The sequence below is a fragment of the Corapipo altera genome, unplaced genomic scaffold (genome assembly GCF_003945725.1).
Source record: "Corapipo altera isolate COAL_440 unplaced genomic scaffold, ASM394572v1 359, whole genome shotgun sequence".
NCBI classification, from domain to species: Eukaryota; Metazoa; Chordata; class Aves; order Passeriformes; family Pipridae; genus Corapipo; species Corapipo altera.
This window is the reverse complement of record NW_020884948.1, coordinates 1,927,842-1,999,930: the sequence shown is the minus strand read 5'-3', so window position 1 is coordinate 1,999,930 and position 72,089 is coordinate 1,927,842. Positions and strand designations below refer to the sequence as shown.

General features: G+C 37.1%; 3 protein-coding genes across 10 annotated transcripts in view; 1 reads left to right on the top strand and 2 right to left on the bottom strand.

Annotated features, from left to right (window-relative positions):
* LOC113956364 (collagen alpha-1(XV) chain-like) overlaps positions 1-3,976 on the bottom strand; it is a 125,003-nt gene extending 121,027 nt beyond the window's left edge. Inside the window, exons 1-2 of the mRNA XM_027662847.1 lie at positions 3,810-3,976; positions 3,609-3,691 (exon numbers count right to left, since the gene is read on the bottom strand). Coding sequence (XP_027518648.1) covers positions 3,609-3,691; positions 3,810-3,820 — 94 coding nt within the window. The 5' untranslated portion in view covers positions 3,821-3,976. The remainder of the gene's footprint in view (positions 1-3,608; positions 3,692-3,809) is intronic.
* A 25,686-nt stretch (positions 3,977-29,662) lies between these two features.
* Positions 29,663-42,343, bottom strand: TRIP13 (thyroid hormone receptor interactor 13). Of its 3 annotated transcripts, none has more exons than XM_027662834.1 (14): positions 42,325-42,343; positions 41,856-41,958; positions 40,131-40,296; positions 39,695-39,824; positions 38,383-38,438; positions 36,552-36,642; positions 35,331-35,403; positions 34,321-34,384; positions 33,994-34,080; positions 33,158-33,264; positions 31,964-32,117; positions 31,668-31,780; positions 30,471-30,540; positions 29,663-29,902 (listed from the first exon to the last, which is right to left on the bottom strand). In XM_027662834.1, the coding sequence occupies exons 2-14, from the start codon at positions 41,945-41,947 to the stop codon at positions 29,807-29,809; spliced, it is 1,299 nt and encodes a 432-aa protein (XP_027518635.1). In that variant the 5' UTR covers positions 41,948-41,958; positions 42,325-42,343; the 3' UTR covers positions 29,663-29,806. The 3 variants fall into 3 exon arrangements, with proteins under 3 accessions (XP_027518635.1, XP_027518634.1, XP_027518636.1); XM_027662833.1 differs by lacking the exon at positions 42,325-42,343 and adding an exon at positions 42,055-42,313; XM_027662835.1 differs by lacking the exons at positions 30,471-30,540; positions 42,325-42,343 and having other exon boundaries at positions 29,774-29,902; positions 41,856-42,313.
* BRD9 (bromodomain containing 9) lies at positions 42,339-67,004 on the top strand. 6 transcript variants are annotated; one of them, XM_027662828.1, is made up of 18 exons: positions 42,339-42,484; positions 43,441-43,661; positions 45,291-45,423; positions 47,112-47,172; positions 48,090-48,234; positions 49,400-49,510; positions 50,335-50,447; positions 52,526-52,615; positions 53,426-53,558; positions 55,791-55,866; positions 57,145-57,240; positions 57,997-58,129; positions 58,840-58,951; positions 60,521-60,559; positions 61,017-61,088; positions 62,405-62,507; positions 65,119-65,286; positions 66,001-67,004. In XM_027662828.1, the coding sequence occupies exons 1-18, from the start codon at positions 42,412-42,414 to the stop codon at positions 66,099-66,101; spliced, it is 1,980 nt and encodes a 659-aa protein (XP_027518629.1). In that variant the 5' UTR covers positions 42,339-42,411; the 3' UTR covers positions 66,102-67,004. The 6 variants fall into 6 exon arrangements, with proteins under 6 accessions (XP_027518629.1, XP_027518628.1, XP_027518627.1 ...); XM_027662827.1 differs by having other exon boundaries at positions 50,332-50,447; XM_027662826.1 differs by having other exon boundaries at positions 50,272-50,447.
* Positions 67,005-72,089: the final 5,085 nt, after the last annotated feature.

The window sequence follows — 72,089 nt, the reverse complement described above, 5'->3', positions numbered from 1 at the left end:
CAGGATGCCTTCAGAGAGGAAATGAAGACAGTTATTATAACACTACATCCAACCCAGCTGGTTTCCCCTTCTGAGGCCTCAAAAAAGACTCAAAAAATCTTCTGTTGCCTGGTAGAGCAGCTTAGGAAACATGTAGGTTTTTTCCAAGAGAATTAACATGTAGAGGGTGTTACCCTGAAAATGAATCCATTTAGAAAAGTGACAGAAAGAACAAGTTTTCTAAATCAGATTTGTTCTTCTGGTGTTACCAATGTCTTCAGCTGCTGAAAGAAATGACCCCAACTGAACCCAGCTGATTTTCTATAGTAAATTACTATGTTTTGCATGGAAAGACCTTTTATCAGCTATGAAACCAGGCTCAGCTCCACATTAAAAACATGCACAACAGCTGGTAACAGCTTGAAGACGTGCCTGACAGACAGATAACAGTGGCTTATTCAATTTAGACTCAAGTGCAGTTTGATGATGTCCAAGTGCTCAGTCTGGTACAAGAGGATATAGTGCCATCTAAGGTCTCTTTATGAAGTACTGTGCTTCATACAGACCAACATCACTGTAATTGTGTTCTGTCTTCAGAAAGAATAGACCGAACCATCCCGATCACGTGTGATTGCACACATTTAACATTTAAAGCATATACAGCAATTACCTGATAGAAACAAGATTTTACATGTGTATACGTGGTTTTTTACACTCATTATGTTGGTTCATTGTAAAGAGAAGTTCCAGTTAGCTGCTTGTATGAATAACATCAGTTGATCATCAGCCAATGGAAGTCAATAATTCAGGATTCCTCCATTAAACTCAGCAGGTCATGAGTGCAAAGTTTATGTCAACAGCCTAATTACAGTCTTTCTGTGTACAGAGAGCCAATGAAAGAGACAAATATTTGCTTTATGTAAACTATTGCTAAGCATGTTGCTTAGACCAAGAAAGTGCTGTTCAGCTTGGCTAATAATAAAACCCAGATGTCAATGAGAAATTTGTAAAGCTTCTTTTAGAGCTCATAAACATAATATAAACTGCAGAACCACATATATTTATACATTTTTTTCTATTTTTTTTAAAAACACATGCACTGATTTGAATGCCAAGAACTTAAAAACTGACAACTGCCTAGATAGCCTAGAAAGATAAATGTAACTTCTGCGAGAGGCTAGAGCAAGTAATAGGGAGGAGTCGATCATTCAAACTTCTTCAGGGTTAGCACTGAGATTTTCCAGCTTAAGTTCTGGGTGCCAGCATGTTCAGGACTGTGTTCTGAGCACCTTCTATTCACTAACTTAATTTGTTGTTGAAGATGCAAAACATGGAAAGAGCAGACAGGGTAATCAGTGTAAGTCAAAGATACCTTATCAGGCATAATTAAAGGTCAAGTACATGCACCACAAGGCAGTGCCAGATAGGGTAAGACAGACTACACTTTCCTGAAAAGAGAGATACAGGCTTAATTGTCAGTTGAACTAAAGCGAAGAGATGAAGTAATTTATTAAGGCACCAATATATCTTTAATTCTGCCACACAAACCCAAGTAGAATAGAGTACTATATTTGCACAATTTTTGTGAAAACAAGAGAAAAACTGCAAAAGGCCTTCATAGTTCAAATTACACTGTATTTGGGTAAAGAGGAAGAAGGTATTTTATTCCTTACCTTTTTGTACATGTGAAAAGCTAGCTGCAGTGAAATGAACTAAAATCTTTCAACAGAGACAGTAAAAATTCAGAATTCTAACTCACAGAATCTGCTGAGATTTCAGAACTCCAGTTCCAGTTTAAAGCAAGATCACAGTATTTCTTAAAAGTTTTGGTGAAATAATGACCAAATCACATCAATTTGCAGACTGTGCAACTGAATTTTAAAGTTCTGAATTAAATATTTCAAATTTTTAAATGTAGTTCACTACTTTAAAGGTTTTAAATGTTGTATTGTCTGTTTCATTCTACAATGAAAGCAGTAGCCACACATCGTAGGACTTGGAAATTAAAGCAACACCTTACTGAAACAAAAGGTCCAACACCTCACAAGTTCACTAAGCAGTTAAATTAGAACCCAGAAGTTCTCAAACAATTTCAAAGACTGAATTTTTCCCCTACAATTTCCCACCATTCTTTTTTCCCTCTCCTTCTCTCTAGGAAATATCCATAACTGGAGAATTTCCTCAAGAAGAAAAAGACTGATAGGAAACCAATCAACATTTTCTAACTAATCTTTCTAATATCTCTCATGTATCTCTCACAAAGACATGGCAGAGCTCAAGCCCTCTGCTGGAGGGCTGCTGAGGCTTCTGTTTTAATCTGCACCCTCAACCCCACTCTGCAGATAGAGCAGAGGTCAGGCTCAGAAAAGTAGTGCAGCATTAATCATTGGGCTGGAGAATCCTGGAAAGCAGTTTTTGTCACTATGCTTGTAGTTCTAATGAGCTTCTGCTTATTAAATTTTATGTGCCAAAATTTGGTTCTCTCCTGTCCAGATCTCTCTCATGGACTGTCATTCATCAGAAAAACATTTTCATCTGATTCAACAGATCTGCCTCCAATGGATATGCAATATATTGTATTTCTGTCACTATTCAGATATACATTTCTTAATTCTAATAGCTAGTTCCAGTTTATTTCTTTAATTAATTACACGTAATACAGCATTACATATTTCTCATCTGCACTTACAACATTTGTTAGTGATAACTAAGCTGTGGCCTTTTCTCTTTCTGAAATAACTACTTGGAGCTCTGGCTTTCAGATGCACTATCTATGGCAGTGTCAGTTAAAAAGGAAAAAAAACAGTCTGAGTAACATTAAAGTCTTCATGTGTGATATCTACTTCCCATCAATAATTCCTAATGCTCCTATCTCATAGTTATCTAGGGGTCAGTTACATGACAAATTCCAATTATTTTTGTAAGGTAGTAAAAAAGCTTTTTGACATAAGTATCATTTCTCATACTGGAAAAGTAATATATGAAGCATTTTCACTTTTCTCATAATTGCGTGTAACAGTGTTCTCTCTCACTAGTTAAATGTGAGGCTGTGTCTTCCAGAGATGCTGAGGAATTTGGCTCTGTTACAAGAACATATGATCTGAAGTTACCACAAGACTTTTCACAGAAAGTTCATAAAGACTGGGCTGATAAAACTAAACATTTAACTCAAGAGATTTGAAAATTACAATTTGTTCAGACACTTACTAGGAGAAATCTCTGTGCACTGAAACAAGCATCACATCTATGTCTTTGCACTCTCACCATACCTGGCACATTCCTGATATGTCCACAGTGACACATACATCTATCCTAATTGTAAAAACATTCAGCATTCTGAATTTCTTTTAAGTACTTTCTGTTAATCATTACACTCTGAAGAAATATTGAGAGAGCAGGCACCATAGGCTACCTTAGGGCTGGGGAACCAATGTATTTATTTCCCCTTATCCAGAACGAATGGGAATTTAAGGTCTTAACTTGCAGCAGCTTTCCTGTACAAAATGATGAATAGTAAGCTGCAGAGAAAATGAAGATCTGAAATGTAGAGTCTCTTTCCATATTAGGAAAGCATATCTTAAAATTCACATTTACTCTCAATTGACAAACACAATTTGGAGAAGTCTTACCTTCTATGATCTGAGCTGCTGAACCAGCATGGATTGACAAGCCAAAGAGCAGTAGCAGCAAGTCCCAGGTCCACCAGGCATGCCTGGAGCAGGTGTGCCAAAAAAAAAAGGGGAGTGGGGGAAGAATGAGACCAAAGAGTGTAATACAGAAACACAAGGGGAAAAAAAGAAAAAGTAAAATTTAGAAGCAAGAATTCTTACCATGAGAGCATTTTTTGAAAGTCAGTTGAAAGAACTTAAGTGAGGAAAAAGTTCAGTGCACATGAGTTTTACGTGTGTGAAAATAAGAAGTCAATAAAAACTGGAGCCCGCTGTTTCTCCTCCAACGTTCAGACACAAGTGGAACAAAGGCAGCACTCAGGCTCTCTGTGTGACTCACTGCAATTCACTGCTCCAGCTCTGAAATCTGACTCCGCGTAGACTTTCCTGTCAGACCACTGCCGAAAACTTCCTACTTTATTTATTGATGGACACCCCTTACTGCTGCACACCATCCCAGCGTTGTGTGCAGCTTTGTCTTTAACTACTGTATACCCCGACAGACAGTAGCACAGCTTCTCCAGCTTCCCCCTCTGCCGCCCCCACCCAGTCATAACCTCCACTTACTTGTCCAATAAAACATGACCTCCAACATCCTTCCATCCAGCATTACATAGCCAATGATATAAATACTTATGTGGAATGGGACATTTCCCTGGCAATTTTAGCCAAACTTTATCAGAAGCAAGTTTTTAGATATGAGCAGGACAGAGCAGCCCCAGTTAAGTGGCAACATGTACCTGGGAGCTGCACTGTCTTAGAGATTTTCTGTCATCTACAGAGACATTTCAAAGAACACGCTTCTCTCTGACAAATTCTCTAAGGTTAATACTCCTATTTACAAAGATTTACCCCCTTCATGTAGTTTAAGAGTGTGTCTCTACCTCAGCAGCTGTACTTATGTCTGCTATAGAGATCCTGTAGCTGAGCTTTTCTTACAGTTTCCATTAAAAGTGTTATTTCACCTCTCCCTCCTACCTTTGTGAAAAGTGTTTTTTTCACATGTAGTTCTTCAAAGCTAATTCTTGCTCAAAGAAGAAATTCTGCAAGAATATGCTTGAGGTTAATCAGACAGTTTTTAAGTCAAGAGTTGTTTAACAAAGGCTGCAACTGTCACTTTTTGACTGGGACAGAAGGAGCCTGGAAAGCATTGTGTATAGAAAGAGACCAATTGGCTCTTAGTAAATCTAGGCTGAAAGGTGCTGGAGATCATTTTAGGAAAGCCAAAACTAAAAATGGGCTTACCTAGGATGGAGAGCAGGAGACAAACAGGAGTAAAGTTTTTTTCAGTAATGAAAGGAGAATCCCAATCAATAAACAGAATTAAGGAGAATTTCATTATGCGGTGAATAAAATGCTTGAGTTTGGGGGTTTTTGTTTAGTTGGTTATTTTAGGGGAGGTTTGTGATTGGGGTTATTTGAGTGTGGTCTTTCGTTGTTGCTATAGTTGAGGATTTTTGATTGCTTGTTTATTTATTTATATTTTATTAAATTAGGAAATAGAGACGTTAGGCCTTTAAAATCTAGAATCTTGATTCTGCCACAGACTCCCCCTTTAGGTTAAGAATCATAACAGGTCAGCTCTCTCCAGGTATATTTTTAGCTAAGCCACAGACTCACCTTCTGCATAATGACAAGGAAGCAAGAGATCAAACTGTCTTTTAATCAAGTGTCTTATTATAAACACACATACTGTTTTGTCTTCTTCAGAGGACCAAGGGCCCCCCTTTTACAGGCCCACAGTACTATATCAGGGCTGAGAAAAAGTTTCATCATTCATCTTTTCTACTGGAGGCTGTGATCTCTTTCCTTTCTCTCTCCCTGAAGTTTCTCCATTGTTACCACCACCAGCTGTGCTGCCTATAGGAACAGTTTGTAACATGTGGACAAATCATATACAAAAAGCATTTATCTTATGCCTTTATCTTAGACACTAGATATATGTTATCGTAGGAGAAAATACTGAGTTTCTAAGTATTCCTGAAAAATATATTTGCATACAGCCTGACTCACTTCTCTATTTTTTTTAGGTAATGAACACAGTTTCCAGTGTTCATTTGTAGTCCCAAGAATTACTGAATATTAATAGGCTCTCTGTATCTGCTATATCTATCTATCCATGTATATCTTGCTCCCCACAAGGGCAGTGACATTTGTACACATCCATGCAGTATTAACCTTACTGTTTATCTTTTCCTTTTCAAACACAGCAGGACTTCTTTGAATTAGGACATATGTGCTTTCCTTCAGTACTGTCTCCAGCTGGAGTTTTCCTGCTGGTTAAAAATCTCCGTTTTCAGGGTTTTTTTTGGGTTTTTTTGTTTACTTTTGCCAACTCTGTCAACTGATTGCATTCCTTAAGACTTGAAATGTCAGGCGATAATTCTGCTGTTGCAGTTCTTATCCATTCACTGTGTTAGTCTGGCTGGCTGTTCTTACATTTCTGATCATCAGAGGTTTGTTTTTTTCCTGCTGCAACAGAAATTTCTTAGCTGTGCACTTCTATCCTCTACAATCCTCTAAAATTCCTCATAGGAATATTCTTGTGCAACATTAGTGTTAGAGAAGCAGTCTGCAGGAAGGCCTGAGTGAGTTAAGAGCCACACTAGAAAAGAATAAAAGATTTCTCTTCTGCTTAGATTTCTCCTTAACATGTACAAATGTTTGGCATTTGCAATATCCTCCAGCAAGAAGGTCCACTGCTCAGTTACACCTTTCATTAAGAAGTCTCTGCTTCTTTGTTTTCAACTTAGGTCCTGCTGACGTTCTTCAGTGTCTCCAAGCTCTTGAAATGAATAGTGTTCCTGTTTTCTACACGCCCTTTGTGATTTCAGAAGCCTCTTCTATATACCCTTTTCTCTTGTGTTCTTTTTGTATTAAGTGTGAACTTGGTCATTTATTGTGCTGCAACCATTCCACATCTCTAGTTATTTTTTTTAGCCTTTCTCAGAGTTTTGGTGGTTTTGGACAAAATTTTTGATCTTAAATGTAGTCAGGGGAATCATAACTGTACATGATGCAAATAATCCCAAGATTTCTCGAGTAACATAGCAATTTTCTCTGTTTTTTCTGATGAGGAACACAACTGATGTGTTTTCTTGACTGGAGCCAAGACGACATTTCCATTGAACATTCGTAAGCTCAATAATTTGCACCTAGGAGGTAATTTTATGTGTAATTAGGATTTCTCCTCCCACTTTGAATACATTTATAACAAATGGGAAATTAATTAATTAATTATTTATTAATTAATTATTAAATGTATTAATTAAAATGTCTTAATTAATTAAAAATTAATTTAATATTCCATTTCATTCTACAGTTATTCACTCTTAGAAGACTCATTTGTAATTCTTTACAATCTGCCCCATCCTTAGCAAAAAAACTCCTCATCAGCAAACTTCACTGCACAGCAGTCATGTAAACGCTTGCCCCCGCTGAATCCTACAAGAAAGATGGACAGAGACTACAAGAGCATGTAGTGACAGGACAAGTGGGAATGCCTTTAAACTGAAAGATAGTAAGTTTAGATTAGATATTAGAAGAAATTCTTTGCTGTGAGGGTGATGAGGCACTGGAACGGCTTGTCCAGAGAAGTTGTGGATGGTCCAGCCCTGGAAGTGTTCAGGGCCAGGTTGGATGAAGCTCTGAGCAACCTAGTCAAGGGGAAGCTGTCCCTGCCCATGGCAGGGGGTTTGGGACTAGATGATCTTTAAAGTCTCTTCCTACCCAAACCATTCTTTGATTCTATGATAAGGCAGTCAGTGCAATCTCTGTATGATTACAGTGCTGACCAATCTCTGCTACAAGGGCTGTCTGTATATTCCTCATATTTTTGCCCCTCTTTTAACCAGTTGTTCACACACAGCCTCATTTCTTGTGTCTTGGCTTCCTGAAAAGGTATCGCCAATCATTCTGAGTGCATCATTTAAGTGATGGTTTGCTGCAGGGTGTATCAATTCATCTAGAAACTTTGAATGACATTTTGGCTTTGAATATAATCAGCTGCTACATGGCTAATTTCACAGTGGTTTGGTAATACACTCTCACAAGCATAACAATTGCTTCAATATCTGTTTTTCTGCATTTTTCTCCTTTCAACAAAGCACCTTATAAAAAAATGCTATAAATGTATCTTTTAAGATATTCTTATGAAGGAATGAGAGTGCACATTTATGTACCTTAAGACAAGGCTGTATAATAACCTACAGAATGGTACAAATTAATGTCACACAGCTATAGACTGCTGGTGTTTTCTAGCTCTTTAGTACTTAATTTCAAGTAATTTGATTTTCTGCCTACTCTATCCCTCCCTCACTGTATTATAAAAAACACTGTGAAAAAATCTTTCACTCGAGGCTGATTGGCAAAGAAGGCAAAGAGAGATCAGGGACCTGAAGGTTGCAATGGAAACCCTAGAAAGAAAGGAATCTCCTATCAATACTTATGTTGGCAGATGATTTTTGAAAAGGGAAGAGACCAGGACTGTTGGGCACACAGATGGGAAAGATGAGGAGAATGGATGAATAATACAGAAAAAAAATGTGCAAGAAGAAGAATAAGATGGAGTGAAAAGCCTGGGATAAGAAGTTGGGAAGAGATGAGGACAAAGCTAAGACCACTGGAAGCCAGTTAGAAAGCAGAAGGAAAGGGAAGTTTTGGTAAATTACCTGACACTATGTGGCAAGTAAACCAAGAATAAATGTTTAGGTGTATGTATTTCCCCTCTACAAACTCTGACTCATTTTTTCACCAGGCAGCATAACCAGAAGAAGAAAAACACTGTGATACTTCTGTTATAAGCAGACATACATGAAACTTATTAGAAAAGCATGAATTGTGTAATACTCTAATATTTCAAACAGTATATGCTGTGAATAAGGATATTTCAGTACTTCTGATGGCACTTGCAAGTGTCAGTATGCCCCTATCAATTTTTGAGTATGTGTTCTAAAATGCAAAAACATTAGAACTATTAACTAGGCTAAAAAAAAAAAATTGTTTCCAGAAATGGTTAAACTGTTTCTGGTGAAGTTTATGGTATTGGCATGAGACACAAAGTCAGTGTTCAGAAACTGTACAAGCAATTGAAATTATTCAATTCAGCATGTGGGACAGCTGTAAAATCAAGCGTAAGTAGACGTTCTGCTTGTAATTTAAACTCACTTGCATGGCAACACTGATCCCATTGGTATATTACATTAATTTACCATTAGCAGAAGGGTACATAGTTGTAAAGCATATTTAAAAAAATAAGTCTTACCCATATTAAGTACATGCATTGCACTGAAAGGCTCCATTCAGACTAAATGTCACACATTCCTTTTATATGAATAAACCCAAAAAGAATGATACGCAGCACTTTCACTGTTGATCTCCATGTTCAGTTGAGCTGAAGAAATATTTTTTCCTACAGACATACACACACACACACACACACACACACACACACACACGGTCTATCACACGGCACAGAAAGTAACAAACTTCACCAGAATCCCTCTCCTGTTCTGTGCAAGTTAACTTGACTCAAATATTTTCCTTGTAAAAATATTTATAGAGCTTGACCCAATGAGTGACCTCAGTGATTACTTTTTACACTGCCTTGAGATAAACTTGTAAAAAGCCTGCTCTCCTACAGTGGGACAAACCTCTTTTCTCACTGGTTTATATGAAGTAGGGTTTTGAGAAAAATAAAATCCTACTTTTTAACCCCACCACAAATCTTTAATCACCATTAGATTATTTTCACAAATTTCTGCTTTGCAAATCATCATGATAAGATGGACAGGAAGGGAAGAGCAACTGACATCATCTACCTGTACTTGTGTAAAGCATTTGACACTGTCCTGCATGACATCCTTGTCTCTAAACTGGAGAGACGTGGATTTGATGGATGGACCACTCAGCAGAAGAGGAATTGGTTGGATGGTCACACTCAAAGAGCTGCAGTCAGTGGCCTGATGCCCAAGTGGACACCAGTGATGAGGGGCGTTCCTCAGGGCTCAGTCTTGAGACCAGCACTGTTTAACATCTTTGTCAGCAACATGGACAGTGGGATTGAGTGCACCCTCAGCAAGTTTACCAATGATACCAAGTCATGTGGTGCAGTTGACACGATGGAGGGAAGGGACACCATCCATTGGGAACTGGACAGGACTGAGAGCTGGGCTTATGTGAACTCCATGAAGTTCAACAAGGCCAAGAGCACCTCAGCTGAAGCAATGCCAAGCACAAATACTATGTGGGGAATGGACTGAAAGAAGCCCTGGGGAGAAGGACTTGGGAGTATTGGTTGACAAGAAGATCAACATGATCCAACAATGCGTGTTTGCAGCCCAGAAAGCCATCTCTCTCCTGGGCCATGGACAGGACATGGACCTGTTGGAGTGAGTCCAGAGGAGGTCCACAGAGATACTCTGAAGGCTGGAGCACCTCTTCTATGAAAACAGGCTGAGAGGGTTGGGGTTGTTCAGCCTGGAGAGCAGAAGACTTTGGAGAGACCTTATGGCACATTTTAGTACCTGAAGGGGGACTACAAGAGACGTGGAGAGAGACTTTGTAAAAAGACATGTAGTGACATGACGAGGGGGAATAGCTTTAAACTAAAAGAGGATAGGTTTGGTTGGGATATTGGGAAGAAATTTTTTACTATGAGGGTGGTGAGGCACTGGGACAAGTTGCCCAGAGAAGTTATGGATACCCCATCCCTGGAAGTGTTTAAGGCCAGGTTGGATAGGGCTTTGAGCAACCTGATCTAGTGGAAGGTGTCCCTGTCCACGGCAGGGGTTGCAAAGAGATGATCTTTAAGGTCTCTTCCAACCTAAACCATTCTATGATTCTATGACCAATAATCCACCTCCATAGTTAAAAGGAAGTACAAGTACTTTGCTTAGCTAAAGATTAAAAATCTGCCCTCATTGAAAAAGGTTTTCAGATGCCTGCAGTGTGAAGGATTTTACCCAACATACTTGTCCTAAATATACATTTAGACCAGGACAATGATCAGGATAAGATGTGGTATTTATACTGTGTGCATGATAGCAAAGAACACAGCAACATTTTTTCCCAGGTCTGGTTGCTACACTTAGAACCTTTTTTATGGGCAAAATGACTCCACATCTCTTAAAATACAACAAACACATAAACCCTAGAATTTTAGGACAAATAGGATCCACCTCAATATGCAAGGCTTCTTTGCCAGCAGATAGCTGACCTGGGAAGAAAAAAAGTGATTCAAACTAGGAGTTACAATGAAGGGACAGAATTACCAGCAGTCCAGTGAGAGTGAGATGGATAAGGCTGATAAGCAAAGGGTGATGTGTCAGAAAGGACACACAGAATCAGCAAAAATAGTCTTAAATAGGGGCACCTCCAGAATTTGCATGTAACCAAGGCAACAACATTGGAAAAATACAGGCCCTTGGGTTTCTCAGGATTCTAGGGTGACTCTCTGAAGTGCATGTACATAGCACAGGGAATAAACATGATGATTTAGAGATCTGTGTGCAGCTGCAGGGCTTGTTGTAATCTTGTTGTAGTCATGGAGACATGGTGGGATGGCCTACAGACCATTCCTGTTGCCAGCAATTTGACGGAGGTGATCGTTCCCCTCTGCTCAGCCCTGGTGAGGTCACACATGGAGTACTGTGTCCAATTCTGGGCTCCCTATACAAAAGTGGTATGAGCATAATGGCAAAAATCTAATGAAGAGCTACAAAGACAATGAAGGGACTCGAACATCTCTCTTATAAGGAAAGGCTGAGATATCTGTGACTGTTCAACCTGGAGAAGAGAAGGCTCAGAGGGGGAACTTATCAATGTGTATGTGAATATCCGAAAGGAAGGTGCAAAGAAGAGGGAGTCAGGCTCTTTTCAGTGGTGCCCAGTGACAAGAGCAGAGGTGACGGGCACAAAATGAAGCACAAGAGGTTCCCCCTGACCATCAGGAAACATTTGTGAAATGATTAAGCACTGTCACAGGTTGGTCAGGAAGGTTACTGAGTCTCTATCCTTGGAGAAATTCAGAAACCATCCAGACAGACATAGTGTTGAGCAGCCTACTCCAACCTACTCCTGTGTGAACAGCAGGGTTAGACCAGACCACTTCCCAGATCCCTTCCCAGATCCCTTCCCACCTCAGCCATCTGTGCCTCTGGGATTGTTAATATAATGGAATCTTTAACAGTCTAATTCAAGGATCACCATTAGTCTTCACCTAATCAATGCAGAAAAAGAATGAAAAATGAAGTAGCTGGAGTAGTAATATACAGGAAAAGATGCGGTAATAGCTATACTACTATTAAAATTTAACACACACACAAATGTCTTAGCTTCTAACCCTTTTCTGATGTTACACTCACCCTTCTGTTCCTCTAGGTCCTAGTCTTAGTGGTTTCACTCTGGTGTTGGCCATGGGGATGAGGTCTTCCAGCAAGTTCTCAATCGGAGTCCTTCACTGGAAGGAATACTGTATCCAAGCTGATTGTTTATTCTTCCTCTAACCTGATATACATTTGCTTTGAATTAAGGACATTTAAAATTTTTTAAACAAAATCTAAGACATAAAAGATGAAAATAAGATATTAAGTGTAACTAAGATATAAATTAAAACTAAGATGTGTTCAGAGAAAAAAAAAATCACATATTAAGATGAAATGTCCAAATACTAGAGATGTCAGAACAGAAGTTCCTGATCTCATGAAGTTTAACACGTGCAGTTCTCACCAGCTGTCAGTGGGAAAATGTCAGACAAGGCCACTGTATATGATGACCCTCAATATGATCGCTACATTTGCAGGCAGGATGATCTATTCATATTCATGTGTATAAAATATATTTCTGATGAACACCAAACTTCATTTCCAAAGTGACAAGGCTCTGTGTTACAGGTAGGCAGCTTTATTTGCCAATACAGAGCAGCAGTGTCACAAAGATCTTTGAAAAATATTTCTCTTCCCTCTTCAAATCTCCTTTATCCAGTAGCTCAGCTGCAATTATACTACTTAGAAAAAATTAAGGTATCCAACTATCTTAAAAATAGAAGAAATTTGTAATGATTAGGAAAATTAATTATACTCAAAAGCAGAAAAAGATCGATGCATTTTCAAATAATCTTTAAAATATTCTGTTGGTAAATTATTTAAAAAAAAAAAAAAGTCCATACCATCTATTCTTAAGACTAAAGGGACATTAAAATAATAAAAGCTTTAAAAGCAAAAAACAACTTTAAATAAAAATACCAATTTTTATGTCTTAAGTTTCGCTTTTCAGTTTACAGAATGGAGTTTTTTTCTTCAAGAATAATTTTCTTTGAGATAGTCATCTGTCAAAGAATTTTAAAACTAAGGACACAAGGATATGGCCACTTTAGTCTGGCATGAGATTTTAGCAGATAAATGCATTCTTTGCTGTTATCCAAGTATGTCTGTTTCTACTTTATCTGTGTGTTTTTGGAAAATGCTTTCCAAATGGTAGACTATTTTCATGCAATTTTGTGAACTCTTTGCCCTCTCTTTTTAAAATACAGTAAATTCTGCCTTCTATATTGCCTATCCTCCCATTACAAATTGTGATTTTTCTGATCACCTTCTGGGCAAGAGATCTGGAATGCCTCTTCAGGAGAAGGCAGCAGAGGTTAAAACTGAAACCTGCCCACAGGTAGCGAGACTTCTAATTAAGGGAGCAGGGGAAAGAAAAGCTGGCATTGAAGAACCACAAAAAGGAAACACACAATGCCAGCAGGACAGAAAGTGTGTTTACTCTGAGTGTGACTGTTACAGGATAGCTACCACCCACAGCTCTGAGACAGAAATAAACACATTACCCATGTGCTTGACTCTTTTACCAGAACTGAAAAAACATTTAGTTATAGATCTTAAAAATATCATGTGGGCAAAATCAGTTTTGAGCAACAAAATGATTCACATGTTTTAAATCTGACTTTTCATTGTTTTTATTTTAGGAAGAGGTGTTTGGCACACAAACACACCCAATAATGCTTTGCACAAAACTACTCAAAAGGAAAAAGAGATCTTCTTCCACAACTTAGACAAAAACGTGACTTCTGACACAGCAGCAAGGATTGTTCAACACTGCTACCAGAATTCACGCGGATCAAGACAAGGCTTACAATTAGAAGTAGTTGCTTCTGTCTTCAGAGAGATGCAGCATATGTTTTCCGATTTCCTAGAGATTTACATCACATATCCTCTAACTGAACAACTGCAGATGCTGTTTCTCACCACATCTTCTGGGTGTTCTGCTGTGCTGCAGCAGCTACTCTGAGCAATACCGATACACTGATGGTCCCACCTACATTCAGAAGAGACACAGAGTTCCGTTCTGCTGCCTTCATACCAGTAGGAGCAGTAGCCTAGTGGGAGGGAGAATCTCATTCCCACACAAGCCATGAGAACCACTATGGAATTAGGAAATTTCTGTCTTTGACAGGTCTACCCTGTTTATTTTTGTTGACACTAGCCAAGACTCTCTAAATTGTTTTGCCTGTCCATCAAGACTCCCACTACCTGTAATTGCTGTGGTTGTTGTTAGCAAATCAGCTTAAAGGATTCATTCTCTTTTTTCTCCTTTTGCTGCTGAGATGCAGTCAGCTTCACTTTGTTTATGGGTTAAAAACAAACAACTGTAGAAGCTTAGTTTACATTTTGATGATACAAATTCTTTCTGCCAGATGCATTGTTTGCCTCCTAAAAAATAAACTCTGAAAAATTACTTAGAAGTAGTAAATTAATTAATGCTATGCCAATATTCTCCACATGGCTTTTGGGGTCTATTTATGATGGCCTTTATCTAGAAAATACTGTATCATTATTTTCTTCCTTGCTTAATGCACAAATTAGGAAGTGCTAACTCATTCACCATCTGTTTTATCCCTATCTGACATACAGTCTTGTAGTACCTGAACACCGATTACCTAAACAGTGACTCTATTCTGAATACCCTGTCATCACATTTCATTGCTTCAGAAACCAGCTGAACAGTGAAGGGAATATACCAATCTCCCGCAGTCCTGAGTTTCACTCCCCTTACCCACTCCATCACTCACTTGATTATAAGTATGCTTTTCTTCCAGCTCCCAGTCCCCGTCTGTCTCTCCATGTTCTCATAAGATGTAAAGCCAGTTTCGACACCATTTCATTCCTTTCAACCATTTTTTATCAGGCATTGTTGAATTATTTAAGGCTTTCCATATAATAGAACCTAAGGAGAACAACTTGGGTAGGAAATTGTAGTAGCTAATCAAACAAAACTGAGCAAATATAAATCATTTAAGGGCATGAGTCAATACTGTGAATGCTGAGTGCTTCAACAAGCATTTCTCCTCAGCACACACACAGAACATCCCGGCATTCTTCTCAAAATCTAGTCAGCTCTCAGATGGAAAAACAAATCCATTGTCATTCCCTTTCAGTGTTTTCTTTTTATCAGTTTTAAATTAACATGCTTCAAGTTTCCACTTATGTTTATGTGATAGAACTAAATTAGCTGAAACAAGCCTAAGGTACAGAGTTACAGGTGCTAGTGTGGTGCCCTCTGTGGTACTGTGATACCTGCTATTGTGGTATAAATTCGTGCTAATATACTAACAATGTCAGTCACTCCTCAAGACATCAAATATTCCTTACCTATAAGGATAAGCTAATCTTTTCTTACTGTTGCTTAGCCAAACCACCTCACAACACTTCTATTTCTTGAAGGGTATGTGTTGATAAGGGGTGATCAAAATATAGAATGGTGATAAAAGATTGTGGCCTTAGATACTTACTAGAGTTAATTTTAGATATAATACTATTAAATTAGAATAGACCTTACTTGCTTGTGTTAACTCACAGACAGGATATAGTCAACTTTATAATAAGAATTCTAGCAGGAACGGAGGCCTTAGAGTTGTGATAAGGGGCTGTGAAAGAGATCTCGAAGGCTGATAAAGAGCGGCTCCTAGAGATGATACCAGTTTTGAAATAATTGGACAGTGCCAGTTCAGCAATTTTTAGCAAAGGTGAAAAGTTTAGGGCAGAGGAAGACTCTTCATCCAAAAGACGGCCAAATGAAGACCCCCAAGGGGTGTTCTGGGGCAGAGCTGTAGCAGTGGTAGATGTTAATAATTTCCCCTCTCAGCTTTCAGGAATTTGCTGACACAGATAATGCATATGTAACACAATTAACGTATCACATCTAATGTGCATGTAACACTGTATCACATAAAAAGGGCCAAACAAAGGGAATAGGTGTGCATACTGGGAGGAGATATTCCCTATGCATCTGGCGCCTGAATAAACATACCTGCTTCAATGCTCCTTGTGAGTTTTGGGGTTTGATTCCGCAAGTCAGTATAGACCTTCTACTTGGGTTTCAGGGTTTTCTTCTAACTGCCTTGCTCAGCTGGAGCAGCCACAAACCTCAGTTCTTCCACAATAAGTATGTAAAACCCGCTTCTTTGATGTCCTGGTAACACAAAAACACCAATAAAAGAAAAGGAAAAACCTTCAGATTGTATGCTTTGCAAAGAGTAAGTCAAAGAAGGAAAAATATATTTTTGCACATTATTTTTATGTCAGTCAGGATCATGCATGAGTCATTGCACTGTACAGCAATAGAGAGATAAGAGGTATTTATCTTTCTCTTCCAAGACTGAAGGTAATCTCAATCTTTTTAAAACTTAAACAGTGGTTTAAAGTGATATATGTAACAATCAATCAAACAAAACTAGTAGGATGTATTTTCAAAAAAAAAGGTAAAGAAAAATTTCTGAATGTTTGTTGTAAGAGAAATGAGGAGAAACAGCTCTTTAATTTTAGATTTTCCAAAAATGAAGCATGGCAGTTATTTGAAGTTTGCTTCTTGGATAAAAACAAAACAAGACAAACAACAAAAAACAGATGACATACTTAACAATCATATTTGCTAACTAGGGCAACAAAATGCTAGTTTTCCAGACTTTCATTCTTCTCTGTCCTGCATGCCCAACTTCTACTCTTTTCTTGAGTATTACCCAAAAAAAATATATCAGTATGTATCCACCAGTTACATCAGTGGTGACAATGAAGCAGTGTGGGAAATGCCCAGACTAGAAGTGAGAACTTATAAGAGTAGTTAAGGGTTTACTCTGAGAAAATTTTCACAGCTGGTAATACACCAGTAAAGAAAAAATCTTGGTTGGATTTTTGGCACATTGGTTGACCTACAAAAAGCAGGAAAAAGCTACATTTTTAATTTAAAACTGAGTGCATTTAGTAAGGTGTGATCGATATGCAATTATAGAGACCCTATGCAGGGTTATGAAGTCCTTCCACAGATCAAGGCTATGTGCTGATCACAGAACTTCTGCTCTGTTACTGAAGAATTTTCTCTTTTTCGCTCTAGAAGTGTTACAAATATCAGGAGAGAGGCACTGAGTAAGCTAGTTCCTGGCTGGAGCAGCTGCTGCTGCTGCAGAGTACAGGGATTGTGTCAAGCAAAGTTTGTGTTTACAGAGGTGACTTGTCAAAAAACACTTGAAGTTTTGCATTGTTTTGTTGTTGTTACTAGCCTTGATGTTAGCATATATAAAAAAGTAAAAATTTTACAAGCACTTGCTTGCACTAATAAAAAAATCTGGTGTTTCCTTGGCTCCAAGAAAGAACAAACAAAGGAGAGATGGAAAAAACAAGTAAGATTAACAGAAGGTTCTTTTTGCATAGACTCATTTTAGCTTTCCTGAAGCATTATAATCCAGTGCAGATGTTCATTTGCCTCATTCTTGGCAGCTGTGTTAGATGAACTTCCTCTCCCCAGTAACATTTTCTCAGGGATTTATTGTCCCTTTGTTAGTGTGCCCTTAAATTGCTCATTCCTTTCATGTGACAGTGAAAACATAAAATGGTGAGAAATCAAGCTAAATACATTAAAGAACTACAAGACAATAGTATCACTATGTAAAAGTAAATGCAATATTTAGGTCATTAAAGTACAAGCAATGATCTCTGCTTTCGTCTTATTCTGATAGTGGTAACATGTCTTATTTATTGAGTCGAACCAAACCAAATAATTATATAAGAAAGTAAGAGAGATGGAGCTATAGTAATAAACTTAATAACATGGACAAGGTTTACATTTAGTAACAAATGTATATAAATGTGCCTTGTCAGAATTTTTTTTAAAACAGTCTAAAGCATTCGATTTTCAGATAAATGATTTTTATTCACCACCTGAGTATGTCTAGACAAAGAGGGATGATTAGTGTCTACTCACCTCTAAATTTGCTGCATAACACTGAAGCCTGGTCTATTGCTAAGGCAGCTTCTCATAATATGAATACAGAGGAGAAGGCAGTACTGCCAAGTTCTTTAGCAGTCAAGTTGTTCTTTTAATTTAAAACCTTCCCTTTGCTTTGATGCAAAACCGTAGCAGATTGTCAAGGTCTCGAGTGAACCATTAATTGCTTCTAAGCAGCCTCATTAGGGACTTTCACTCAAGAACTCTTTTAAATATCAGGCCAGGGGTTTCAGCCTCTGGGGTATGTTGCAAGTATAACTATCTGTACTCCTATCTCTGTTACCGTCTCCTGGAAGGGCTTTGGACCTATGTTGCAGTTAGCTTGTCTCCTGGATGGACTTTGGACCTATATTGAAGCCTTATGTCCAGCTCTGACTCTGTTTCTGACTAGATTCCCTCAGTGGAACCTGGACCTCGGTGCTTGCTTTGCCTTGGCTGGAACTGTCAACAAACCTTATTACTAGCACCCTGCTTTGCTTGTCCAGCTCAGGTGCTGTGGAACAGTGCCTTGGACAGCAAGGTCTCTCTCTACATCAGCTGCCATCACTCTCAGCTCCTGGCTCACCTTCCCTTGCATAGCAGCACTCTGCTCTGTGACGCAGACTCCAAAAAGCCTATGCTATTTAATCACAATTCTATCTCCACTAGGGTTAGCTGAAAATGTGTCAAAGCTTTACAAAAAATGCATATGTTAGGATATTTTAGGAAAATGTCTATTTTTGTGAAATTCTTTTGGAGAAAAAGCACAGTTAGGAATCATTAATTCTTCTTACTTCAAAAATAGTTTAATTGAGCTTTTTAATTTTTTTCTAATTGAACTTTGATTTTATGCAACTCTAAAAAGAAAACATTTTACATTAGGCAATCTTTATCTTACCATTTTTTTCTTGGAAATACTAACTTGAGTCCTGAAGCCTAGAATCCTATCTGTTCCCTTACAGTGACTGAAAAAAAATTTCCTTCACATTGCGACTATGCTGGGGGTTTGATGTAATGACTATCTATCAGGGCTTGTCAAATCCAGTAGCCTGAGAGAGATGAGAGCCATTTCCTCAGGTCCTGACGGTAGTGGGACTGAGCATGTATTCCCAAGAGGCCTACAAGGCCACACAGACCAACACACAGAGAAAACTCACAAACACAGAGAGCACCATTCTGTTTATTCCCGTGACCGATTAGGAGAGAAGCCCATCCTAATATGCAGCCTGTCCAGCTGCTGTCCCATTGATCCTCTGGTCTTCCAGTTGTCTCATGCACAGGGACATACATGCACAAGCAATTCTGTCTGACAGCTGGTCCAGTCCTCTGGCCCTGCCAACAACCAAGTCTACACACTTGGTAGCCACTACAGTCTCTCCAGTAATTGGTCTGAACATTCTGCTCACTCCAGTAGCCAACTCACACACTCTGTGGTCTCTCCAGTATCCAGCTCAAACTTAATGGTGCCCAGTACAGTTCCTGCCACTTAAACTCCATACACACACATCCACACAGACTAGAGAACCCTTTAACAGAGAAAATGGCCAGAAAAACAGCCTGACCAGACACCTATTTACACATACCAGGAAAACAGAAAACAGGGGGAGCAGAAAAATACTTTGAATGCAGAATACGTTAGAGCAGTGCCTTTGGAGCAGAAGTATAAGATCAAGGCTCTTGGTGCATGGCATTACAGTTTCCTTGGTAGACAATGTCTTCTCCAGGATTTATGCAACTGACAGTTCGAATGCAACATAAGCAGGGCCTGCAGTCACTCAAATGAAAATATTTGAAAAGTGTGGTTGTGGTTGTCTCAGTTGCAAGTTCATTACACTGTTGAATATAAACCAGACTTAAACAGGTTTAGGAGTGCCTACATAATGATGTTTGGCATTTTAGTAAAAATAATTTGAACAAACATCTTGTGCAGAACTAATGTGAATGTTTTTCTAGAGTAAGACTCATTTATCATTCCAATATTTATATGTTCCTACATTCTTTGGCCCTCAACACTAACAGGACCTCCTGAGAGGGATGCATGATGCTCTCCACAATATAGAAGTTACTGTCAGTACTTACTTTCAACTTTTTTTTTTTTTGATTCTACAGTTAAGAAGAATTCTGATTTCTAAACAATTCCTTACATGTTATAAAACTAGAAAGCCATACTTTTAGGTGAAATTTTAGATCTTGAAAGTTTACTGTTTCTTAACTGAAAAGCAAAGGGTGACACAGAAACTTAGAAAATATGCTCTATCCAAAATCCCATGGTGTATTCCAAAAACTGAACTTGCAAGTGAATTAGTCACTTTAATCATAACATAGAAAATGTATCAGTAACTAATTATTGGAATAAAAATCTATATTTGTTCTTACTTGGGAGGATTTCCAGAGTGATAAATTTGGATGATTTTTTTTTTTTTTACAGTTGTATCTGATGTTTAAACTATCAACCAAAGTAGGAGAACTCTTCAATCTGATTTCCTGTCAGCAGAAGAGTATTCCCCAAAATACATGCATAATACAGGAAAAGGGTACTAGGGTCACTGCTGACCCTCATCAGTGAGAGTTACAGGTAGCTCTAGTGACTTCTTCTATCTTGTGCACAGGTTGGCTCTGGGAGACAGCTTGCCTCCAGTGGCTCCTCATTTTATCTGTTAAACAGAAATAGCACACAGACTTTTATAAAACATCTGGTTCATCTCTCAGAAGTAGATATTCAGAATCCTGGTAAACTTATAGTTTCATTAAAATAAGAGGACAAGCTAAATTAATTTTACAAAACTTTCTTCTAAATAAATTCTAGGCTGGCAGAGGAATCACTTGAGGGAAGTTCATGTACTTTCCGCTGAAAAGAAAATGGCTGTGTGCTTTCAGTATACCTTTTATTTTTGATAAAGGAAAATAACAGCAAAAATATTCATAGAGTTTAATGAGCACACATCCTGTAAGCAGGGCCAGTATCCTGGGAAAAACCAAGCTGGTGCAATGTTTCTGCCTATTGCCTCCAAAGTTTTCCTGTCCACTATCACCATATACACTGGCAACCCCTCTGAGATTTAGGAACAGGGGTTGTACTAAGCCAAAAGAAAACCTGTTCCAGCAAAAAATGTGTACTTTCTCAAAGACTTAAGCAACTGAAGACTCAGAGTAAGATCACAGTAAGGTAGAATGTAAGGGCAGTAACCCACAGCCAGGGGCAGCAGATAGACAAGACCATGACAGTCAGCACTAAGTTTGGTTTCAATTGCTGCGAAGCCAAAGCCTAGAAATGAGGTTTTCTATCAGTACAAATCTGTCCATGGTCTTTCATCAGTTCTCACACACATCACTCTTCTGTGAGGTCACTAAACTGGCAAAGGGTTATTATGTCCATTTCTGCTGTGCAAGCAAGAACTTTTGGCTTACAGCATGGAAGCTGAGAACCAGGGTCAGGAAGAGGAATTTGGATGGATGTACAGCCAGGAGAAGCAAGAGGTGGAGAGAAAGACAATTTGCTTTCTTTATTTTGATCAGTTTTGAACAACAGAAGAAGCTCATCATGCCACAAAACTCTTTTCCCACATGAGACAAAACGTATTCAGATTTAAGCAGAATCTTCCAAGCTAGTACTTCACCTTGCACTGCATATATACAAACTGAAAAAGTATAGTAAAATGAGTAAAGAACTGTCAGTAATTTCTTCATGTCCTGTAAATCTGTACATTAAAAAAAATATTTTGAAAGATTTACTAATCCCACCTTCCCAGCTCTCTGTCACAGTGTGTAGTCTATGACAGAAAAAGGAAAGATCTCTGAGAAATCAAACAGGTTACAGTAGATGGATGCACTCCCATTGAAAGTTGTTCTCCCCAGGCTCACTCTGAGGCACAGGAGCAAAGTAGTGCGTGAGAGCTGCTTGCCTGCACATAAACAGAAGGTTTCTTTCACTACAGCTAATGCCTCACATTTTCTTGATATGAATATTAAGGGTATAGGAATTTACTGGCTCCTTTGAGTAAACACCACATGTGCAGCTGTACTAAATATGTCACAAAGTAGAGCATTAAATGTGCACAAAGTAGAGTAGTTTTATCTCCTTGCTCAGTACAGTGTGGTAGCCACATATAAATTACAGTCATTATACCTATGTATAACATAATGCATAATTTATTACAATAATCATATCTTGTATTACGTAACTAAGATGAGCTGATCGTATTAAAAATTATACATATGCATTCACATGTGTATACTGCATATTAATTAAATATTTGTTCTTACAGGTGTTTGTAACCAGAAAAATCCAGGTCTATGAGTCAGATCCATTCAGTCAAGAAATGCAGTGATAAAATCACAGGTGCTTGGGATAAAACAAAATTATTCTTTTAGATTAGTTCTTCCTGTGGATATACAGAAGCAATATTTTATAGTTGTAATTATGATAGAACACCCAGTTTTTCTGTCACTTCTCAGTGATTTGCTATATTTTCAGGATCTGGATTTTCTGAATTTCTAGGACAAACCTTAACAGTAAAAAAACCCTATCATTTCTTAATTCATGAGCAGTTTTTATATTCTAAAGGAATATGAACACAAATCTACTTGTAATTTTTTGCAAGAAGTGAAAAAATCCCTTCCAAACAGATTGATGCTGTTGACTATATTAATTATTATTAATAAGTATGTCAAACTGATAACAATATTACAGACAAAGATTTAATATAAGGAAAAAATAGCTAAATGTTAGAGTCAGATTTCATCTTGAAATAAGTAACATGGATTTTCTTTGCATAGAGACAGGGAGGGCATTTTAAAGAGCATTTGGAGACATGATATCTTCCTCCTTCCTCTGTCCAGGCTTACCCTGGAGAAAGGCTGTACTAAGAATAAGAAGTTCCATGAAAGCACAGGAGTGCAAAATCAAAATATATATGATTGCTTTGAGACAAGGATTTTTCATTAAAAAATGCAGTCAGAAAAGGACACAGTAGTCAGTCTGACTAGCAGTCTGCAGCTCAGGTAGTACACAGACAACATGTAAGGAAGAAGCCTTTTCTCCATCTGGGTTCTGTAGAAGAGTCAATAAAGCTCCCTGTTTTTCCTTCAGGGAGGTGAGTCCAGAATGCATCTCTTTATTTCCTTCATGGCTACAAAATCTGAGTGTGGTAAAACCCCTAGCCCCATGTCTGTGTGTCCACTGTGTCAGCACCAGCTTATGGTGTTAACCACAGGGTTGGTTTGCTCATCTGTATGTGTGAGAGTGAGCAAATGCAGCAGGCGGGAGGGGGGGAATTGCTTTAAAAATTCTTTCATTGGAGATATTCCATAGGCAATCTGACCTAAATTGGTCCTACTTTGAGCAAGGGATTGGACCAGTTGACATCCAGAAATCCTTTCCAGTTCAAATTCTTGGAAGGGTCTGTGATTCCACAGGGGCTTTTGGAGGAGAGGAGGCCTGGAAGGGCCCATTCACACTGCCAACATGCAGTCATGAGGTATGAGCAGTGAGAACCTGTCAGCAGGAGACCAATACCGAGTCTGCCTTTTACATGTCCTTCAGAAGATGCTATTTGGATGTAGAAACTGTCTTTGTAAAGCCCATCCCACAACTGTAAAGAAATTGATGATGAACAGAATGAACACAATACCATCAGGCAGGTGTGTGAATAGGACACTGGCCAGGAGGTCGTGCTGTGGTTAATTAGTGTCATCTTAATCATGACCTCACCGGTTGGTGGGCAGTTTAAGTCTTCTTACAAGCCTAATGGAGTGGTCAGGACAAGATTTCCTCTCCACCATTGCACCCCTATCCCCCAGAGCTGTTTTCATGAACACCCCCTGTGTGTTTGAAAGCATGGGCATTACAGAAATATGAAGGTTATTCTCAAGGGCACTCACATGAATGCTGCCTCAATACACTTTGGAAAAAGCTGAAATAAGTTGTTCAAAGCTTTTTAGAAATTAGTAGCAAGGCCAGGCATAGGCTATTATAAAACTAGGAATGATCTGGCTCAAGCATATCAGTCACATTTTCTGATTTTTCTTTTTGTGAAAATACTTAGTATTATGTTGAACAAAGCTGGAAAAACAGTAATGTAATAAGCCCTGTGCAAATATTCACAGTGCACATTCCGTTTTATTTCAGTAACTTAAATAAAATTTTCAAATATTGTAAAATGCAACTTAGTTAATCACCTCAGTAAATGCTTGCACTCCAGTTAACAGATGTGGATGATTAAAAAGAGGAACAGTAACAGAGAACTATAAACACTACACATTATGTTATTGCATGTATTGAATGCAAACTAAAGAAAAATGACTAAATGGTGGAAGAAGAACAAAGCTAACAGAGAGAAGAAAAAAATAGTATTTATTTGACAAAGTGAATCCCACAGGCACCTTCAGAGAAGTGAAACCTGGATCACCTCCCATTTATGAATCTAATTGCCTTCAGAAGGTTCCAAATCCAGCCAAGGATGTGGAGAAGATTTTACATTAGACAAGAGTCCAAGCATTAAAACTATTGCAACAGCTGCAAAGCAGGTTCGCAGGCAATCCTATGCTCATCAGAGTTATTTTGTTTCACAATGCAGACACCACACGAAGAAGACCATTTGAGGTGTTACTACCCCATTTACCTGTAAGGGGCCTCCACCACCAGGCAGGAGTCAGGGCTCTGAGTGCACTACGGTGACCTTAATGGCACTGAGACACCAGACATGGGGCCTCCACCCATAGCACGGGATGTGGGCTCAATCCTGCTACTGGCTGGGCTTGGGGTCATGGAACTGCAAGAGGTTTGCATCTGACAGGTTGGGACAGCAGGAATTCCCCCAAAAGGAAAGCCAAAAGTTGGCTACCTTCCGGCATACTCCCCAGAAAAAGAAAGGAAAATTGGGGTGGGGGTGGAGTTTCTTTGTTTTGTGTGGTTTTTTTTTAATTGTTTGTTTGTTTGTTTGTTTTCTGTGTAGTTTTTTTTTTCTCCCAAATCAAAGATTCTTGCTCTTGTCTTCTCATTTCTTTAATCAAAGCATTAGCAAAAAGTTAATGCTTCTAGGACAAGTTTACCAATTCTGCTTCTGATTACTCCTTTTTTTTTTGGTGAGAAACCTGTTCATAGTTAGTGTCTTGAGAAAGAAATAACCCCTGATGTGGATAATGAAATTCAGATTTTGGATATAAAAACTTCAGAATAACTGCACCTGACTTTTAGCTGCCTTGTCAAAGGAGCCATGAATCCTTTCATGTCGGTTGACATGAATCTTTTATTCCATTAGAGCTAGATTACAGTCCCCAAAGGCTCAGCGATTTAGCTATATGAAAACTTGACATAATTTACTGTTCCATTTTAGAAGTGTTGCTTCACATTATATTTAATATTCAATCTACAAATAAGAATTGAATGTTAAATAATAATTGGCAGCAGGTTAATGCAGAAAAGAGGGCTTCCAGAAAAGCAAATGCATTTTTAGTTCCCATGGCACCACTCCCAATATTTGTTTTATACTCCTGAGAGAAAAGAGGAAAGCAGAACAAATGTTAAAACTCCCACACAAAATTCTCAAAGTAATATTATTATTTCCCCTAAGACTCTAGTCTTGCTGTCAGATTGCTTTTTCTGTCAAGTTTCCAAATTCTTTTATTGAGAAAGGATAATAATTATAATAATACAAAGTTTAAGTTAGTTTTACTAAAATTTTACTAAAATAGGTTAGCTGCAAACTCTCATTGAAAGACCTTGTGGAGTCATTCATCTAATTTGCACAGTATGATTACCACAATGAGAGAGGCTCATATAGACATGCTTGTGTAGATGCATTTTTTGCCTAATCATCACCTTCATGGGAAAATTCCTGGTTTGTATCAGTGATCTCACTAATTATTCATACAAATCATTTTGTTTTTCAAAGAAATATTCACTTGTAAGGATTTTTTGTTGTGCCCCTTCCAATGATGTTGTGTAACTGCTGATGTATTCCCATATTCTTTTTCTTTTCAGTCCTGCTGATTATGCTTTGCATAATTCCTTGGGCTGAGCAAGAACCTTCCTAGAATGCTCAATAAATTATTTGTATAAACTTGACTGAACTGAAATCTTAAAAAAATTAGTCAAACAAACAAATAATTTATTGAGTATTTGGGGAGGGGAAATGCTTTCAGAGTTCTCTTCGTCATATTTTATTTGTAAATATGTTTTTGATACTACAGACCTTGGTATTCTCAGAAATTAATTTTTAATTTGGCACCTAAGTGGTTGTACCACAGATGCTTGAACACTGAAATAAGGCCATACAACTTATCTGGAATTGTCAGAAGGGATATATAGTGAGGTAATTCAAGAAACAGAAAGCAACAAAAGCAACATAAGTAAGCCAATAGCTGGAAAGACACCTTAGCTTCTGTGAGCGCACATGACAGTTCTTCTGTTGTCATTTAGTTAGATTCCATTAGAAACTCCAGACTTCCCTGGACTAAGTGGAAGAGAAGCATGCAGAGCAATTCAGACGAGATGCTTTACAGCAGATGTGTTAAGTAGATGAAACAGCTGCTTAAAGAAAATCTACTATAAGAAAACTCTTTTAAACAGTCACAGTCTTTGGACCAATGCCCTTCAAAAACCTAACTTTGGCACCCAATGTTAAGCAGATAAATAGTCTCCTGCAGCCCTGAGCAACTTAAGCAAAGGACTATGCTTAAGTACTCCAGATAAATGTTTTTCTGAATTTGAATCTGTCAAAGTTTTTGCAGTGTTCCCAAATCATCAACCCTTTACTTCTTTAAAGCTGCTTGCCAAAACTCTATAACCCATTGATAATATTTCACCAGATCTGGTTGCCTCTAACAGTACCCTATAAATACCCTATAGACAGCTCTTTGCAGTCTGAGGAAGACAAGTCCATGTGCTCTAGCTGAATAGAATACGTCAGCTGAAGGATAAACTAGTATATACTAACATCTTCGTTAGCGCAGGTGAGTTACAGACTCGACAGGGTTTAAAGATGAGATTATTAAAAAAACCCCAAACAAACCAAACAATCTCCCCCCTCCAAAAAAACCCTCCAAATAAAACAACCCAAACCCCAGCTTTACATGAATAAAATATATTTATGAAAATAATTGCTAGAGTTGCAAACAGTCACAAAAAGTTAGGCGATCTTGCTTAAAGTTAAGCATCTTACTAAACAGCTAAATATTTGAGTCCAGTTTCAAAGTCTGTTTTACATTTCATTACACTAGAAGAGCTGACAGGATAATTTTACAGCCATCACATCTAGGGCCTGCTTTCTTAGACAAATTTGGTCCTTAGACAGCTTTTTTCTAGTGGGAAAGATCAGCAGGGACATTGCTCCCTGTTTGGTGCACTTCTACTTATGGCAGGTCCCAGCAATTCTATTTGTGCAGTAAGTGTGTTGAAAATATTAACCTTTTGAATGAGTTTAATTAAAATGTTTCAAGATTATGAGTTCTACCATCAGTGCCTTCCCTGAGAGCAAAATGATTTTTACTTGCTTCACACCAGGATTGCTTGGGAGGCTGAGAACCAGCCTAGTGTTATTCCTAGATTATCAACTGAAGCAAGGCAACTGCCCTACTTAATGATTAATGATTATCTCAGATGGATTAATTTGATGATCATTCTCTTTAGCAGCAAAAATCCTTAAAGATATTTCTATGACAGCTCTTAACTTCTTCCACAGGGTTGTAATTGGAATTCCAGAGCAAACTGCTCTACAAATATTCCTACAGTTCTAATGATTATGGTTTATTTCTGTGCATAACAAAAGAAATCTGGGGGAAAGAAAAGTTCCTTGGTAAACAGCATCTCCCTAGTCTAGCTTTCTGCATATTGCCAAGTACAATACCAAACCTCTGTTGATTTCCAAAAACTTGCTCTAAGATTATCATATTCCCAGTGTATGGCCTTGACTCTTCTACGCTGGGTTCTCATCCCTTTCCGAACTGAAAATTATGAAGTGCAACACTGCACTGACAGCAAGCCATGAAAGTAGGATCATTTTGAAATTAATTGAATATTTCTGCAGGTCAAAAGTTAAATAACTGTCTGAAACTTTGAAGATGCATTTTAGAAAAATCACTGTCTTTGCATTAATTTCCAGCAAATAAAGCAAGTAATAAAAGCCTTCCCTCTTCAATCTCTGTACCCAAATTTTGAAAATCACATCATAGATGTGGATTAGAAATGAACAATCTTTGCTGCTTGGAAAAACATTTGTCACAGAAATATCTCATAAAATAAGCTATGCTCAGCTTTGCAAAGGTTCTATATTTGCTTTTTGCAAGAAAAAGAAAAGCTTTTACTTTTCTATTTCAGGATTACTTAACTGTTCTAAAATTCCACACTCTAATGTGCTTATGCTGAAAATCTTTGCATTCAACAGGTTTAACATTTCATCATCTATGCTTATAGTGACCTAGATCCCAGATATTGTTCTAAACCCACCACCCAGTGGATGAAATGGTTAAAGCACACTCAAAATAACTTCTGCTGTAGCATAGAGAACTCACTGCTTTTCATCTTTGCATCAACAGGTTCCTTGTATCTGGTAAAACATTTTAAATTCCAGAATTTTTCTATTAGGCTAAGTAGAGAATTTCTATGGTGTTACATTACATTACAGCTAACATTACATCTTGAAGAGGGATTTTCACTGCAGCAAAGTCTTGTTCATTAGGGTTTTGGAAACTTTCAATCAGCATTCCCATTCTCACATGACTTGCTGAATCTCAAGGATTCATTCTTGCCATCTAGTGGCTTTGAGCAGAATTAAAACAAATCTGTTAACAACAGATTAGAAAGTTATTGTTTGTGATAAAAGATGGTAGGAGACATGCATTGGATATCATCAACTTAAATGTCACCATTTTATCTTCATTTAAGAAAATCTTTTCTGGAAACTCCCTTAAAATTCATAGAATCATAAAATGGGTTGGGTTGGAAGGGACCTTAAGATCATCTAATTCCAACTTCCACCACTACCATGGCAGGGATTCTACCCACTAGACCAGATTCCTCAATGCCCCATCCAGCCTGGCCTAGAACAATTCCAGGGATGGACAACCTGTTCCAGTGCCTCACCACTCTCACAGTAAAGCATTTATCCCTAATACCTAAGCTAAACCTACCCTCTTTCAGTTTAAAATTGTTCCCCCTTGTCCTATCACAATATGCCCTTTTAAAAAGTCCCCCTCCCTCTTTTTCATAAAACAACACCAAACCAAACTTCACACATTTTAAAGAACCTTTCTTACACACTGTAGTTACACTTCATGGAGAAAATACGGCCCACTCTGGTTCACATTCTTGCAACAACACAAAATTCCCCTAGTATTACAAAATACAATTAAGTACTCTTTATTTTATTTTTTGAATCTGATGCAATTTAAAAAAAAGTAATAATTGATATTAAATTTCAAGATAAAGAGATGTCAGTATAAACAGTCTGGTCTATCACTGAGCACTTTGAATCTGTCCCAGTTTCATCCTGATTATTTCAAAAGCAATAACAAATACTGCATTTATAGCAGAAGTATCAGATCCAAAGAGTGAATTTCTATTACTATTAAAAATATAAAAGAAACCAGAAATTTAAAACCTGATGCATGGATAGAAAGTTAGTGATTAAGAAACAAGGAACAGAAGTCTGCCCACTTTTAGTAACTGCAAAAGATGGAGACTGACTTAAAGCAAAAACTTTTTACAATCTTCTTATTGACATTTGAAATAAAACTTCAAAAAAGAGGTTGTAAACTTTCTTAATTGTTTATTAATGAATATTTTTAAAAACTAGAAGAGGCATTCCAGGTTTTTTAAGGTGTTGACAATTTATTTTACAGATGCATAAAAGTTGCACAATTTGTATGAAAAATGTAACAATAGTCAACTACAAAACAGCAGAGTATCACACACAGTCTTCAAGATTCTTTCTTTCTTCAAATTGTTTGTCTACTGCAAGTGAAAGAGCCTGAAGAAATGTCGTCATTGTAACACTGGGGGACTGAAAATAAGAGAACATTTCGTTAGACACACTACAGCAATAGGCAGACATAATATATTACATAAAAATCACAGTATCAGTAAGAGAAATATTTGACTTCCATGTTACAAAATTTTCAAAATGATACAAAACAAACTGCAAGTTTGTTTTAAACAAGATAGCATGGCAAAGTCAAAGTCAAGCTATTCAAGGTCTTGAGTCAATTACTACTACTGTAAATTTGCTTAAAAAAAGGTTTTTAACAAATTAATAATATTTATAATATGGTAGAGGGTTTTTTCGGCAAGGAATTATCAAAGAACTAATATCAATATTCATTAATTTAATTAAAAGTAGAATGCTGCTTGACAGGTCAGTCCCACATCACTTCTTCAATCCCATTTTAGATTATGGCCAGCACATAATTGTTGCAGTCTACAAAGCTGCAGAAACAAGTGAAATTTAGATCAAAAGGGGGGTTAAGACCAATCTTTTACTTCAGGTAGTGTCCAAATGTCTTCCTGCCTGTCTCAAGCCCAAACTAAATTATAATGAATAGAATAAACTCACTTGAATATAATAAACTTACTTGAATATAAAGTGCATGTGCTAGGAAAGGAAGCTTTCTCAGGACCCGGCCACCAAGACCTTCACTTCTTCTACAGTAAAACAGACACAAGTGCTGCTTAAATGCTAAGTGTTCACTCTTAGAAGACCTTTCCTTTTTCTTGTTTCTCCACTAAATTGCTCTAAAAAAACCTCAGATCACAATTCAGCAGGTCACTTGCAGCTCTTTTAGGTCACGTTTTAGCAGGAGCAGGAAGAGAACAGACAAATTCTGCTTATGGGAGGCTATAGAGTATAACACAAAAAAGGAAGCGAGGGTACAGAAACAGCATAGTCACAGCTGCCTGCCAATGCTTACATCATGCCCTTCATATCACTGTGCCATATCTCATGAGTTTGGGGGAATGTCTACACCAAAAGGGTATGGTACAGACATAACCACTCTTGGAAGGACTTGAAAACCCACTTGATATATGTTTGTTGTCTTCTCCAAGCACCACTCTGCGTACGCAGACTGCAAACCTCTAGCCCTGGAAAGACTTACATGCTTTTACTCCACTCCTCACCGGTTCAGATTGCATACTTCAGGAACAAAAAGAAAACACACTTTGCTAACTTTATGCTATTTTATTTTGTTCCACGGGGACCAGCACTTTGGAAAAAAACATTGCTTGATACTGTGAATACAATTTTTATTTATTGTTTCAAGACCTGTTATGCTGCAGTGAAAGACTATTTGCTCTATGAACATCCTCAGAAAACCATAACACTGTCCATTTACACTTCATTCCCTTCCCCCTTGCTTCTGTACACTTACATCTCCATGTTAAATACTGATTCAGTAGATTGCTAGGTATTTCAAGACACTTCCTTAGCAGGACCTGAAGCCCATGCTATTTCTGCTAACCTGCATTACAATTTCCAATATCCACTGAAACCTAAGGCATCTCACTAATCGGGCCAGCAATCTAACAACAGGACTTCAAATGGCAGAGCAGAAACCAGAAGCAGTACTAAGTCAGGTCTGTTCTGAGACTAAGAAATGTGAGCAAATCATGATTGCTTCCACTTTTGGTCCCCTAAAAAGTTTTGCACTATCCCCAACAGAAAAAAAATGGGAATGTTTCAGAACTCTAACTGCTATGAAGTTCAGTTACTTTTATACATCATTCTGCAACTCAATATATATATGAAATAAAGTAGAATTTCAGAATCTTACCTTGAGATTTCTTTTAGTACAAGGCTTAGCCTTGACACATTATTTTCTACGAAGCCTATCATCTCTAGCTCTCTGAGTGTCAGAAGCTGCTGTCGAGGATATATTATTTGACACTAGAAAGAAGAGTTATACATTGTTGTATGAAAAACAAATACATTCAAAATCAAATTCTACGGTAGGAGTGGAAGTACAGAGAAGGAATTAAAAATTTTTGTATTTTTGTTACTTAGGAGGTATGATTAAAATGTCAAATTTATTGAAATAGGACATTTTGCAGTCTTGCTTTCAAATATTACCTTCATCAGTTCTTCCAAGCAAGAAAGATATATTCTAAATATTGCTGCAGTAGATGGAGGTCCAATGTATTGCTTTATGTCAGCCCTGTCTACAAAAGCCATGTCAATTTTCTCCGTAATATTTGAAGTAGTCAGGATAACTACATTGGGATACCTTCAAGACAAAAGCATATTTTTAGGTCACATGTTTTATCTCCTTTTGTGACTGGCAAATCAAGACCTCACCTCTTATGACTCATGTAATTTCTTGCAAAAAGCAGTCGCATCACTCTTGTCAAGCAGCAATTACATTAAATGATCTGAAGCTCCTGGCCAGTTATCACCAGCCTATTTCAATGCACAGTCTCTTTCTTTTAGTTGTTTCTCAAGTGTCCACAGTTTCTCTAATACTATTCTAGAAGTGATATACATTAACTACCTAGAGCCTATTGGCATAGTTTCTACCACAAAACAAAGATTTTGAAAAGAAGACTCATAAATTTGAAACTTTAATCTACATGTTTTCTGTTTCAATTTAGTAGAAAGTAGATAGTTTAACTGGCAATGTGACATATTTTAACTGCAAATGACTTCAGAGTGAGCTTAAAAGAGAACATATCCTTGCTCTAAGCAATGAAAGAACATTCTTAACCACAGCTGTTTTTAGACAAAACCTGTCAACTTTTATATATGAATAAGACATATTTAATTAGCTGCAAGACAGGGCCAAATACTAGGGCACCATTCTGTGAACAGTGCCAAGGATGCACAATAAGGAAAGGGAAGTGGCAGGAATGAAAAACAGCTGGTATGCTGCACTAAATCCAGCATACAAAGTGGAGCGAGCAAGATTAACGATTTCTTCTAGACCATGGTTTGTCCAAGTCTGCTTTAGATTGCCATCCAGAAGCGGTATATAATAAACAAATTCCTCACTCATCTTATTCTTGTCTCTCCAAGCACACATCATCATGATGATCTGTCCTTTTCCTCTCTCTATCTTTAAGGTAAGTATACAGCCTGGTGATTTGATTGTCCACTCAGGTACATGCAAAATACTCTGTTGGATTACTCCTGTGTCTTTTCAAAATTAGCATCATCAACAAACAACAGTTCACTAACCAATTTGTTTTAGCATTCCAAGTAGGAACTGAAATTTAGCAGGAATCCTGAAATTGTCAATTATCTTTTGCTGTTCCAATAATATGAGTTTACCTTTTAATCTGATCTATTTGTGTCAGTACAGCATTCACCACACGAATAGCATCTGAAGGCTCTGTGCCTGCCTTGAAGGCACTGCGGGCTGCTGTGAGGCTTTCCACCTACAAAAAACCCAAACCAATCAACCAAAACAACAACAACAAAAATCACCAAACACCAAAAAAACCCAAAAAGATTGCACATTTGGAGTCCTGGTAGCAAACAAATAACCCAGCCAATATACCCTCAGATCCTTGTGTCTGGTATCTAAAACTCCATCTTCAAAATCCTTTGTTAAGTAGGAAATTACAGGGAGTAGGAAAGGCATGTCAAGGAAGCCAAGTGTAGTGAGTGAAATGGAACACACCACCAGAATAATGAATACATTGAATTTAGAATGAGCTTCCCCATAGATATTTCAATAAAACAAGCTAATAAAGTACATACTTACTGAGTTGCTTAGGTATGCAACTCTGCAGAGAATGTAGACAATGAACTGAACCACATTAATGTATTTTAGAGCTTTACAACAAATGAAGAGTACAAATAATACAAATCTAGGCTACTTTAACTCCACTTGTAAACACACAGCAGCAAGGAAGTCCCACCAAGAAAGGCTTCAATTAATTTTCAGCTGTAACTTGCCTGCTAAATGGCACTGTGTTCCTTCCAAATCTCTCAAATCTGCAGCAGTCAAGATTAACATTCAATGTTCTGCACAAAGCTGCATAGCTTAAGAAATACCATAGATGTGCTTTTATTGTTCTTTACAAATGAGGACTACTACAGTTTCTCCCCAGCTAGTTACTTCCTGCTAAATTTTATATACAACAATGCTATTGGAATCATACCTCATCAATCAGTACAAATACAAGAGCATCTTGGTCATCAACTAACTCCTGGATCTTCTGGAACATCTTGGTTACAAGCTTGCCACTCTATAAAGACACCATATATAGATGCTTATTTCCTTATCACACAACTTTCCAAGGCTTACCATATTTAAAGATGGAAATACCTGTTTTTTAAAATAATATTCTAATATAACTTCTATTTAAGCATTCTCAAACATGTTAATTATTGTGAGTAATCTTTCGTGCATACATGAAACAAGCTCAACAGAAACAGGGTAATTTCTAAAACACAGTGTCTACTTAATTAGGTACCTCAATACATACCTCAGAAAACCATTTAGAGAAAAGACTGTGGCTGTTTATTTCAATTAACTGTCCATACCTGTACCTAAAGTATAAAGGGAAAAGGAAGTATCAACTCCATTGTAAATAAAAGTCAGTGATATCATTAACTCGTGCAAGTCTCATTCTCTCCCTGGGATTCTGTGAATTAGTACTTTAAATTACCTACTTTTCAAGACACAATACCTGTTTCAATTGTGATTTCCAACAACATGTCTCAGTAGAATTCTTCACATTAAATTGCTATTAGAATGTCTTCATTAGAACAGGTGCTATTTAAATATACTTTAAGTAACAGTTACCATGCTAATTGCCTCATTCTTCTGTTCATGTAAGATTTTCTTCAGTATAGCAAGAACTCATATAAAAGTATGAAACTTATTTACTTAGCAGTGCATGGATCTCCTTATGACAAAATATTTCAATCACACAACATATAGCCCATGTTTTTCACACATTCAGATCGCTCCCATTACTTACATCTTGTATTTTACATAACATTTATTTTTGTAAATAAATTTGTTAAGTTGCTATAAATTTTAAGGCTAATTCTTATTACTTGTCTGATATACAAACTGACCTCTGTAGATTGTGTTATTCAGACAATCCAAATACAAAACAAATAGGTTACAAAATCACTACATATTAAGAACAGGTTTTCTTGAACAAGAAGATAGAAATATCAAAATAATCTGCGATCCTTTGTCCTTTAATATTCATTGATGTACAATATGAGCACAAATTACTATATTGTCACTGGAATTTGTTTTACACACCTAGGCACAAATAATGACACACTTTTAAAGGCATTAAATATCATAGACAGTCTATCAGATCAGTTTTATTGCTAGTTGGGTGCAGTAATAAAAAAAAGGATATTAGCACTTGGCAAAAGTTACTTGAAATCAAATATTACATATATTTGGGCTAGTGAAAAAGAGCAACTAGTTTACAAAGTAAACTAAGGTGAAAAATTTCAAAAAAATTATCACCTGTATGACAGTCGAATTGTCAGCTTCTGAGCCAATGCTTTACAGAGAGAAGTTTTCCCAGTTCCAGGAGGGCCTGGTTTGAAATCAGATCCATACATGACACAGAATTTGCATCAGACTGTTAATGACATGTAACAGCTTTTTAACTACTCTATTTCATCATAGCACTAACTGTAGGCCAGAGTATTTTGAGAAAATTGCTTATTCCACTACAGTCCTAGAGCCAAACAGGCAAGTACAAGCATAGTGATTCATACAAGAGTATGAATCTATGGGAAATCACGTGTGGGTGCTAAACAAACTGTTAATGTCAACCAAGTGACAGTACTTTCAATTCAAAGCCAGTACTGGCATTACAGCATAAATGTATTTCACACTGCAACAGTTGCAGATTTCCTAGAATTAATTTCTTTGTGATCACAATAACAAGCTCATTATTAAAATTAAATATATCTATCATAAATACATTGCTAACAGTCTGAAATAAATAGTTTTTCAAACAAAAACATCCTGCAGCTTTTATCCTGACAGTTATAACTTAAGTACAATCAACAAATACTTCCACTGTGATCTTTTATTTTTGAACATTATTCTTGATGACAAAATTGCAATTAATCAATAGCAAGCTGCATTTTGCAAGCAAATGGATTCACCTGATGGTAATCTCATTTCTGGTGTAACTTCCACAGTAAGCTAGGACTGACTGAAGGTTACAGCTTCACTGAAACAACTAAATTAGTGAGAGTACTGCCTACATACTTGGCAATAGAACACACAGTGGAAAAGTGTAAAAAACACAACACACAGATTTATTTCCCAGTTTCCTCAAAGTTTTTATAAAGCCATAACTAACAAAATATTTAATACTGGGATAGAAGTGAAACTAATATATGCCTCCTAATGTTCTCAGTATCTGCATTATTTTTGCTTTTTATGTAAAAAAGCTGCAATATCACTTAAAAATGAAAATTAAAAAACCCCACAGTTGTCACTGCACTGTAAATTTTAGAATTTAAATTCCTGCAAAACATAGTACACATGAATATTGATTTCACTCTGACATTACACTTAATTTAAACTTGTATAATAAAGAGGATATTTCCCTGCTATCTTTGTATCATTTAATTTCACTACAACAGGCCTGCAATACGAGTTTTGCCAGAAGGAAAGTATAAACAGGTGGCCAACAAATGTACTCAATTTAAGAGAGATCGTTTTTACCATGCAGCAAAACAACTCTGTTCCATGATATCAGGTTGCTGTCGACATTTTTGTCAGAGAATAATAATGTTGTGGTCACGTAATCAAGTAACTAATGGAAAAGGAGAAAAATAGACACTTAGAGACATAAGAGCAAATACAATTACAGACAGAAGCAATCTCCTAATCATGCCTACTGCGTACTCATAACAACAACAACAAAAAAAAAGCTCATGTCTTTTAGTCATAGGCAAACTTATTTCTCCAAAGTATGGGAATTAATTTCTGTCCTACTCCCAAGAATATGAATAGAATGTACTGGGCACAAATAGAGACCTAGAACTTTTAAATTAATAAATTAATGCTTTAAGGAAGTGAAATTATTTTTATTTTCCATTGTCCCACTTACAGTGCATCTGTAAAACACAAGCTGCCCAAGCACAGAGTCAAAGACTCAAACTCTCGGTATTGTTTGTACAGCTATACATTTGTTCAGTTTGTTTTACTAAGCCCACCAAAGCATTTCCTTTCACATTTCACTTCACTTTTACTGAAGCATTTGTATCAGCTACTGCAACAAATTTGTAGATTGTTTACCCTTCCAAATAAGGGAAGTTTCATGTACTTCCCTGAATGCTTGCTTCTAAAAATACTGCTACTTCAATTTAGAATTTCTAGAATTAGGAAGTAGAGAACTCTTTCAGCAAAATGATTATGAACTTCAGGTGTGAATCTATACTGACTTTTACCTATCATAACACCTGATACCACATTATCTTCTGCCACTCTTACCTGTAATGTGCTTTTGATCCATAGGTGTTAACAGGACAATATGACAGTACTCCTGCAAAATCTCATGCTCACAGTGGAGCAGTTACACAACAGCAAAAACAACTGAACTTAATCCACGTTTTTCAATATTCCATGGACACAGATTGTACTATTTTGAAAATTCACAGCAACCATTTCAGAGCCCGTAGAACCCAACCATGCCCAGGCAGTTCCATGCTTTAAAGAATGAAGATTCAGCACAATTATTTTTACAGAAGTAGTCTTAGTTTTAGTCATTAAAAGCAACCATTTCTTTCTACCAGTATACACTTACAGTCAGCAGTGATCAGCTTGCTGTTATTTGGTACATCAGCAAGTCTAATTAGATAGTCTTGTCATTTCATAGATGACTTGGAAATCAGTTTCATAAATTAGACAAACATGGACATGTTAATTCATATTTACCTTATAAATGAAGAAGTACAATCACTGGAATGTTTTGCTTTTCTATATTTGTTTAAAAAGGCTTAAGTGAGAATACTGTACCTATGGTATTACAAACAAGCTAACGAATTAATTACTTGTGTCCAAAAATGTCAGTTAGAAGCTTCTTTTTTTTAAGAAGCACAATAAACATTTTAATGAGTGCTGTCATAAGAACAACTGAGTCGAGTCACTTGTGGTTTATAGTCACATCACAATTACTAGATTCCAGATTGCGGTATTTCTGTTCTACGAGCTCTGGCATTTATTATCACAACCTTTGATGAATGCACAGAATCTTCGAGCCAGAAAATGACCCCATGGAACTGTTCTGCCTCTTTCAAACATCTTACCAGCATTCCAGTGGGAGCGCAATCATTCAGTGTGCATTTTATGAACAGTGACAGTGCTGGCTGACACTACTGCCAAGCCAATTAATTGTTCAGCTGCTGCCAGAAACACACAGTTAAACTCCCATCCCCTTCTGCCTAGCCTGCACCCACCACATCTCCAAGGGATGCAGTAAACTTCAAACAGGCCTCATTTCAGCTCTTACTTCTCCTCAAGCAATCTTAATTGTTATTAATTTTCAACTTACGTTTGCTTTTACTTCACTGTCATATATGAGGCTTTCCCAAAGGCCGTGGAATTCAGCTGGAAAAGGAATATATTATATACTTGTTTAGGATAAATCAGTCTGGGAACTTGTAGCCTATCATTGCAGCACAAAGCAGTTTTCAAATTATTCTCAACTAAAAATAGATAAATGAGAGCAATTAAAATATCTGTAAAAAAAATCATGAGATATTTTTCTCAAAATGCAAACACTACTTCCTAACAGACAAATTCAGCAGTTTCTCAAATTGCTCAAATCCGTCAAATAATTGTGTTGAGAAATTAATGTTGATTTCTTAACATGAAAGGACAAATATAATTCTTTCCACCCTCAAGAGGTGGTGGACCTACATTACTCCAAGACAGAGAGCTATGAGAAGTTGGGGTGGGAGGAGGGTTCTAAGGCAATTTTTATTATTTAGCTTTTCCTTTTTTTTTTTTTTTAATTAACATCAAGCTGTAGAGGACCAAAAAAAGCATGTGGCTGAATAACCCACAGAAAACTGAAGTTGTCATTTGGGTATCAGTCATTCCCAGCAGTTAGTTTCTTACTTTCAGCAAAGAAAAGCAGAAAAGACTGAGCAACTATAAAGCACAATAATGTAAGAATAATGTCAATGTATCAGATTGAATTCTTTCTGAAAATAAATGTAATAGATAGTTAGGCATTTTGAAACATGGAGAAAGTAGGAAACACTTCAGAATAACTGTCTCTTTGAGCTTAAGCTCACACCTGTGCTTCTCCTTCCAGGCACAGAAACCCAGTTCCCCAAGCTCAAGATAGTAACAGGCAGGTCGTGCTCTATTGCAGAGCAAAGCCTTATTTTTCTCTTCAGAAAACATTCTGAAGACTCTAGATCTCTTTGTTTATCTGTTTCAGATATAAAAACGACACTGCCTTGGGGGCTGGAAGCCAGCAGTGAGCTCTGGAAAATGAGTATTTAAAGTGATGAGTTTCCTGTAGGTCTCCAAGTCAAAATTTGGAATGCAGCTTGTAGGATTAAAAACTCCAATACTTCTGATTACGCCTATACATTTTAGACCAAAAGACCAGTTATTTCCACACATCCATGAGTATTATAGAAATAAATGACGTGTTTTGGAACCACTGTAGCAGTTCAGTCAAAACTATAAAGAAAAATGTCCAAATATGTTGGTTTCATAGACAAAGGACAAAGTTAAACAATATATACAAATAATACCTTTAACAGATAACCCTATAAACCCTTCTAGCCTTTCCAAGGTTTTCTTTCATTGTAATTGCTCTAGACCTTCCAGAAATATCACACGGGTACCTGCTGGAAGCACCCAGTGGTGAGCTGCAGTGATATCCTCATTTTCTTCTTCCAGGTTCTCAGAGGTTGGTCCTTCTTCATTCAGATGAAAAATATGCAGAGAAAGACTGCTTTTGCTCAAGTCAATAGGCTAGAATGAACATGAAAAGACTTCTAATGCATCATATTTCTCATTCAAAGCTAATTATAACAAAAGACAGCTACAGTTTTCAGCTGGCATTCATCTCTGAAGCCTACTGTTCCTGTTTCAGACCTTACTAAGCAGTGTAGGCCCAAAAAATTAGCCATGTTTTCCTGGTTATATTAGTCAGCCTAATAAGAGATACTACGTCATCCTATAGACCTTGTCTTGCTTATGTCCTTAGGCCACCACCAGTTTACCTACAACTAGTTCACGGGCATATGAACAGAGCTGTACATTCTTGACTGCAAATACCTGTCTGTCTTTCAGCTTCAGCTCCGTATCCACAATCGACACAGACTGCACATTGTTCTTAAGGAAACTGTCATCAAACTCTGTCCACTTGTAATCACCAAACACGATGGTATGTCTGTTCAACAGCTTTAGGACACTCATCCTAATATCTTCTTTCTTGGCCACACTAACGAGAAAGGAACACCATTACTACATGGCATTGACATCTATAAGAAAATATGAATTAGTGTCAGAGTGCATTATTTCATACACTAAGTCTTCAAGGAAAACAGATTCCATCTCACACACACAAACCCAACAAAACAACAAAAAAAACCCAATACAAAAAAACCCACTTAACTCCCCCGCGACATCCTGCAGGAAAAAAGAAAAAACCCTATCAAATTCAGTCTATTTGCAAAAGCAACAAACTTGATACTTGTTTTTAATTTGTGCACTAAAAGACACAATCCAAAGAATACTATTTGCTCTGTTTGAGATCATATCAGGGGACACACAATGACACAGCTAGAAGACTTCAAGAATGGAAATCAGTTATGCAATCTGATTGTGTTGCAGCAGAAAAAACAGAAAAACTCATAGCCAAGCTATTAGTCTGACTGTGGTAAGATTAGCTTGGAAGTTCCATTATACTTTCAAGTCTGAGGCCAGCTGGTACCTCGGGATGGGGACACACTATAAGCAGAATTCCAGTAGAAGAGAAAAAAGCTACAGGAAAAGGAATGCCATTTCAAGATTTCAGAAAGGCTTTAACTTAGTCTTGCAATTTCGGTGATGTATAACCAGTGCAAATTCCAAGTTCCTTGTTTTTTAAGCCTGACAAAAAGAGAGCTGTGGATATTTTACAACTTGATTTTTGCAACAACTTGGACACGCTCTCCTATTGTATCCAGATAGCCAGACAGTTAAGAGAAGGACTGGATAAATGGAGAGTGAGGTGGTTGGAGTGTCCAGCTCAGAGGTTTGTCATTATTAGTACAAAGACTAAGCAGAGCTGCCAATAACTCAGGCTGGAAGAGGTGTGTGTGGGGGTACTGTTAACACTGTTTTTACACCCTCATTTACACCTTTGACAATGGAATGGAAAGCAATTGCAGCAAGTTTATGGATAACACCAAAGCAGGGAGACTGTCAGTACTCTAGAGAGCAGGGCTGCCATTCAGAGGGACCTCTGCAGGTTGGAGATATAGTTTGACAGGAACTTCTGGAGGTTCAACAAAAGTAAACATGAAATCCTATCTCTCCATTCACTGCTCAGATATCAGAACAGAGCAGAGGCCAACTTTATGAAGAGCAGTTTTGCAGAAAAGGGCCTGGGGTACTGCTAGACAAAATGGCAGTGAGCCAGCAGTGTGCCCCTGCTACAAATAAGGTCAACCTTATTTTAGGCTGTGCTACCAAGAGTGTCAACATTAGGGAAAGCAATTCTTTCCACCCACTGCCTTTGTGGGACCACATCTGGACTACTGCGTGCAGTTTCAAGCTCTGCCATAACAGAGACAAGGATAAACCAGAGCAAGTCCCGAATGTGGCCACCAACTTGATTATCAGATGAAATTGAGAGAAATGGATTTGTTCAATCTTAGGAAGAGACACTTGCGTGGAAACTCATGGGAGAGCACAGAGATGGCAGAGCAGAGTCCTGTGGGCTCCTGAGGGTGCACAGCAGGGGGACAAAAGGGAACAGACACAAGTTACAGAAAGTTACACGGTGATCAGAGAGACCTGCTCGATTTCTGATGAACTTCCACATGGATCTGAACGTTGTCACACACGTTTGGGAGCGCTTGCTTCAGCTCCCCTGCGGCATCATCCATCCTTCTCGCTCCTAGGGGAAAAGCTATACCAAGGAGAAGCAATTCCCAGGGTCTGCTATACGCCCAGGGCACAGCCGGTCCTTTCCCGGTGCCCCGTCCGCATGCACCTCGCCCACGGCAAGGATCGGGATCGGCACCTCCCTCCCTCAGGAGATGGCGACGTCAGCCTCGGGATACGCCGCGAGCGCGGCCGGGCCGCTCCTGCCGTCAACGCTGGACACAGGGAATGACCTCACGGCAGGCACGGTCTCGGGAGAGACGCGCTAGCGCAGCGGGAAGGAGCCCGGGAGCGCGGGACGAACCCGAGGCAACACACTGCGGCCGCCGCCCGTTCGTAAAGGGCGCGCTGTGCGGGGCAGGGCGGGTCGGCTCCTCACCCGGATCTTCCTCCGCCCGGGGTGGGAGGGTCCGCCCGTCCCGGCGCTTCCGGCGGGGCTGGTTCAGGCTCCGGCGCTGGCTCTGACATGGGGAAGAAGCACAAGAAGCACAAAGCGGAGAAGGCAGAATGGCGCTCGACCTCCGCCACCGCCTACAGCGGTAAGCGCCGGGGGAGACCCTCTCTGTGCCCGGGACGCGCCCGCCCCTCCCTCCGTCCCGGCTGTCGGCGGGACCCGGCATCGCTGCAGGGCTGGGGGGCTCACAGGGACAGGCCCTGGTTTAAGTGCCGGGGCTGCCGGCGACGGGGGCGGCCTGGGGAACGCGGGACGAGGGGTGGGTTGTGAGCCCGGGCGTCTCCGTGGTTCCTGCGGCTGTTCCTGATGGGATCCGGTCTCTGCGGTGCTCAGGTGATGCTTAATTTCACCTCGCTCTGACAAGGATCTTGCAGCGTTTTCAGGGAAAGCCGAGGAATCGGTTTCTTCCGTGTTACGGGTTTGTGGAAAATCACAACGTAACATGTGCTGAACGACTGTCTATTAGTTTGGATTTATGAGTCTTAGGTATTGTTTTCTTTCCAAATGTGTTGTGTATATTTTTGACGTGCAGCAAATTCTTACAAACGGTATTTCTAGAAGAAGCTTCGGAGCTGAGGGTTTTTAGCCTGAAGAAAAGGAGGCTCCAGCATGACCCTATCACTCTGTACAAACACCTGAAAAGAAGTTGTAGCCAGGTGGGAGTTGGGCTCTTCTCCCGGGGAACTAGTGATAGGATGAGAGGACAAAGCCTCAAGCCGCAGCGGGGGAGGTTCGAGTTGGACATTAGGAAGAATTTCTTTGGAGGAAAAGTGGTTATATATTGGAATGGGCTGCCCAGGGATGTGGTGGAGCCACTATCTGTAGAGATGTTTAAGGAAAAACTGGATGTGGCACTCAGTGCCATGATCTAGTTGACATTGTGGTGTTCAGTGATAGATTGGACTCAATGACTTCAGAGGTATTTTCCAACCGAATTGGTTCTGTGATTCTGTAATTGCTGTGTGCTATCATCTCTCTGTGCATTTATGAAATGTTGGTTTTGGTGGTTTTTTTTTTTTTTTTTTTTTTTTTTTAATTTAGATTATGTGGATAAACCTTTGGAAAAACCCTTAAAGCTGGTGCTTAAAGTTGGAGGAAGTGAAGTGACCGAACTCTCTGGGTCAGGGCATGATTCTAGTTACTATGATGACAGATCAGATCATGAGCGAGAACGACATAAAGAAAAGAAGAAAAAAAAGAAGAAAAAGTCTGAGAAGGAAAAAGAGAAGCATCTAGATGATGAAGAAAGAAGAAAAAGAAAGGTAAGCTGAGAGTTTTAGAATTCAGGCACAGCAGCCACCATACTTGCTTATCAGATCTAAAATCTGGTGCAGAGTACCAGAGCTTTTGTTTGTTTGTTTATTTAAATCACTATTCCAAAAAGCCTACTGTCTGAACTTAGCACCTCATAAATTTAGAAAACCTTTGTGTGTGTATTGGTGTATTTCTGCCATTTAAAGGAGATATATACTTGTGATGATTCTATGAACAAAGTAAAAGCTTCCTTCTTGCAACTGCTCATTTTTCTTATTTATTTGCTTTGAGTGAATACTTCCATTTTTAAGTTGGATGTTTTGTATTTCAGCCAGGTCACAATCATGTTTTGCTACCCTTTCAGGGAGAGTATTTTCAACTTTTCAAATAAATCTTGATTGCATTTCTCTTCCTGAGATATACCAAGATGCTGGACATTGAAATTGATATGTTTACTCAAAACAGCTTTCTGAGATCTGATCTGTTGAGTACTGTGGTACAATAGTTAGACTGGCTCTTAGAATAACCTTCATGCAAGGCTTTGTGACTTTGCTAGTAACAAATGGTGTGGTCGCCTTGGTTGTCTGTGTTGAACCTTGAGGAGTTTGATTAAAATCAGCAAGAAGGCATGGACACTACAGTTACTTGTACAATTTAATTTTAATAGTATTTCTTTTGTGTACTAATGATTCTTTGACCTCTCTGCTTTTTTAGTTCTTTTTTTGTTATGTAGTTTTGCTCATTTTCGGTGCTACTGTGTGTGGGTTTGTGGCTAACATCTGTCATTTCCAATTGATTTGTTAGACTCAATTGCTTGAATACAGCATAGACAGTGCAAAATTTTCTTAGTACAAATGTTTCAGTGAAGAGTATGGCTGGGACTTGAAATAAAGCAAAACAACTGTCCTTAATACAAGATATTGCATCATCAATTGCCTTTCCTAAGTTACAGTGTGGGGATAGTTTGGATTTTTTTCCCAGAACTTCACTGTTGGTGCATTCAAAATAAGCTAACACGTAATTAAGAAGCAAAACAGCAGAGTAAACAAGGCTAATGAAAACATGCTTTTCTGTGAAAACATGGATAATGACTGCAAGATTATAGGAATGATTTAGGCTTGCCTTTGCTGTGAAGCTCAGGAAGAGATCATTAATTGCCACCACTGTTACAGAGCAGTCCTTGTGGTTCTTTTGTGGGCTTTGTGAATTATCACATACTTTACTCATTCCTGTTCAATGCACCAAACAAAAGTACACTGATCAAAGCAGAGCTCCAGACTAATCTTTACTGAATAGTAAATTAACTTCCTTTGCCCTCTAATGTAGCTTGTTATCATGAAATTTTACATATAAATACCTTCAGAGTTCAACATTCTTTTCCATGAAAGTACAGTCATGATAGTACAATACTATGTTAAATACAAAGTAGCAAAAGACGAACAGTTTAGTTTTAATTGGAGAAGAAAATTGAAAAAGTGATAGTGAAAATATATGCAGTGTTGTTTAAACCATATTATGACTCAGATATAGAATGATTATTCCAAATAAAAGAAATCACTGTCTCTTTTCTTTTGGTGTGTGGGATTGCACATTCCAAGTATGTTCTTCTAAAAGATGTCTTCTTCCTGCTGTGCTAGGAAGAGAAAAAGAGGAAAAGGGAGAAAGAACAATGTGACACTGAAGGAGAAACTGATGACTTTGATCCTGGGAAAAAAGTAGAGGTTGAACCTCCTCCAGATCGTCCTGTCAGAGCATGCAGAACTCAGCCAGGTGAGCAGCGTGAGGAATTAAATCATTTTTTAAAAGCATGGACAAAGAAGTTTTGTCAAATGTACCAAAATGTAAAATTTTCGTGAAGATTTGCTGAAATCTAGAGACTTTACTTTTTCCAGCATTTAGAACTTTGCATTGTCTGAAAAGTCAATATTCCTCATGGTGCTTACAGGTTTTAGTAGATTTGTTTTCAGGTGACTGAAGTTGCCAAGGACATCTGTCTCTGGCTTCTATTACTTGGCAGAATAAAGCTAGCATAAAAGTGTTATTGTGCACAGTGTTCCCCTAATGCCTTATCATTAGCATTTACTGAACAGTGATCGGAATGTCTGAAATTTCAGTTTTCCTTCGTTCAAGGCAAAAAAAAAAAAAATCTTGTGAAGACGGCTTGGTTGTTGTTACACTCTTTTTTTTATAACATATGTTGAGTTTTAGTGTCTATTTTCATTAACAGGAAGTTGTGATAGGGTGTCTCTAAAGACCATAGACACCACCCTATTTTTCATTTACCAATTTTTAATTCTTGTCACCAGCCAAAATATTTATAAACTGTGTGTGGCAACTTCTGTGTGTTCATTTATTTCAGATTTTGTCATGCTTTTTCTACCTGTAGCCATTGCTTGATAGTTAAAACTCAACATTATCCAGTGGAAACTTTTACTTAAGAGAATTTTTAAATACATCATGATCTCAGTTACACATATGCTTGAAAGTGGACCCTGGTAGCAAAAAACTGTGTCTTTAGGAATATTGTGTGTCTTGTCTTTGGAATACTGCCCTTTGACTGGTCAAGTAATTAATTGAGGAGTTTTCTTATTATGACTGGGCATTAAATTGAGGAATGTTGGCCATCAACTGGCAAGGTAACTGAAATTTTCTGGTCAGAGTTTTATGTCTCAGGGTAGTCAGGAACCTTGGAAAACTGACAGGCTAAAACCTAATCTCTTTATTAGTCTATTTTCATCTGCTTGTAAAATGATATTTCAAAGCATATAAATTACCTTACCTATTCCAGTTAAGAAGGGAAATGTCACTCCAATATCATGGTGAAGAGTTGGAGTTTTAATTCTAGATTTCAGCATGCTGCTTGTTTAGTGTTTCAAACTTCACATTAAAGGCAACCTCTCTGAACTATGGAACAAGTAATTAACGAGTAGTATTAATCGTGCAATTTGTACCTGTACAGGAAGTGAAATTGTAATCAGTACCTCACGTGCCAGCAGATCTGCATCTGTTTGTCACTCAGTGATTGAAAGGTTCAGAGAAGCTAATTGCATGGGGTTAATGGTAAAGAAACCATTAAAATTGCACTGATAACATGTTGTAAGAATATGGATTTCCCAATTACATGATTTCAGCAACCAAGTTTCACTTTTCTTTTCCTGTAAAAATATATAACATCTTATTTTAATCTTATCAATATATATTCTTAGAGCTATAAAACTTAGCATTACATCTGACTTAGTGTCTATTAGTTTTTAATGTGATGAAAGCTCAGAAAACAGTAAAGGAGAAGAAGTAAGTACTGTGTGCTTCTGCTTTGAAACCTATGTCACGCTGAGCTTCAGATATGCAAGCTGTACTTGTAGTTAAGATGTTCTCTCTGGTATTTATGTTTTTAAATAAATAAATATACCTGTGTTCTGTTTCCTTGCACATATCTGTGTTTTCATCTCAAAATGCAGCTGAAAACGAGAGCACACCGATCCAGCAATTACTAGAACACTTCCTTCGCCAGCTTCAAAGGTATAAACTGTATTGTACCTTCAGCTGTGTCAACAGTGTCTAATGCATATTTATATGTGTTACTTTACAACTTCTTCTCCTGGTTTTATGTTTGAAAATAGTGCCTGGAGACTGACTGTAGTATATCTGTTAACCTTTGCAATCATGGCAGACCTGGTAGTTTTTAAAGATTAGTTTGGGAAAACTATTAGAAACTTGACAATTCTAGCATTTAGCAGGGAAGTAAGTGTTTTGGACCAGTGTAATTGCCATTTTAAATTTATTAAATATTGATGATTTAATTTAGGGATTAAAACCCAGTTATGATTCTGTAATGCTTTAAAAGATTGAACTGTTTTAATTTAATTATGTTTATTTCTGTGTCCCCTGTCAGATACAAAATAAATTTATACCTGCTTACTTGATAATCCCCTTAATTTGGAGAGGCTTTTTATTTTACTGTTTTCAATAAGATCTTAAGCCTTTACCTCATGTTAAAAAAAAAAAAATCCTTTTTATTACATAGCAATAAGCTGAATTGGGAACTAGTTCAAAAATATTAAACATTGTATTTATTTTTAGAGGACCTTATGAACAGAAGAATTGGTTTTTTTTACTCAGTGAAGCCAAAAGACCAATTTGGAGTGTAGAGCTGTAGAAAACATACAAAAATTAATTAAAAAATGCAAGAACTAGCTTGACTTGATAATTTGATCATTGAATTGAAAGACTTTTTTAATGTGTTTCAAAAAATCTACAAAGGTATAATCAAAATGCTTTAATTTATCAAGAAATTTGTCAAACATGCTTCTGTTTTATGAGAATTCTTTTAGTGTTTTTTCTTTTATAAGTACTACTATTATGTCATTATTGTGGTATAAAATCAAGAACTGTTTTGTTTGCTGCTATAAATCTAAATGTATTGTTTTTATTTTTAGGAAAGATCCTCATGGGTTTTTTGCTTTTCCAGTCACGGATGCCATCGCTCCTGGATATTCCATGATAATAAAACACCCTATGGATTTTGGTACGATGAAGGAAAAAATTGCAGCAAATGAATACAAATCAGTCACTGAATTCAAGGTGAATTAATAAAGATGTAGATATTTCAGAACTAATAAGAAACTGAAGATTCTTTTTAACTGTAGAAGCTTTTCTGACATTAATTAATGTGGATTTTGTTCAGAACTGAGCACTTTTGTGTATTCAGTGTGTTACGAATACTCTGTATTTGTCAGATTCTACAAATTTGTCTACTACAAATTACTGTGGATACCAAAAACATGTTCTAAAGTTCTATGGAAAGCATGCTGCTATACTTAAACAGGAGTGAGGCTATCACGAAGACTTAAGTGGTTGAAGAACCTGGAACTCTTTTTTTCCTCTCCTTGCCTCTCCTTTTTCTTTTTTTTTTTTGAATCTAGACCTGGTTAGATAGATTAAAATGTAATTTTGACTTGTCTGCAAGAGAACTATGGATATACTGAAACTTCTTGTGTAAGAGTCGATAACAACTACATATTTTTTATCTTTAATTGTCTTATTTTCCATATGGCTTCATTTGAAATGGCAGAAAATTACTTGGCAAGTTTATTGGCAACTTACCATAGCTAATTTATGTATTGTTATTGTTGTAATACTTTGTTAGATGCATCGTGGTCTTACAGAGAGTGCAGTAAGAAATCTTTTCATGATATCGCCAGCTCCTGGAAGGAAAGGAGTTTTCCTTAACTGATCCATGAAGTTCTGTTAGCTGCCTTCAGAATTACTGTTTCCTAGAGTGGTGTTGATGTAACAATAAACTTGACAGAGACCATTGGCTTGCTTCTCAGGGTTAATCTCTTCTCTTGAAAGGTCCAGCAAGGTGAACAAAGAATGGCTTATATTTTTTACAAGTGCTTTGCCAAAGATTATTCTGTTTTGTTAGGTATGCTACAGAGATTTGTAGGAAATAGTAAAAAAGTATTTATAATAACCTTGCCATCAGCAGTGCCTTCAGGTCTCTAAATTCTGACTTGCATGACTGTCTTATTCAACTACTTAAAAAGGGAAGTTTGGGAGCATCTTGAAGAAACAAAAAAGGCTTGTTTGCATTTCTGTGTTACTTTTTGGCTTGCATTTACTCCATGAATTTGCTGCTAAAATACTACTGTGTTCATCACAGAGCTGCCATGGTGGAATGGTATCTTCTAGTCATTTAATAAAGGACTTAGACTTTCTAACAGTTCTTTTGTCTTGTATTTTACAGGCAGATTTTAAACTGATGTGTGATAATGCAATGACTTACAACAGACCAGATACTGTTTACTACAAGCTAGCCAAGAAGATACTGCACACAGGCTTTAAGATGATGAGCAAAGTAAGAGACCTATTAAAAACAGAAAACAGTTGGGGTTTTTTTGTTGTTATCATACTTAAAAGGAATATAATTAGTGACAATGATAAATGTTATTTCATCTTTCTGTGTTTAACCATAGCAGTGCCTGGTAGTGCTGCTATATTTAAGAACTTGATAGCATTCTTATTATAACTCAGTAATTTTTATTTATTTCTCAACTATATCTGCACTGCAGAAGTCTGTAGGAGTTTCTTCCCCTGGCCTCAGTGGAAGCAATTAAGATTCACATCTATAAAACCCTATTGTCAAATATTGCTTCTGCGTGGAACTTTGAAAACAAGATCTCACTTAAGTTTTACTTCTGCATAAACGAGAAAGCTCTACTTTTTTCAAGGTGTTGGGTGTGGGGGAATTTTCAGGTGTGTTGCAAATACGCTTTTTACTCAAATAGAGTCGTTGGCTTTTAAAATGAAGTTTTGGTGAGCTGCTCCGTGTGCACGTGTTGTGTGTGTGTGTGCATGTGTTACAGTGATGGTAAGTTTTGTGTAAAATAGTTGGTTTTGTATATGCAGTTTGTTTGTTTGTTTGTTTCTCTCTTGATAGTTGGGCTGCAGAAATTCTGATGCCATGCTACCATGACCAAATCATGTTGCATCGCCATTGGAAACGAGACATTAAGAACAAAATAAGGCCATGGCCATTCCCATCCCATCCCATTATCATAGCATCTTGGCTATGAGGGAAAGGTTAAGTCCCTGCCGCTCTGTCCTTTCTGATTCTAGGAACGGCTGTTAGCTTTGAAGCGCAGCATGTCGTTTATGCAGGACATGGATTTTTCTCAGCAGGCAGCTCTTCTGGGTGATGAAGATACAGCAGTTGAAGAACCTGTCCCTGAAGTTGTTCCCGTACAAGCAGAGACTACCAAGAAATCCAAAAAGCAAAATAAAGAAGTTATTAGGTAAAGGTTTTAATGGGCATGCATACTGCTTTGTTGCAGCTTTTGTAACATTAGACAGCAGCAAAGAACTGAGGAAAAAACCCTCTTTTCAGCCTTTTTTGCTGAGGTCCATAGGATAAATGGACAATTTTATTGTATTTTGTTTGCTTGTTTATTTATAGAACTTGTTTAATAACCCAGCGATTCCCAACTTGAAACAAACAATTCAAAAGATAACTGCATATTCTTTTAAACACTTACAGTTAATGTCTATATAGTTATTTTTATTATTCTTTATATTAAGTAATGAGTAGTTTCTTCTCATGATGTTTAGAAATATTACTTTATTTTGAATATAGCCACAAGTACCTTTTGCATTTTGTCCCTTTTTTCTCCTTTCCTAAAATGGATCACTGTATCAAAATGTAACAGGATCTTTTTGGGAGGGCAAAGTGGTCCCAGATCAGTGAATGATTTTATTTAACTTTAACCTTATCTGGCATGATGTGTAGATACAGGAGATTGTTTCTGGAGCAGATGATAACATCTCCCCAGTGAAATCTTATTAAACTTCTTTATAAAATACATTGCTAGTGCAATGTATATCTTCCAACTAATAGGCACCCCCATTTCTCAAAGCCATGTTTTTATAACAGCTAAAATCCAATTTTAGTAAAATTTTTTGAATGTAAATGTAGTTATTTTATGAGATATTAGCAGAAACTGTAATTTACAAGCAACTTTTGTTCAGTGTTCTTGCATAAACATCCAAAGACAGATGTCGAATTTAAATTGTAGAGCATTATCTCAGCTGCAGTTTTAAGAAAGAAAACCTGTAACAGAGCATCACTAGTTATGTCTTAAATAATCTGATCATGTGGATGTGTTCTGCAGGCTTCTTTCTTAAACCTTCAAAGTAAAAAAGGTGAAATGTCTTGTCTCATTTTTTTAAAAAGTGAACTTTAGAGTCCCAATCAGCCAGATCTTTTATTTTCTTTTAGCCTTCAAGCATTTTTGTAGTCCTCTTTAATGTCTGATGAAAGAAGTGGTATTTTAATGTAGTTGTTTTGTGGAAATAGAAGACTGCAACATGTATCTTCAAAAAAAATTTTAAACAGAGTAATTTTTTTAGTGGAAACTATTCTGTTGACAGCATACAGAAACATACCTCTTGCTTTATAATGGAGAACTAACAAAATGTCATTTGTTCCTTCTTTTTTGAATTGTATATAGAAATCAACTGAAAGCACCTTTTTGAGGGGGAGGTAGTTTGGTTTTTGGTTCTTTGGTTTTTTTTAGGAGATACATAATTTGTTTTGTATGGTGCCCAGGATTAATTCTTGCATAAACTCCGCTACAGGAGTATTTTCGTACTTTGCCAAAGAGCAAGCAAATGACACTGCCAATCCATGTAGTACTGCTCTGTCTTTGATATGTACCTTAACATACAATTCACGTAGTTAAAAATAACTGACCTTTGATTTTATTTGGGTACCAGTTTCTTTGCAATGAGTTTGTGGTATGAATTTACCTTAATTTACCTTCCTATTGTTTTCAATGTTTATGCAACTTTAGTCGTTGGAATGAATTTGTTTTTTCTAGTTAACTTGACCTTTTAAACACTTGTATTTTTGCATCAGTAAGATTGGTATTATTCTTTTTGATGAACAGTAAGAACTTTGCGGGGAGAATTGAAACTAATAGCGGATATTTTTGCCTTCATATTTCACAGTTATAAAAAGGGAAAGAGGGAAGTCAGTGCTTGGAAAGTGTTAAAGCAGCTTAGACCTCTATACTGTAGCTTAAAAAGTGACTTCATCACTCGGACATCCTAATGTTTAAGTAGTTTTTGAAAGTTTTGTTCAGGATGTTGCAACCTTCTGAACATTCTCTTAAAATTCTTGTCCTTTAATTATCCTGTAGAGTGTGACAGTAAGTGCCAATTGTTGAGGAGTTTCCTGCTGTGTACACCCTTTCTTAAGTTTCAATGACACAAAAATTGTATAACACATTTGTCTCATAATAGTATGATCCTGTGATCTTTTTATTGTCTTTAATAGCAAAACTTACTTGTGTATCGGATCTGAATCTCTATACAGAGAGAAATTCTTAGCTAAGCAAATGGAAGAAGATAACCCAGGAGAGAGAAATGGATTTGGTGTGAGGAGATGCTCTACCCAGTACCTAAGGTGTTTGGCCCTAGTGTCTAATGTCCCTATAATGCCCTGAAATATTTTGATGTACCAAGTTTATTTTATATATAAAATATAATGAAGACTGCCATATTCTGTGATATCTTCACACTTGTCCTTATGATATTACCTTCTTCTGATTTTATGTAATACCTATGTCCTGTTCCATCTTGGAAATGCTTATCTGTTACAATTTTATTTTTCTGGTGCTTTAATGGAAAGGGATCTACTGAAAGATAAATGTTAAATTTAGTAATTTCAATTACGAGGAATGGTGTGATTAATACTGATTAGGAATGCTAATTGCCAATACTAACAAACATAGGAAGTAAAGGACTCCCTGTTAGACTGGGAGCTGTGTCCTACTGCAAGCAACGATATGATAAGCCTGTTGTTTTTTTTCTCTGATTAGTTACATAGTTTCCATCCCTCATCAAGTAATATCTTCTCTGCATCTTTCTGTTTGGAATTTGTGAAAATAGCATATTCATGCATGTGGGAGACTAAGGATGCATATAGCATTCACCCTGTATTAATGCAGTTTTACTCCCAGTCTCTGTTTTGTAATACTTCATTTTCACCAAGGTACAGAAACTATTACATTTTTGAAATTCAGTAGTTTAGTAGTTCTCTGCTTCTGCTCCAAAACTTCAGTTCATAGTATGATTATGATTCCACTTAAATGCTGAAGTAGACTGATACTGGGAGAGTAGTGGGACTGATTGTTCTATTAGGAAAACCCAGAATTCAGCCCTTTGTTTTGTTTTCGCTTTTAATTTCTACAGCTGTTCCTCTTCTGTTTTGTAGCTGCATTTTTGAACCTGAGGGGAATGCATGCAGCCTGACAGACAGCACTGCTGAAGAGCATGTCCTGGCGCTAGTGGAACATGCGGCAGATGAAGCTCGGGATAGGATCAATCGATATCTGCCCAACAGCAAGGTCCACTGCACAGTGCAGTTTGCAATTCCGTTTTGTATCTGACTATTGAATGCTTTGATTCATGCTGGGAGACAGGCTTTAGTGTTGTGTTTTCTGGGACTGTACCATCTAGGATGTATGCTCTGTGTGCTTTGCCAGTATGGCTGTTGTGTGTCATTTAGTTCCCACTGAAAGCCATTGTGGGGTGTCCTAAATGGATCTCGGGTTGTATTGTGTGTTGAACATCTTTGAAAATTCTCTTGCAGGAAGCAAATGTTGCTCAGTCTTGAACTGCAGCCCTTAGCATGTGATTAAAATAACATCACATTCTTCTTGTTGCAACCTCAGAAAAAGCAAACTATGCATAGGTTGAAGTGTTATTAGGATTCCTCCTTCCCTGCCCCACACACCCAAGGAATTCAGGAATTTTAAAGTGTTAAATTCCAATGGGAAGTTTTCCATGAGAAGAGTCTGTAACCTCTTGTAGTTTTGTACCTACAAACAGTAGCTGCCAGCTGTAGCATGAGTACAAAATACAGACATCCTTCAATAAATGGGATAAGAGACCAGGTTTGATAGTCCTGAATGTGATTCCGATGTTGTTCCATGTGTTTGGCTTTTGTGCCCTTCCAAGGGTTAGAAGGACAATGATGCCATTGGTGCAGCTTCCTTAGAACGATCTGTTTATGGGCTTTGTGATAGCAGTGGTGGATTCCTTCATTTCTTCATGCTGGGATTGGAGTGAATGCTACAGACATTCACAACAGACCTGTACTGAGAAACATTTATTCTGTTTCGGTTGACTCATGTGGACTCTTATTACTACCCTTGTTCTCATTTCTCATCTGTCACTGTAGTGGCCACTGCAATCAAGAAAAGAATTAGGATGTTGCTACGTCCTGACTTTTCTACCTAATTTTTTCACAACTGTTGCAGAAGAAACTTTACTTTGAAGCATTAGTGGTGGTGTGTCTTCAAACTTAAATGTCTGTTTCTTGAGTAGTGGCCCTTGTTATGCAGTCACCTTAGGCTCAACTGGATTAGGAAGTAAAGCTTCAAAGAGTAGTGGGTGAAGGTTTAGCTTCAGTGTATTTCTGTTTCTTTAGATAATTAGAAGACTTGCTAGGATTGAAGGATGTTTGAAACCTCCAAATTAACAGTGGCTTTTTAAAAATTCTTTAAAGCAATACCAGTCTTCTGCTAATTACTAGCTTCACTGAAAAGGCCTTTCATGCTGATGCAGTCTGTTTTTGAGAAAGTTGCTCGAGGTGTGCAGCTCTTCATTGTCTAGGCTGTTAATCAGCTGGACAACTCACTGTATATCTCAGAGTCTAGGTAACACTGGCATGTTTTTAGAACTCAGCCATTGTTAACTTTTGCCATCACTTGTTCATTCTCTGTCCTTCATTTCTTACCTCTGTTTTTATTATATGCCAGCTTTAGCTTTGGCCTCCTGTATAGAGAGAGTTTTAAAGTTTTTCAGAGGAAGGGGAGAAAAAAACAAAATAGGGAGAGATTTATTCTTCAATTTACTTCAAAGTATTTACTAATATTTCTATAGGGAGAGAATAGTTTTCATTTTCCCCATTTACTGAGAGGTTAGTCTTTTTTTGCCCAATTCATGTGTAGTCAGTTTCTGGCCTCAGCTTTGCTTGTTGCATCAGCTCTGCCTCTATCTTTACAGACCCTGGTGTACTCTATTGTCTTTCACATGTGTGTTTTGAGCATTGTGCTTGAGTGATTCAATAGGTCTGTCGCAGCACTTCTTCCTCTTTAAGAATTTGACTGTGTGTTCATAAAAGTAATTCTAATTAGAGAAAGTTGGGGGTGAGATATGAAAACAAGCAGTTCATTCTAGATTTGAAAATAAGCAGTGACTTAGATTGTGGCTAGGAGTTCTGTTTCTAAAAAGAAAGTGTGTTCTAGATTTAGCAGTCAGAGAGGCTGGCTTCATGCTAATGATAATGGAATTGGATTTGTCTGGATGGAAACATTAGATCTGATATAGAAAGATGAATAAGGAGTTGCATATATGAACTTCTACTCCTAAGTCTTCTGTTCTGAAGCATTTGCTAAGTGGTGCTAAATAGCTGTGACCCATAATTCTCTGTATTAAAAAGTGAATACCACAGTGCAGGATCCCAATACAGCTAAAAATGATTTTTATAGTTTTCTCTTAAGGAAGTAACTCCTTCTTTGAGTTTTCAACAGTTTTGAATGATTACTTCTATATCTTTGTGGTTCTGTTCACAGATTGGTTATCTGAAAAAAAATGGAGATGGAACTTTATTATTTAGCGTAGTAAATTCATCTGATCCTGAAGCAGAAGGTAAAAGCAGACATTTCCAGTCTTGAATGTTCTAGCAGATTTTGAAGTCCTAACTGTAAATAAGGATCCTGTGTAGTATAGATGAGTTTTAATTTTTTTTTAATTTTTAAACAATTTTTATTATTTTCATTAATTATCTCCCAAACCATTTTCCCAAACACCCCAAAGTTGTTTCTCTTTGCCTTCCAAATTTTCACTCTTCAGGTGCTCTGTTTTACTATTTCTAACAGTAAGAAGATAAAATAATATCTCTTTATAAGCACTTATACATTGCTACAACTTTATAAAGACTTGGAATACAAGCTTTTGCTGCAAGTACAGTTTAGTGTTAAAACCTAATAATCTGAAGGTGAATGAAGGTGCTGTAATCCTATGTAAATGTGCGATACACAGAATGAAATTCAGAATAATCTTTTACCTTTTTATTTTCTAATTTAAATCATTAGCTAAATTTCTTGATCTTTTCTGTTGGGGGTTTTTTTTTTGTTCTGTTACTACTATATGCTATTTATATTGGCTTATACTTTTCACTTGTTTTAGTTTCAAACTCAAAATGCAGAAGTTTTGAAAGTTTGTAATGAATGAAATGTCATAGTATTTATGCTCCTGTATGGCATGTTGATTTAGCACTTTCTTTGCACCTTTTGAGACTGGAATTTGTTCACAGCTTATCTCTTGTTTCATTGATGAATATATGAGTGCTTTAGACTAATCACACTGGGAGACACGAGCCTTTAACACTATTATCGTCTCAGTTCTTTTTCATTTGGTAGTAAATTTTTCTGGAATGAAATTGAGCATTTTGTCTGCTAACATGCCCTTCCCTATATCTGAAAAATAAAAAATTAATAAAATTCATGTGCTTTAATACCTCTGAAATTACGCCACTGAAAGTTTAGACAGTGATGGTAATGGTGTCTGGATTTCTATAAACGAACTACCACTTAGTCAACATAAGAAACTGCTTTTATCACTTCATAAAATCTGGGTCTTGAATGTTTGTGAATCAGCTAGTATACATCACACGTTGATGTATACTCTAAAAATGAAATAAGTAAGCCATAGATCTTGTCAATTAGACACGGAAACATATTTACAGCATGTGTTTGAAGTTTAAATGGAGAACCTGAATTACAGTACCTATGTTTAATGTATAGATTAGAAGACATTTAGTCTTTATGTTAATTGCAACATTTTAAAATAGTAAAATCTAAATATTCACCATAAATTGTACACATTAAATGCTTTTCTAAGTCTTCTTTTAAATCAAATTATTAGAGGAAGAGACTCACCCAGTGGATCTGAGTTCACTCTCAAGCAAATTACTGCCTGGCTTCACTACACTGGGCTTTAAAGATGAACGAAGAAATAAAGGTAAATGCCACAGAACATGTTTTAGCTTTTTGGTTTTTAAATATTTGAGCAATTACCTGAAATAAAATAGTTTCAGTTTCTACCTGTCGTGGTATGAAAGTTTGCTTGGTTATTCTTATAGTGTATAATTATTCCACTGACAGCAGAATGCAGTTTTAAAATGACTTTTCTTCTTCTTAAACATCACTTAATTAGGAAGTTTATGGATTAATGTTTTGCCATAGTGTTACAGCCACACTAGAAGCTTTTCAATAATGGTAGTGTGTTTTCTTTGTGGGAGATAATTTTTCTGGACTAACTGTGCTTACAGTTGAGGGTAAGAAACTTTCAGTCACTTGCATTTTTGCATCACATGACGAGGGTTTCGCAGACTGTGGATTTTTTTTTCCTTGTATTATTGATATTTTTAATAGTTTCTAATCTACTGTCCAGAAAGTGACTAGCAACCAACACTAAAGTAGATGCACACAAAAAGTGGAAATATAAAAGGAGGTGTGGCCATGAATCTTTTTTTTCTGGGAGTGTGGTGCTTAACTTAGTTCTTGATTTTCCAATAATATAAATACATTTGTTTATATGGTTAAAATAGTTGCACTGATTATAGAGTCTGGAAGTGTCCTTGAGATATTGCTCTTGATTTCAGTTGGAGAAAAAAAGACACTGCACTTTCTGCAGCCTTTTCAGAAAACAATTTTTTTGCCCAAGTAGTCTTTTGCACTCGTGTTAATCATTTATCATCTCTTTCTTCTACCTTAGTAACCTTTCTTACAAGTGCTAGTACAGCACCTTCCTTGCAAAACAACTCTATATTTCATGATTTGAAACCAGATGAGATGGAACTCTTGTACTCAGCATATGGTGATGAAACTGGAATACAGTGTGCCTTAAGGTAAGCACTTCCTAATTAGAAAGTCTAACTTATAGTAATTTTATGCAAAGTAATTTGGACTAAATGCCAACTAGGAGTGTTCAAATCCTGATATTTTATTCTAAAACTTATTTTTAAAATAAATCACTATAAAACTTGAAGCTAGCTTTCATTCTGGTTGGTGGGGTTTTTGTGCGCTTTTTTGGGTTTTTGCTTTTGATTGTAGGTGGGGGGATGCATTTTTTTTTTTCCATTTACCCTTTTAAATTATCCAGTTTTATTGCAAGGCTGTTATTAGGGTCTTCAATAACAGTATATTACAGGTTGCTAAAGTTTTAGTGTTCTGCTTTGCACCCATCAGAAAATAAGTTTAAATAGGCAAGTAATAGATTTCAGTGACTTTAAAACAGTGATATTTTTCAAGGAATTTCAAAGAGTTAAAGTTACTTGAAAAGGAAAATGCCACTTTTCATTAATTCTTAATCTTGGACCAAAAGAATTAGTGGCAAGCTTTTTTCTCTTTTTTGGGTTTTGTTTTTTAACTGACTATCAATGATAGAAAAAAGAAAAAAACCTGTGTCTTAACTGCTTTTCTGAAGAAGCATGGAAGAGTTAAAGAACAAAGAAAATATAGGTGTAATGTAGTGTTGTTGGGGAAAACCATATTTTGAGTTGAAATATTTTTTACAAAAATAAACATTTTCTGTAATGCTTATCTCCATTCCTGCTAGCTTACAAGAATTTGTGAAGGATGCTGGAAGCTACAGCAAGAAAATAGTGGATGATCTTCTGGACCAGATCACCAGTGGCGATCATTCCAAAACTATTTATCAGCTAAAGCAGGTGTGTTCTTGATGCACGGAAGTGTCACAAGTTCATCAGAACAAGAATGAACCTGTTTGTTTTTCAATGTTGTATGAAGTGCTTTGCTTTCCACTGTCAGTTTAAGCAGTTCAAGCTTAGCTGTTCAAGCAGCCATGCTGTGAACCAAATTCCAGACTGAATTAATCAACAGAGGAGTAGTTTTCTTTCTTATCTGTGGCTCAGTCAGTTCTCTGTGGTTCACTGTATGGCTGCAGAAAGGAAGGGACGAGGGCATGCGACACAGCAGGGACCAACCAACTGAATAGTGTTTGGGCAGCCTTGTCACTCAATGTGATAATTTACATACCTACTTCTGAGTTATATTGCAATGCTTTTGTTGAGGTTTTTGTTTTTTTTCTTAATTGAAATGCAAAATATACTTCTTGTGGAAGAATTAATAGTTTGGAACATGGAAGTAAGGTTGAAGAACAGATTAATATCGCTGTACAGGTATCTTTTACCCAACAGTGCTAACTTTTAAATTCATGTAGTATGTCTGAAGGAAGAACTTATTTACAAAAACACTTTCTTGATGGGATTCATACTAAGATTGCAGAAGAGATTTTTCTCAGAAATATGTATGCTTCTAGTGGGAATGTTTGCATTCCCAAGACCAAATAGTCTAATAGAAATTGCATGTTATTTTCACTCTGAAAACCACTCTTAGTTTGAAATAATTGTCTGCTATTTAAAATGCTGACCTTGTGAATGATTGAGGAATAAAAAAAGGGAGGCAGGATGGGAAGATGGAAGGTACTTAGATTTCCTGACATGGTGGAAATGAGATTATGCTAAATCTCTGCACACTTAGAAAGAGAATGAGGTGCGTGGTGTTTCGGGAAAAGGAGGCAATAGAATGAAAACCACAAGACGATCCTTCAGAATTTTCTGGCTATTTTTTACCAGGAAAAAGACTGTATATGAAACAGGAAGAAATGTAAAGGATTAGTTAAAGTTACAACCCTGTACTTTGAATACTCTCTACATATACAAATGTGTGTATACAACATAGTGAACTTAGCTTTACAAATGTGCCTTTTCCTTTTTGCCACCTTGTTCTATGAATGTGGTTCCATATGAGAATTTCTGAAGACCTCTCAAATGGTCAATGGGTATTTACACTTAGAAGTGCTGTTCAGTTGTGACGTATGTTGATATACGCTGATTTCACATAATTAAATGTGTTTCAGTGATGATATGCCATGGTGTTTTATGCTTGAGCATTTTGTGCTGCTACATTTGAGTAAGAATTAGTATCTCTAAAAGCACAACCTTAGATGATTTGTGATTCAGAAGTTACTGAAGTAGTGACTAAGATACTGCTTTTGAATATAAAATTTGTGAACAGAGGAAATAGCATAAGGGGGACTCAAAGATTAGTTAAAATGCATAATGCTAAATTATTGCAGAACATTAACTGTTACTGAAAAACTTAGCTGTCTCTAGCCTTCTTTTGTGCATGAAGTTTGAAAATACTTGAAATTGTACAAGAAACAGGTCTTTATTATATGTTGAATAGAAGCAATTGTTAGTATTCTTTCTTTCCAGAGGCGAAACATCCCAGTAAAACCACTGGATGAAGTTAAGGTAAGTTATGCTGACATTCAGTCTGTTTGGGGTTTTTTTAAACTCAAAAAGGTGTTAGGGCATTTAAGGTAGAGAAAGTGATGTTCTTGGAGCTTCCAGCATTCAAGTTCCTGATTTTATGTAATGTGCATCTGTTCTGTATAGTAATGCAGAAAAAGATGGTAAGTGGAGTATAGGAGAAAGAGGAGACTGTTAGGTTAGTCCTGAAGAGCCTGTCCTGGTTAGGTCTAAATTGTTTATGTGATTGTATATGGTTGCCCTTAGAGAAGAGCTAGTGTTTTTTATTTTTCATAAAGGTTCTACTCAAACATCACAAAATGTGATAGTGTTCTGTGGTGGCCCAGGATCTTCTTGTGCTAAACCAGTAAATTACACAAGCGTTATTGGAAAACATTTTTAGGAAATGTAAGCATAAGCTATGAAATGCTAAGATCTAAAATACTCTTTTGTTCTTTAGGTTCTGCCAGTTCTTATAAAAGAAGAACACAAGTTGCATAATACCTGTCTGGATTCTTCCAAACAGATTATGGTAAGATGGTTGGAGAGGAACAACAGAAAAAAAAACAAACATAAAAAACCCCAAAAAAGTAGTATTGAGACATTCATTTTGTTTCAGGGCAAGGATGTGCATAGTCTGAAGTACAATGTTGGAATTACAGTATCTAGAATGTTTCAGTACTGAAAATTAATTCTTTGACAGTTAGTGGCTTTATTGTTCTGTATTCTCCAGTTTATTTCAGCATGTGTAATTAAATCCAATGCAGGAAGATCACTTAGGAAACTGAAAACAATACTTGATCTGCTGATGAATATTTGAGATTCAACCTGCTGTAAAATTGTAAAAAATCATTAGTATTGATTAGTTTTACCACATCCATTGAAAATGTCATAGAAAGCATGGGTAAAAAATGCACACATTTTATGCTTTCACAGCTACTAATCAAATCTTTCTTTAAGTGATGCGGGTTTTATCTTTCAGTTTATTTGTGACAACAGAACTAATGCATTGCATTCCATGCCAATTCACATAAAAATTATATGGATTACAATATAGCAACTAATAAAATTTTATAGTTTTATAAGTATTCATTATGTTTTGTGAAAAGTCATCTTTGTCTAGAAGGTGACTGGTTAAATTAATTCATTAAAGTGCTAAGTTTCATATTGCTAAAAGATAATACCTGGTTGTGTGTTTACCTGAGTGTCTTATTTCTCCTGCTGGAATAGGCATCCTCATAGACTTCTGTTAGAATAGGTTTTGAAGCTTAGTGACTTTTACTTTGATTTCTAACTTCATGCCGTTACATTAGCAGTATGGCAACAGGTGTGGAAAGAAATGAAATTGTTGTAGTGCAGGCTGTATGTCATTATACACATGTATAGAAGAAGTACTAGAGAGGCCAGTTCCAGTTGATACCATGTGTAGGAAGGCCCACCATACTAAAAATATCAATAAATCCAGTGTTCATGCATTGAGGAGATGAGGGAAAAGGGGATCTGGGAGTGGTTCATGATAGGGACACCTATTAGGCTTCTTCTGTGAGACATGAAGGACTTGAGAGTGTAATTGAGTTTCAGCAGTTCTGGATATCAGATAAAAGATACTTAGATTACTGTGCACATCCCTTGCCATTCATATGACTGGTCTGTCCTGGAACCATGTTCGAAGTATACTTAATTACCATTTGAATTTCAGGTTGGCCAAGATGGTTATGGATGCCCCAGTCTCAAGCGTTGTGATGCACACTTTTGAGGGAATGGATTTTGCATTTATCTTAAACAGTAGAAAGTTATTATGACAGCTTGTCATTATGGCTAGTCTTTCCATTTCTTGTGTTTTAATAGGTTGGAGAATCTGCTGGAGACAGTAACTCTTCTGACTTGGATTTTCTCTCTATGAAACCATATTCAGATGTATCTCTTGATATTTCTATGTTAAGTTCGTTAGGTAAGTAATTAAATATACAGGACATCAATTATGGTTTAGTTGTACCACAGACAAAATGACAGCTGGATTTGCTGTCAAACACACATAAAAAAGTGTTCAAAAAGTAGTATCAAGTCTATTTTGACATAAGTAAAAGTCTAGGGCTGGTACAAGATAAATGAACCTTGCTCTGTTTCTCCTTTGAGACATCCATGTGCTATCCAAGCTAACTTTTCTTGTACAACTGAAGAAATACAATTTTGATAACTTTGCTTGTATTTTGTGTTCATAGTAACATAAACTTTAAGAATCAGTGTGGAGCTTTAGCTCAGAAATGATGTTAGTTCATATGATGTCTTTTGAAATAACTTGGGAATTAGGTAAGTATGTGAAGGATGATCATATGACCACTTGAAATATCCCAGAAGAAAAATCATAAACTTCAGGTGCTGGAAAGACTTTATCCTCAGATAAGGCAGTTGTGTAAAAGTATTAGGATGCTGTTTCAAATACATGCCTTTGATAGGTATCTTTTAAATGCTAGAAGTACTGTTGCCATTTCTGCAGGCTGCTGAGCTGGTCAAATACCTTTACAAGTGTCATCCAAGCTAACAACCTGCTTATGTTTTAAGATACTTTTAATTCAGAATGTGAAAGAGGCCAAACTATCTATTATAAAACATAAGGTAATGAAAGACTTAAAGGAAAAGAAGATTTCCACAGATTTCGTAGAATCATAGAATTATAGAATTAACCAAGTTAGAAAAGACCTCTGAGATCGTCAAGTCCAACCCTTGATCCAACACCACCATGGTTGCTAGACCATGGCACTAAGTGCCATGTCCAGTTACATCTTAAAAACCTCCAGGGACAGTGAATCCACCACCTCTGGGCAGCCCATTCCACTGTCTGATTACTCTCCCTGGAAAAAATTTCTTCCTAATATCCAATGTAAACCTCCCTGGCACAGTTTAGGACCATTCCCTCTTGTCCTACTGCTGATTGCCTGGGAGAAGAGACCAACCCCCACCTGGCTACAACCTCCTCTCAGGTAGTTGTAGAGAGTGATGAGGTCTCCCCTGAGTCTCCTCCCGGCTAAACAGCCCCAGCTCCCTCAGCCTCTCCTCATAGGACTTGTGCTCCAGTCCCTTCACCAGCCTCGTTGCTCTTCTCTGGACCTGCTCCAGCACCTCAATATCCTTCCTGAACTGAGGGGCCCAGAACTGGACACAGCACTCCAGGTGTGGCCTCACCAGCGCTGAGTACAGGGGAAGAATCACTTCTCTGGTCCTGCTGGCCACACTGTTCCTGATCCAGGCCAGGATGCCACTGGCCTTCTTGGCCACCTGGGCACACTGCTGGCTCATGTTCAGCTTCCTGTCAATCCAAACTCCCAGGTCCCTTTCTGGCTCTCCAGCCACTCTGTCCCCAGCCTGTAGCGCTGCATGGGGTTGTTGTGGCTAAAGTGCAGGACCTGGCACTTGGCCTTGTTGAACCTCATCTGATTCGTCTTGGAATCAGGTCATCTCTCCAACTTGTCCAGGTCCCTCTGAAGAGCTCTCCTGCCCTCCAGCAGGATTTCTGACATAGATGCATTTTGAAAAGCAATTATAAGCTCTGATTATCCTATCACACTCTAATTTTATTTAGTTCAGTAAAAAATGAATATCCATTTTATAGATAATGTTTAGACATATCAATCTTACTGTGAATTTCTTGTGCCACTGAAAACTGCTTATGTTTTCTTCTTTGAACTAGAAGTAAATAATCATACTTCTAGATTAGTTGGCTTCCAGAGAGAGTTTATGGCATTACTTCTTATCATAATTCTTGAAAAGATAGCAAGAATTGCATCGAAGAAAACAAAGGGAAAGAGTTTATTTTCCTGTTTTAAGTTGAGTGAATTATTTTTAGGTCTTCAGATGAAAGAATAGCATATATTGGCACATATTTCCAGTTTTTTCCAATTTCAGGTTTTTTTGGCTTATTATAAAATCACGGTAACTGGAGAAGATACTTTTCTTCTGTGATGGAGATTTCTTTGCCTCCATAAATTACATGTCCTATTTTAACTGTATTTTAAGTTAAGTGATCCTTCTGTTGACTTCTTTGCTGCAAACTAAATGCATTATTTAGAGCAAAGGTAGTGAGGCACTGGAACAGGTTACCCAGAGAAGCTGTGGATGCCCCATCTCTGAAAGTGTTCAAGGCCAGGTTGGATGGAGCTTTGAGCAGCCTGGTTTAGTAAAAGGTGTCCCTGCCCATGGCAGCAGGGTTGGAACTAGATGATCTTTAAGGTCCTTTCCAAAGCAAATCATCCTATGATTTCATATCTGGAGTTTAAAAGATAAGGAAGACAAATTAAGCTCTTACAGCTGTTTAAATAGTGGGCATATCAGGTCAGTTCAGTTTTAGCCATTTCCTGTGGCGCTTTCCTTCATCTTCCAATATCACGCAGATCTGCAGCTGTTGCTTTTTAGAAGTGCGAAGGAAAATGCAAGATTGAGGTCATTTGTGTAATAGACAACACTTGTGTTAATTTATTTTAGAATTTTTTTGTAAGACTTGGTAATTCATGAGTCAATGTACATATGCTAATTATGGATTTTCGTTGGTAACTGGTGGCTCTTAGGAAAAGTGAAGAAGGAGCTTGACCATGACGATAATCATTTACATCTGGATGAAACAACTAAGCTGCTGCAGGACCTTCATGAAGCTCAGGCTGACAGAGTGGGATCACGGCCTTCATCCAATTTGAGTTCCCTCTCCAATACCTCTGAAAGAGATCAACATCATCTTGGTAAAGTTAGCTGTGTCACAAGTTGCAGTACTTGTGTTCCAATTGAAATTCATTTAAACTTACATTTTAATTTACATGAATCTTTGTGTGAAACTACACTGGTAGAACAGTGTACTGACTGCAGGGTCATGTTTTAATTTTAAATATGTATGGCAAAGACAACTAAGAAGACATACTTTTGACCTCTGGAATTCAGGGCAGTTGTAGTTACTTAATTTTTGAGTAGGTGTGATTGAAGCAATCGTGAAGTAAATTGATACTCACTGGCAAATGCCTATAAGGATTTGCATTTAATGCCTTTAGAAATATAAGGAGTATATATAAGAAATATAAGGAGTTTATTTTGCTTCAGCATAGTTGCATGCAGCAACTACTAAAACAGCATTCCATTGTTAACTGTAAAATTCGGTGATAAACTGCATAACAATTTGGTGTCATTCTGAGAAGGCAGGAAATGTTGGTTGGATGATACTCAATTGCATTTTGTATAATTTTTCAACTCAGAGTAATATGACTACTTTTCCAATTACTAAATAAGCAATTAGCTAAATTACTAAGAATTTGTGGTTTCTTTTCCATAATCTCCTATTTAAATATAATTTAAAAGTATAAACTGAGAATGTGAAATAACCATGCTGTTTATATACATAACTATCTCTTCATTATGTTTCTGTACTTCTAAAAGTTTTGATTTTTTTTCCCCATGTTCTACAGGAAGCCCCTCTCATCTGAGTGTTGGAGAACAGCAAGACATGGTTCATGATCCCTATGAATTTCTTCAGTCTCCAGAAACCTCAAATGCCACTAGTAACTAATCTGACATGTACTATATATATTTTGTATTTTAATTGTATTATGTTTTTATAAAGTTTTTGTCCATGACAGAAACTGTAATTTTGTCCTCTTTTCTATGAGGATTCCTGTATAATATTATTGTATATGCAGGATTAAACATGCAAACCAAAAAAAAAAGAAAAAAAAATAAGAAAAAAAGAAAAAAACTTACTTAGTGCATTGTGTTGTTAGCAATGTACCAAGAACTGCTTTCAGTTTGTGTATTAAGGGAGGTTGTTGTCTACTGGTGTGTGAATCTTGACTGAAAAACAACAAATAATGTGTTAGAAAAATTCATATTTTATAGAAACTAAAAAGTGATAATTTTCCCGGAATCAAGGCAGCAGTCATTAAATATTTCTAATATATTTAATCTACTAGTTCTGTTGAGGTCTTAATCTGAACATATCCAAGGAGAAACAAAGAACTACTGGAATTGGGATCATTATTGTTTCCCACCTCCTAATGCTAATAATCTGCAGAAGTTGTTTTTAAGCATTTCCCCATATTTTTAAATCTTTTTTTTAATCACTCTAGAGAATACTTAATTTGAAAGTAATGGTACTTGGTAGTTGCAGTAAAATGCTCACTACTAGACTTCTACCCTGGATCTGAAAAAGATGGGTGTTTTTGTGATCCCTTGTATCTTGCAATACCAAGAAAATACAATACGTGTATTTTTTAATATGACATGTATATCTAAGTGAATGGAAAAAATACAGAATAAGGTGTGCTTTTCAGTAACTTCAAAATAAAACTTTTATAACACACTAGGATAATGCATCAGTTGCGGAACTGAGGGATTTTGTACTATTGCTATGTGCAAGCAGACAACTGTTATAAATTTACCATATTTTGTAAATATTAATAAAAATAGAAAAGCAGTTTTGATGTTTGCAAATATCTTGTTCTTTCCAGGAGAAAATTTGTTTCCTTTACTAAGTCTGAAATAGTAGGAGTTTTGAGTCTGAATTTATATGCTTCTTCAAAAGATAAATTTCATCATGCCACATGTAGCTATAAACAAAAATAACTTGTGAATTTTTAGGAACCATCAAGAAAGTCTGTCAGATAACTGATGGCAAAGTTTTGATAAAGTCTAAATAGGGAGATTTGTTAATTCAAAGTAGATATGCTAAAGAAAGCATACAGCTACGTTTTTCTGTTGGTAGTTGCTAGGAATGTGTGTGGCAATGTGTTTGGGCTGCTCTGCTGCTCTTACATTCTGATTTATCATGACCAGGGGTTCTTGGAAATAACATGTATGATCTGCTGCACTATGACAGTGTTGACTGTTGGAAGGTATTTGCATGGACACACAGCCTTGTTTTGGTCTGTAGCTCCCTTAAATAATTTTAATTGAAAAATGTCTTAGAAGCTAGTATGGTCTTGATCTCAAATAGGTTTCAGTTCTCATACAGTAAATATAAATTGATTCCTGTAATGTACTCTAAGTAATAGTTGCATTTGGTGAGGAAATCTTTATTGAAACACTTGCTGTTGAATTGCCTGCCTGAGCTTTTGGATAAAATTCCACAGTAGAATGTTCAAAGTACTCCACTAGAGGAATATGCTGGCTTGTTTTGGTTTTTGTTTAGACTTCAGTGTTTACTAATGAAATCTGAAGTAACATGCAGTATCTTATTTGATATTTTTGTCTTGGATTTCAGACAGAATACATTCAAGCTTTATGAAACTCTGTAAAACAGCCTTTATGGGCTCCATGAGTTAGTTGTATCAAAGGCTGTATGTTGTTTGTATCATTACCATACCAGAAAGTACTTTGTGCCTGAGGAAGGTTTGCTTATTTGTTCATCCTATCTGACCCTTAAGCAATGTCAGTTATTTACAGCACTGTGCACTCCAACTGCAGTTCTGCAGGTGCTGGACAATCCTCTCAATAGGCCTACTGCCTGTATTCCCCAGGAAAAAAATGCTTTTAGGGCAAAACTTCTTCCCAGAGGCAAATATAAATGTTTTTGCTATGGTGTCTTCTCCCAAATGGCAGACATTGACTTGTAACCTGTTTGCTGAATGTACTGATACACATGACTGGGCTCACTAAGTGCCTCAAGAAAAGCTTTTGTTTTTCTTCTCAAAAATCTCTTTCTCATATATTTTATGGAAAGATTAGACTCTTCAGTTTGCAGCCTCTGGTAAGACTTTAAAACTTCAGCTTTTTTTTTTTTTTTTTAAGTGGTTGAAGTAACTTCTTTCAGTCACGTATTTGTAATAGTGCATTTTTCCTGATTCTCGAGCTAAAAATCTCTTTCTCCTCTTCATTGTTTGTGTATGTGCCTATGCTTGTGCCAGGGTAATGCTGCTGCATTTTCAAAATTATTCTATTTTATTTCAAAAAAAGCCTTAGGATGCAATCTTGCCAGTCCTTTTCCTACTTATTTGAAAGGGAAAAAAAATCCTAAGCCATGTCTCATTTGCTCTTGTCTATGCAGGCTGTAAGTTCTTACTAAAATACATTGAAAAGCTTGGAAATAACCAGTTAAGGCCTGTAATCTTATGGTCCTAGCTAAACATTAAGAATTTGAAAAGTTTTACTTCTGTGGGTTTATTTAACGTATGTCATTATTTAATTCCATATACACTAGAAAGGAATGGTGTTTATCTGGTAGGTATTTCCTGTTTAGCTCATTTGGAAGAAGATTGCATGTCTATGGCAGCACATAAATCTGTAATATGTAACATCATCTAGCTAGGTGGCACCATATGTCAACACACTTTGTGAGTTCCCATCAGTTTGAATATTTCTGATGCTGCCATTGAAATAGAGTCGAATTTTCCAGGGTGTTTTGTAAAACCAACCTGGAGTTTCTATAAAAAATTGAGAAAACAAATTGCATTTGTTCTAAATGCACTGAAAGATTTCGAGGAAACACTGAAGACTGATTTGCAATTTACTTTTTTCCTCTAATACTGCTGTATCAAAACCTGTGTTTCAGGTAAGAGACATCTCCTTACTTCTGTTCTTCCACAGGATAGAAATACATCAATGAAAATGAAGAATGGTCCAAATAACTGTGATTAATTTTTTACTTTTTTGGATATCTCACAAATCTCATGTTTTATCAAAACCATCTTCAGTGGCAGCGAAGGGAATGTTGAGACTGTATTGCACACATTTCAAACATCTTTGTAAACAAGAATTCAGCATGAAACAACTTTCTTCCACTGTCTGAGATACACAAGTATAGGGACAGAATTTGCATGAAAATATTAGGGAAAAAATAATAGTAAATCTTTCCAATGTGTCTCCCTTGCTCTTTATTAAAAAAAAAAAAAAAGCACCAAGGTATTTTTACAGTCATGTAGTTCTTTTGCTTTCTGGCAGATGAATTGGTATGATGAGAGATTAATGCAGACGAGACCTGAACAGCTGACCAACAGAAATAACCTGATGTCTCCACCCCTACATTCCAGAGTGAATGGTTGGTCCTCACCGTGCCACTCCTTTTTGTATTTGTTGCTTTACTACTTTTTATCTACCTGGCTACCATAGGATTTGGAGTCTACACACCATTACTGCCACAGGGGTGGAAACATCTGTTTTTTCTGGTTTGTTTTTCTTTTCTAACCTTCTACCATCCTTCTTGAATTTTGTTTTACTATAAATGCTAATCTGTTTCCAGTTAAGGGGAGGGGACAAAAAACCCACCTACCTCACTAATTATGCTACCAGTGAGAGCCAGGGCATTTCCAAAGGGATGACATTTATTCCCAGTGAGTTTAAATCCCCAGTTGAATGTTGTGGACCTCAGTTGAAGTAGATTATTTGGGTTTATGTTGGTTCCCATCTTGCAGGAGGGCATGTGTGTATGTAACTTGATGTTTGTAAATATTAATTAGGTTTTGAAAGATCGTTTAGCTTAGGTGGTGACTGGAAGAAAAGGGGCAGGGGGCAGGAGATGGAGAAGAGCCACAGTTGTTTGGAAGTAGGAGGCAATGCAGTTGAATGATTTTTTTCCTAGACTGATCAAAAATTACTATAAATCACAGAAAATATCCTCCTACAGAGAAATGTCGGTATGTCTTTGAACTAGTAAAACAGACTTTTTTTGGGTCTTTTTCTTTTTTTAAATCACAAGTCCTTTGGATACTGAAAAAATAATATGCTATAGGAAGAAAGTACATCTTTACATGAATTTAAAAGTATTTTTCACTGTGCCCACCTCCACTATGTATTCTATACCCCAGCTCACAGTGCAGGGAAGAAACAAATTCTAAGCAGCTGTTGTCCCATCAGATGACTGCAGGTGAGGAGTTGTTATCCTCACCAGAAATCTGCAAGGAGACAGGGCAGAATGATATTGCTCTTCCACATACTGGATACAGGAAACAAATACACAAAACCAAACTCCATGCAATCTCCATGACTGCCCATGATGGTCCAGGTATCTCTGCTCATGAATGTTGGTGTATCCTACGGTGTTTCCATAAATGTTGGGATATCCTACAATGGTACCATAAACTGGTTATTCTGGGCTGCCATTATGTGCTTGGAGTGCAATTGGTGCTGCTTTGTAGGAGTAACGTGTGACAGTGCAGGTGTGCTGCCATTGTCACTAGGGATTTATTGGTGGGAACAGAAGACTGCATGAAACATTATTTATGCTTAATACTTTGGCTTATGAAGGATTTGAACGGATGCTATTTTTGCAAGGAAAGACCCCTCAGAAGCTCTGTGAAAAGCAGAAAGCCCATCACTCTATTTGCCTATGGCGCTCTCAGTCCATCATTGCAGGATTAAAAACTGGTGAGTCTGTTGTGGAATTATTAACTAACACTAACTTTGTTTTTAGAAGGGTCAACTTGGATAAGATGAAACACCTTGTTTTATGTTAGGTTTGCTTGTTCTTTGTCAATTCAGTATGTTACAGAGCACAGTCTGGAGTTCTACATTATACCCAAACAAGACTCTTTTGCTTTTATATGGAAGAGGGAGAAAGTTTAGCAGCATAATAAGAAAGAAAACACTGATAGGCAGTGTTTCATTCACTTTTTTATGTACAAAACATTGATTGTTGCTAGGAAATGGTAGGGTGTCAATGGAGCACTCTCATGACAGCACTGTAATTCTTGTTGAAACAGAGGTTGAGTAGTCAGCATAGCTGTAGGTTTAATGACTAAGTTTTTTTGCAATGTGTTTAAGAAAACAGTCTACTAATTGTCTCTTCTACTTCTTTTGAAGATGAAAGACAACTTTAACATACAGGGAAAAACCACAGTGCTGATAAATATCATGTCCTTATAGGTGAATAATTAACAGCCTTGCTGAAGCTCTGATGTGCCTGCAGTCCTGTTTTTTCAATTATGTGCATCCTCTGTATTATGAGCTGAGGACTTGGACTTTAACTATATTGTGTCCCATGACCATTTACAATGCAGGAGAGATATAGGACAGGAAGACAGACCTGTAAACCCATTTCTTGCTCAGGAATTCTTGAAAGAGATGACAGATGAGGTTGTCCATTCAGAGGACCTCCCATTTATATCTCTGGAGGAGGAGATAGGTCTGAGCTATGAAGACTTGAAGAATCACACAGACTGTTATAAAGCCTGATATTGATGCCGTTTTCAAAATATAGTTGGTACATACCAAAGCTGTTGAATGTAGTAAGAGTTTTTGATTCTAACACTAGCAAAAGTATAAAAGGCAGCCAACACAGACATTTCTCACCTATTTGCCAAAGTGTTTCTATGTTCTAGCTGACAGAGGATTTAAATACAAGAAATATTTATACTTCTTTTATCCTAAATATCTGCCTCTTAGCAAATGTTTGAAGAGGGAAAGTCCTGAAACTTCTGTATCTTTGCATTGGTCCTTTCTGAATTAGATTTCACCAGCTTAGCTGCTCTTCTGTTTTTGATGAAGAATAACTTTGCCTAAACATCATAGGAAATAATTGCATTTTGGCACACAATGAGACTTCCTGGACTGGTGAAGAAAACACACC

Coding starts and splice junctions, on each gene's coding strand:
- BRD9 (XM_027662826.1), top strand. CDS start 42,412: ATGGGGAAGAAGCACAAGAAGCACAAAGCGGAGAAGGCAGAATGGCGC. Junction 48,235..49,399: donor AATCAGTCACTGAATTCAAG/GTGAATTAATAA, acceptor TGTATTTTACAG/GCAGATTTTAAACTGATGTG. Junction 60,560..61,016: donor AACCACTGGATGAAGTTAAG/GTAAGTTATGCT, acceptor TTTGTTCTTTAG/GTTCTGCCAGTTCTTATAAA.
- TRIP13 (XM_027662834.1), bottom strand. CDS start 41,947: ATGGATGATGCCGCAGGGGAGCTGAAGCAAGCGCTCCCAAACGTGTGT. Junction 32,118..33,157: donor CAAATAGATCAGATTAAAAG/GTAAACTCATAT, acceptor TTTGTCTTGAAG/GTATCCCAATGTAGTTATCC. Junction 31,781..31,963: donor GCTTGGAAGAACTGATGAAG/GTAATATTTGAA, acceptor TCTTCTTTCTAG/TGTCAAATAATATATCCTCG.